General features: G+C 37.7%; 2 protein-coding genes and 1 long non-coding RNA gene across 3 annotated transcripts; 2 read left to right on the top strand and 1 right to left on the bottom strand.

Annotated features, from left to right (window-relative positions):
* Positions 1–45,184: 45,184 nt before the first annotated feature.
* Positions 45,185–46,062, bottom strand: LOC113330865. The gene is made up of 3 exons (XM_026577664.1): positions 45,872–46,062; positions 45,606–45,743; positions 45,185–45,498 (listed from the first exon to the last, which is right to left on the bottom strand). Exons 1-3 carry the CDS (start codon positions 45,953–45,955, stop codon positions 45,382–45,384), a joined length of 339 nt encoding a protein of 112 aa, XP_026433449.1. The 5' UTR covers positions 45,956–46,062; the 3' UTR covers positions 45,185–45,381.
* An 8,565-nt stretch (positions 46,063–54,627) lies between these two features.
* LOC113330786 lies at positions 54,628–55,554 on the top strand. Its single transcript, XR_003350496.1, has 3 exons — positions 54,628–54,833; positions 55,024–55,108; positions 55,511–55,554. It is a non-coding gene; the product is annotated as an uncharacterized LOC113330786 (long non-coding RNA).
* A 453-nt stretch (positions 55,555–56,007) lies between these two features.
* LOC113330785 lies at positions 56,008–58,784 on the top strand. Its single transcript, XM_026577600.1, has 4 exons — positions 56,008–56,237; positions 56,351–57,511; positions 57,600–57,721; positions 58,214–58,784. The coding sequence occupies exons 1-4, from the start codon at positions 56,051–56,053 to the stop codon at positions 58,652–58,654; spliced, it is 1,911 nt and encodes a 636-aa protein (XP_026433385.1). The 5' UTR covers positions 56,008–56,050; the 3' UTR covers positions 58,655–58,784.
* The last annotated feature ends 13,305 nt before the right edge of the window (positions 58,785–72,089 follow it).

Genomic DNA, 72,089 nt, shown 5'->3' with positions numbered 1-72,089 from the left:
CTGTTACCATTTGAAGCAAAAGAGATAAGGAAAGATATTACCGTGTTGCATGAGAATGGATTACCTCCCAAGAAGTGCTAAGTTTAATGTCTTTAGCCAGACTAAGAAAGGATTAGTCACCTTATAAAATCATAAAGTAATAGCTGAAATATCTGTGGGTCATCAAAACCAAATAGAGCTATCACAAGTAAAAGGAATCTGCAACATGCCAAGAAAATGAACAAATAAAGCACACCATTGTCTAGTTTCATGTTTAAGACAACTACATCTAGTTGTGGTTCAGGTTCAGGATCTATAACTGGGTCCAAATAAAATATTTTCATGTGTTGCATTTCCTCATAAGTTAGATCCAAATGTTCAGGTTCTAGAGTCTGGAAAAACTCAAATAAAACCTTAGAAGCACATAATAATAACCTGAATAATTGAGGATCCTCTAAGTCAATCAGATTTAACTTACACAGATGACCACAATGAGAGTGGTGATCTTCCTTAAACAAGTATGTCGACCCTAATCTCCTAAAGTAATTAGGTTTAGTCTCAAAACTTAATATTCGACACATTTGAAAATCAAACATTCCCACATTTGGAAGAAAAATATTTGGTGGGAAAACAAAGTCAATCTGGGTATCATAGCCTGGGTAAACCACATCAACCAGAAGATGGGTTTCTAATAACTGAAATTTCTTGTGGACATCACTAGGTTCAGGAAAACGTGTATGAAGATAATCTTGTAAAATGGTTAAGGCACATATGTCAACTCCCAAGTAAGGGACCTTTCTAAGAGTTAAATCACATGGAGAATGATAATCACCCCCAAACTTAGAGTTTTCAGTGTCTCTAGAAAGACTAGTCACAACTTCCCTAATTTCAAGGTCATCTAATTCATGAAAATGGTCAAGTACATCCCCATTCATCTCGACGAGTTATTTTTCTTTTTCTAAGTCTATTGTTTCTAAATAGCTAGACTCATAATATACTCGTTCCTCTAAACCATTATTTGGATTTGAACTAGAAATAATATTATTATTGAGCTCAGTTGGAGTAGCAAATTCCTGATCACTATGCCTATTTATTTCAAATTCTTCATCAACACTATCCTCATCATAATCATTATAATAACATGAAAATGGTTGAACCTCATCTAAACAACAAGTAGTGTTACCAATTATATCCTCGTCATCTTGATTATGCAAATAACTATCCTCATTTTCAAGGGTACTATTTGATAGACACATTTATGTGTCTAATATAGCCCAATTGTATATAGTGTTAGTTCCCATTTTTGTACTTATTATGGTGTTTTATTTATTTGTAGGTGTTTTTTTGGAAAAATAAAGTTTTATGGCGAAATTGGCAAAAAATGCGGCGTTCGGAGCTCCGTTGATAGCGTACCGGAAGTACCCTGGAAATGTCCCGGAGGAACCCCGAAAAAGTGCGGAAAATATCCCGGAAGAATTGCTAAAGGCACCCCTTGGTTGGATAAGGGCACCCCCATGGTTATTTACACCCCAAAAATGATGTTTCCACCCCAGTTGCTAAGGGGACACCCAACAGTGGTTAAGGGGCTTCCCTTCTCAAAATTCAAAAATAATGGAGTGGCGGGAAAATAAAAAAAACTTATCAGTTAGCAGCGTACGTTTCAGGGAAAATTTGGGGGAGAGATTTTCTCGAAGTCTTGGCTGGATTTGGATACGTATCATCATGTTATACTAAAACATGGTTGGTAAGCTGTTTGGAATCGAAAAAAAAAAAAGTTTGTTGCATACAGCTAGGGCACGAAGAGGCACGAAGATATCACGGGTTTAAATCTTCTTCAACGAGTTATCTGGAAGTTGGCATGTGCTCTCAGCATTCTATCATCATCTAAGGCGTGTACTGATCTATTTTGGAAAGTTTGAAACCTGACAGAAGCGTGAAGACGATAAACATGGAAAGAACTCCCGAAACTTGGAAAGAAAATAATTGAATTACTGCGAGAAGATTGTGGATTTCTGGTCGAGATATGGTGGTTGCTTCGACTATAAAAGTATGTGTGGGAGTTTGGGAGAATCTATCGAGAGTTTGGGGAGGAAGAAAAAGCTGCAGAGAATTCTTCTCTGCTGCTGCAGAGAAGAAGAAGAAGAAGAAGAAGAAACTGTCGCAGAGAACTGTCGTTCTTCAACAGTTCTCGCAACAGTCATTTGGCACGCTTATTCATATTCGCAACAGTCAGTTTGGCACGCTTATCTGAATTCGCAACATATCTTGTAACGGTAGATTCTGTAACTCTTTTTAGTCGTTGCGAATTCATTATTAGTTTTTCTTCAATAAAAACACCATTTGAGCTATAATTATATTTTTTTGAGTGTGTTTTAATGATGAGTGGCTAAACCCCAACACTGGGATGATGGAGGAAGCCATATTTTACGCATATAAAAATTATATTTAATTCTTTTATGACTTCTTGCAATTTTTATTAAATGTTTTATGATTTTTCTTAATTAATTGTGATATCGTAAGATGATGTATGCTTGGTCGTAGTGCTTTATATGCGTCATGCTAAGTGATATACAATTAATATTCTAAAAATCTACCTTGGCAAGAATTAGAGTCCCTATTTTTATGTGAGCTATAATTGTTTTTGGAATAAATATAATAATTATATAAATAATTATGGTGAAATCCTGAGTCCTAGTAACTCTTGATCCAGTGACAATTTTTGTACATATTTTTATTATTAAAAATCTATTCAAGTCCGAGAAACGAAAACCCTTACTTATCGCAATATTATTACTACAACAAAATGGCGCCGCCGACTCGGACTTGTATATAGATTGATTTATTCTTTTTAGGTTTATTATTTTTTTTAGAATTGTTTGTTCCTTTTTACGTTTCTTTTTGTCTTTATTTTGCAGGTTCAAAGTGAAAACTAAGGACTTGGAGAGGAAAAAGCTTAAAGCGAAAAGAGAAGAAAAGAGGACAATTTTAGGATTTAATTTTTAATTTTTTTTTAGAGTGTGTGAGGAAAACTGTAATTTTATTTATTTTTATTTTTTTTATGTACTTTGGACTTCAAACACTTGGACATTATTTTTTTTTACTACGGAAGGGTATTTTAAATAAAAAAAATATATATTAAAATTGTGTGCAGAGAAGGACGGTGATTACAATATCACCTCGGCCCCTCGAGTTCGCACACGACATAGGAGTCGTGGCCCGAGTCGACGACAACGGTTCATCCCCCGTCTGGTACGGGAGGTAAGTCCATCGAAACACTCGCGAATCCCCTGCAAACGAGTTACTGTACTCCTTAAGGTGCTAATTGTTTGAGGACGAACCGGACTGTCTTTATTTTCCTAGTAAAGGGCAAGGCCTGGCCTAAACAAGATAAGGGTTCGGATTTCATCACCGCTCCTTTCTTGCCCGCTTTAGGAGAACAAAACCTAACGCGAACCCAATCTTTAAAATCTGATTAGAAAGAGACTTATAGGGTATCGAACTTGTTAGGAAAAATTTTCGAAGAATATTGGTCACTTGTTAAGCAATTCCAAAGTTCATGATGATTTCTGTGAGTTGAATGCGTGACTGCGCCGCCTTATACCGGTGAGGCCTTGGGTATCAAAGCTCCTCTGAGCTTCCCTCGCCTCTATTCAACTTACTTTAACTCGAATTGATCCAGAGGGGTTGCTCAAACTGTAACGAATTACCCTTCGAGAGATAGAAGCTAGTCTAGAAACAATCTAAGTGAGCCATCATGCTTGTTGTTTGCTAGAAATCTCTAGGTTTGCTTTGGTGGAGTCGAGTCGGCCTTGTTTGTGATTGTATAGAATCCCTCTGTAGTTTATATTTCATCGGTGATGAATCCTTTTGAGGAGACGCCACCTGCGATGACGTTGCGAGAATATATGTCTAGAAATTCTCGTTATTAAGAGACGTCTTCGTAAATGACTCTTGGTGAATATATGCGTGGGCAACGATATATGGATACTCCAACTTTTATTGAGGAATCACCTCTAACGATCTATGAGAAGTATTATAAACATAGACCATGTAGTTGGGAACAAAGCTTGAGAATTCGTGAATATAAATTATATTGTGATGATGATGATGAAGAGGATAGCGTTGATGAAGAAATTGGAACTGTAAATGACAAATCCGATAATGGTTTCGAGGAACCAGTTTATCTTGAGAGTACTGTTTTCGAGTCGAACGATTTAGAAGCAGTAGTCTTAGATGAACTCGTAGAGATTAGTGAGGATGAACCTGACTTAGAAGAATCAATTGCCCATTTTCAGGAATCTGATAACCCAGAAATTAGGGAGATTGTGACCAGTCTATCTAGAGACGCCTAAAACTCTAAGTTTGGGGGTGATTATCGTTCTCAGTGTGCTTTAACTCTTAAAAAGGTCCCTCACTTGGGACTTGACATCAATGCCTCGACCATTCTAAAAAATAACTTCATACACGTTTTCTTGAATCTAATGGTGTCCATAAGGAATTTCAGTCGTTAGAAACCCATCCTCTGGTTGATGTGGTTTACCCAGGCTATGATTCCAAGATCGATTTTGTTTTCCCACCAAAACTTTTCTACCAAATGTGGGAACATATAAATTTCAGATGTTTCAATTATTTTTTGAGACTAAACCTAATTATTTCAGGAGATTAGGGTCGACACATCTGTTTAAGGAAGACCACCACTCTCTTTGTGGTCAGATGTATAAGTCAAATATGATTGACTTTAATGATCCCCGGTTATTCAGGTTATTATTATTTTCAAGTAAGTTTTTCCAAACTTTTAAACCTGAACTGTTGGATCTTAGATTTAAGGAAGACTATCACTCTCTGGCTTGTGGCAGTCTCCTTTTGTCAGCTCTTTTTGGTTTTAAAGACCCACAGTTATTCCGATTACTGTTATACGGTTCGAGTTGACTAAACTTTTTCTAAGTCTGGCTGAAGACTTTAAACTTAGCACTTCTTGGGAGGTAACCCAATCTCACGCAACCCGGTAATATCCTTCCTTAACTCTTTTTCTTCAAATGGTAACAGTTTCTCCTTGTTCATGTTTTTAATTTTATCTTTAGAACATTGAGGACAATGTTAGATTTAAGTTTGGGGGTATTGGGAGAAACTTTTTAGTTGCAATAAATAAACTCCAGAGCCTAGAAATTTACGCATATTAAGGATAGCACTAACCAATCTAAGTGGATGGAAGCATTTTGATTATTAGGAGTTGAGGAACCAATCTGGCTAGATGGAAACATATATAGAGTCTATTCATAAAAGCACAGAGCTCAGGTGTTAGAAATAACATGATAGTTTCGCCATATCTTGTTTGAGTCCTTTTCACTTTCTATTTTTACTTTTCTTTTTCAAGTGATTCGGTGGGGCACACGATTCAAGTTGTTACCTTTGCTAGGGTGAATTAGAGTGACTAAGTTACCTTTTCAAAAAAATAAAATAAAATAAATTTAGACCAGACCAGTAGACCAATCTGAATAAACACTAACACTTGGATAGCAATATATGTGTGTTCTCCCTGTCTCCGTCGCCTAAACAAGCGTGGAATGCAGGATCCACGGGAATTACCATGTAATCTGCTGACAAGAAACATGCGCTTGGGTCCACAAGATCCAATCATGTTGTTAGTTCTTAAATAAATGTGTTTAATAAAGTCGACCACTGGTACCCTTGTATATGCCAGTTGTGTTGACCTAGAGTTAGGATTATTGACCACTGGTACCCTTGTATATGCCAGTGTGTTAATATTAGTCATACCGGTATCTCAGTCATTTAGGTTAGGTCCACCTTGGCAGAGGCCTTCAGACAGATACGGGAAACACTGTTCATTTTTTAACCATCTACAGTTTTCTTTTTCCATCTTCTTAATCTTTTCATGTGACTAGTCTGACTCTAAGTATGATGTCCATCGTGAAACTATCTTAGTAGAGCTCGTCACTTATATGAATTTTAGTATACTTGGGTGCAAACTCGTATACAGCAATCGGAATTTCGCGTCAGGGTACTTCCTCCTGTAATTAATAAGTATGCCAACCAAGGAGGCTCTTTAGTGTTTTCCAAGATTTTGCGTAGATAGTTAGGGTCTGGAGTAATGATTTTGTGGGTATATCTCTGGTAAGCCCTCCCGAGACTATAACTCGGCCACTAGGGTCATCTAGGGGTTTAAAGGCTTATTGCATACGCTAAATGCAATCGACGATGCCTGTGAAAGTGAGTTAGGATTTTATTTTGTAGTTTTGATTTGCTCGGGACTAGCAAATAATAAGTTTGGGGGTATTTGATAGACGCATTTATGTGTCTAATATAGACCAATTGTATATAGTGTTAGTTCCCATTTTTGTACTTATTATGGTGTTTTATTTATTTGTAGGTGTTTTTTTAAAAACACTGTATTGGAAATTAAGACTCTCTTGAGCAGTTCTTTCCTGAGCCTCTGACAACATTTTCTGAGTCGACTCACATGACTTCCTGATTTTATCTAGGAAAGAAGGTTCACACGTTGCATTTCTTTTATTCATAACTAAGTTATTCATCTCAGCTGAACTATGTGTCGACTCAAGTAACTTTTGTGTCGACTCAGCTAACTTACATGCGGACTCTAGTAGAGAAGAATCGTACGACCGGTGGGAGTATGGATAGTAATTGGGATCACCATGGTATGGACCATAACCTTCAAAAGGCTGATGTTCCCAAACACTATTCACACTATGTTCAAAGTAGTAACGTCCATTTTGAAACTCAGTCGGATATTCGTTGTATTGGCTATTGTAATACCAGTTCGACATTCTACTGCAGGGGTGTGAGTTGTCACACAAAATAAAACCCACTGACAGGGGATTCGTGGGTGGATAAAGTCTTACCTCCCGTACCATACGGGCGATGAACCGTTGAATTCGACTCAGGCCACCGACTCCAATGTCAGTGTACGAACCGGAGGGGCCGAGACAGTATCGTAACTGTCGTCCTTCCCTGCAAACAGTTTATATTTAATTTTAACCTTTCCTTAGGGTTTAAAAATAAAAATAATGTCCATTCCAAAAATAAAAATGTCCAAAAAGGAAAAGAAAAATTACAAAAATAAGATCCTATTTACAGTTTCTAAAAATAAAACAAAATAACTATATACAAAATCTTCTTCTTCACTCCTTTCAGATTCCTCTTTTCTTTCGTTCTCTGGCGATGCTTTCCTTTTATAACACTTTTTCTCTCCTTGTAGCTTCACTCCAAATCTGAAAAGAATCGAAAAATACCAAAACGCGTAAAAAAGAACAAAAATGATAAAAAGAAAAAGAAACCTAAAACAAATCTAAATACAAGTCCGCGTCGGCGGCGCCAAAAATTGATGTAATTTTGAAAGTGATAAGTGGAAGTTCGTTCAAAGACTTGTAAAGATTTGATTTCAGACTTAATTTTGGTTTCACTTAATGTTACGAGAGACTGGGACTCAGGATTCCACCAATAAATCCATTCATGCGATTCGTATAGTTATTCTAGACAATTATAGCTCAAATAGAATATTGACTCTATTTCTTTGCCAAGGTAGATTTTTGAAAAGCAACGACTGTAAACCTAAAGCATGGGATATCAAAATACTTAACCTAAGTAGAACCCATCAATTGAAATCACAACCGTTCAATAAAAACCATAAAACAATTAATAATCCTTGCAAAAAGTCATGAAAGAATTAAATATAATTACCACACGCATGAAATATGGATTCCTCCGTCATCCCAGTTGTTGGGGTTTAGCTCCTCATATTAATCATGGTCTCAAAATATGTGTTTGTTGCTCAAAAGATGATTAAAAGAGTGAAAAGTAATAACACAGACTGTTTGCAACAGTGTATCGGAGTTACAAAACAGCTGTTACAATGGAACAGTTACAGAAAACTGTTGTAAATATTGTTGCTTTGTCGCTGATTTTAAGACCCTAGAAACGACTGTCTTCAATGGCCTTTTGTTCTTCGTGTTCTTCCTTGTGCACCAGCAGAAACAATTTCCTGCAACTCTTGATTTCGTTCTCTGTTCTTCTCTAAACTTCCCCCAACTCTCCACTACCCTGTTATGACTCCTTCTCAACCTATATATAGCAAACAGGACCAAAAATACTCGATAAAATCTCCCCTGCCTTTCACCAAAAGTTACGGAGTTATCTTTATTTTATTTTCTGCCCAGTAACGATTATCTTTTCTCCCAATCCTGTTCACGCGTTTTTTGTATAGTACGAGATGGTCAAAACTCTTTCCAAAGATAGATTAGATCAATAGGGAATATATCTTCGCTCACTCCTCAAGTTACTGCCAGAAATAGATCGCCTCCTTTGTTGTACCAAACTCGGTTTTCTTCACTTACACGGATGCTGAGTTGTCCAAAATACTTCCAGATATGAAATAAAATCTAACAGAGGAAATATCTCGCCTAAATCCTCATGGGACTTCTAAATTTAACAACAAAAATCTCCGAGAACACTTCTCTGCCCTGTTTACCGAGTACACGATGAAATCTTCCTTTTTAAACGTAACCAACTTCCTTACCAACTCTGATTTGTTGTAACAGGCTTATACGAATCCTACCCATGATAATCTCCAGTTAAAACTCGATGAAAATCCTGCCAGAGAATTACGCAGGAAAGGAAGAAAATTTCCCGCCAAAACCCGTGTGTTCAAACTATGAAAATGGTGTCCCCCTAATAAGAGTAGGGGTGCCTTTAGCAGCTGCCTTAAGGGGTGTCCTGGGGATGCCCCTTATCAAAACCGGGAGTCCGAATAGCAAGTGTCCTCCGGGTGCTTTTTGACAACTTTTCGAGCCAATTTTTTCCAAAAATGTTTATTGGCCAAAAATACCTACAAATAAATAAAACACCATAATAAGTACAAAAATGAGCCCTAACAATATATATAATCGAGACAAATCGGACACAAAAATGTGTCTATCAGGTCTAAAAACAAAAAAAAATGATCAGCTGTGTAGCGGGTCTTAAAAAAAATTTATTATCATCATGGTTTTTAGGGTTATGACCAACTGTGTAGCGGGTCTTGTGTATGGTATTTTTCATGACCAGCTATGTAGCGGGTCTTGTGTATGATATTTCAAATTTTCATTTTATGATCAGATGTGTAGCGGGTCTAATTTTCTTTTATGATGTGAACAGCTGTGTAGCGGGTCAATTCTTTGTTTTTCTCGAGGACTAGCAAAATATAAGTGTGGGGGTATTGATAAGCGCGTAAGTGCTACATTTTATACCCATATTTATATTAGTTAGGACTCAATATTATGGCTAACAACATTATTTTAGTGATTTTGTAGAAAGTACGAGCAAATCGGATCATCCGAAGATAAACATCTAATTTGGAAGCTAAATGGTGTTTACGAGGAAAACAATCGGCTGGCCTTGTATTTCTTTATAACAGCAGCATGGAAGTCATTCAGTTTCCAAAGGCTCAAAGATGTCGGTTAAGGGAGCAAATAATTTTTCTTCTTTTCCAGGCACGTGCACCCGCTAGTGGAGTAAACAAAAAGCATCTGTGGCACTACATATTATTTCCAGTGGTGATTGTTTCGAGTTCCTGCAGCAACAAACGAAAGCAAGAAATGTTGGTGGTTGTATATGGAGCTGAAAACTTATGCAGTAGTGTTGTTCCAATGTGTCAGCTGAAACTGGCGTCGAGTCTGGTGGCCGTATGGGCAAATTTCTGCCGTGAAATGAAGATGGATTTGAAGACCTCCTCCAATAACAACAACATGAGATTGTGGATGTGGATGTGGATTTACTGGCTGTTCCCATGGGGTTTGATGGATGTGTTATGTGGGTTTGTATTGAAGATGTATTATGAAATTTATGCCGTTGCTGCTGTTAATTGGTTGCAGGGAGAACGGAAGCTGGAGTTAAGGGCTTCTCACAACAGTAACACATCAACGGATATTGAGTTGAGTGTTCAGTTGGCAGCAGTGAGACAAGGCATGAAAGGAAATGGAATTAAGCTTCCATCCGAGTGATGATGGGTTTTGGCGTGAACTGTAGACGGCAGTGATGAGGCTCAGATGCCATGGACAGATGCAAGGATATTGGCTGTATAGTCGAGAATGAATTGGGTTAATGGAAGGAAATCAGTGCAGGCAGTCGCAGGCGTTGTTATCTTGAACTGGTGTTGTTAAATGGTCTCAATGGTGGGAAGTGTTGAAGGCTAGATAGGGATGGTGCTGTTATCGAATTAGGAGTTGGAGATGAACGGTGAATCTGGTAGCTTGGGTTTGTGGTGACTTTGAACTGTGAAACTCTCTCGATTGGTATAAGAATTGGCAGCAACCAAAACTACTCGGAATCTAGATGATCAGGGAATGAAGAGCAGCAAAGTGGTTTTGTTGGCTGATGACGGCAGTATCGACGGGTTATTGACTGTTATTGAATGAAGACTTGGTGATTATTGAATCGCATGAGAAGATATCGGCAGAGCTGTATTACTTGTGGTGATGAAGCTCAGGCAAGAATGGAAATGGTGTAGGCTGGAGTTTATGCAGACATGGTGGTAATTAGTGACTGGCTCTGTGTTGGTTGAGACGAGTTGGACCGTTGCTCTGGACTTGAGTGGTTTCCGTTGATGGTCGTGTGCCGAGAATTGGTGGGTTTCTGCTTGCAGGTAGTGATGATGAAAGCTGTTGAACAAGTTCTTCGAAGGCAGAAGTGTGATGGGTTTCGTTGGTATGAATCGAATGAAGATGGACAAAATGGAAAGTGAAGTTGGGGTCCGGTGTTGGCTGGTTTGATTATGCTGCGTTGTGATGGTTTGGAAGACGAGACTCGGAAGGTTATAGAAGACGGTGGTTATTTGGTTGTTCGAAGACAGAGCTGGGGTTCTCAACGAAGAAATGCAAGAGATTGGTTTGTTGCTGATGTTGATAGCTGTGGCAGGAAGAAGAATTGATGCTGCCGGTAGAGTTTGGTGCGATCGGTGATGGCCAGCTGGGGGTGACATTGTTTTGTGCGGTGAGTGAACTGACAGAAATTAAAAATGAGAAGTCAGTGAAGTCGAAAAAGGGAATGGAGGCTAAATGGACCGAATGGACTGGGCCTTGCAAATGTTGCTAGGTCTTATGTTAGACTTGAAGCACCACCTATATGAAGAGAATGCGAACAGGAAGAAAGGGGAGGCCGGCTGGAGATTTGTGAGGCTACACGCCGAACAGAAACCGGAGAAGAGAAAAAGGAGGAGACGACGTGTTTGAGAGCTCAACAATAAGGGAAGAAGACGACGCCATTTGTTTGATCTTTCCTCTTTTGTTATTGCTTTTGATGGGTTTTAAGAAATCCATGATCATGTCTTGCTAGATTTTCATAACTAATGTTTATGTTGAAACCACATTAATTATAGGTCAATTGAATTGAGTTATTTGACAAAGACTATTTTGATTTGAATAAATTAATCCCATGATTTTATATATATTGATTTAATGATATAAATGAGTTGTTGCTTCACCTATTTTATATAACCTTTGTGCGTAATTGTTAGGTTGATAAATACATTTTTTGTCTCATAATTTGATAATTCTATGCTTGGGTTAATATCTTTGATGGGTTATGCTTAGAAGAGCTATAAATTATTTGTGAATCAATATTTTAGTTTCGTATAAATTTCTCGCTGATCCAATTTGATGGTTCATGCTTAGATTTAGTATTTGATGTGCCATGCTTAGGGTATACCAGTGATATTTGCGATGCTAATACATATAATAGGTGATGTCGATAGAACGAATAATAAAGAATTCATGGATTATGTTTCATTTCAGTAACTGAATAGAAGTTGTGGTGGATACTATAAACCCTGATTACCAATATTTCCTTTGGATTCATTCAATTAGTTTAGTTTATTTTCTTCATTTTTATTATTTTCTAAAAATCCAAAAACATCTTTATTGGTTAGACGATTAGAGATATTGATTAGAGTCTTTAAACCGCTCCTCGTGGGAACAACCCGTACTTGCCTCTGTCTACTAGTTGGGCACCGTGCGATTGCAGTTATCACAAATAGGGTTCTCCCAGAATCCTATCACCGCTCATGACTTGTTTGTGTTCTTGGTAAAACTATTCACAGAGGACTAACTTTTATTAGTGAAACCGATCTTAAGTAATCACCTGAGATGGTATGATCGAGTTTGTGATTTTATGTCTGACCAAAACTGGGAAAAGGGGAACCGATCCTAGTGAGAGGTGCAGTACATCACAAAGGGGAATCGATCCTTGTATGAGGTGCAACAGGTTTATAGTAGAAAGAGGAACCGATCCTATGGACATGTGCAACACGTTTTTAGGCAAAGGGGAATCGATCCTATGGACATGTGCAACACATTCAAGTTAGATACCATATATATGTGGGGAACCGATCCTAGTACCTAGTCAACCGAATTTTGGAAAGCTATTGTGACTATGCACAGTACTCATATGGAGGTAGAACCGAAACTTGTTTTGGTAGAACCGTTACACCCATGATTTGTGATTGAATGTTATTTGATCAATCACATAGTTCTTGATATCAAGTACCTCATGGAGATTCATCATACAAGTAGAAGAACTACTGAAGGAACCGGTGGAACTTCTCGACAAAAAGGTATGTGAAGACTTGAACTTATCTATCACTCAAAAGTCTATCTACTCTATATCCTACTCTTTGAGACAAGAAGTCGTATGCTATATATATAGACTTTGATTATACACATTTGGTATTTCGAGCCGAGTATACGTCGCCTATATATATCTCGAAATATGAGTTGGTAAGCTTTTCGCTTTAACCAAGTTTATCTTTACCATGTGAAGAAAGTCATGATATGTTTCAATCATCTTGAAAATTGCTTTGACGAGAAATGGTGTAACAACTATATAACATCCTCTAAGAATGTTTCAATGATTGAAATGAGAATTTAGATTACATAACCAATGGTGGACATAAGCACTGTTGTGGAAACACATTTATGTATAAGTCTTATTCCTTGAACCAAAGTTTGCGAACTTTGTTGATCAAGAGAACCGGAAGAATGGCGTGGGCCAAGTCCGCGAACTGCCGAAGTTCTCAAACCCGAGAAATTCTGCTGGAGTTGACAAACTACTTGCGTGAAACTAAGTCCGCGAACTTAGTCCGCAAACCACCGAAGTTCTTATACCCGAGAATTTCTGCTGGAGTTTGTAAACTCTGCCCGGTAACTTAAGTCCGCGAACCTAGTCTGCGAACTTGAGAAAGTTATATATTTGAAGATGATTTCTGAACTTAAACTTAAAAAGACTAAGGAATGCAGTTTGCAAACCGTGGCTAAAAAAGTTCATGAACCGATTCAAGTGAATTAAATCATCTTTGCTTCAATTGTGTCTTGTGTAGTACATGAGATTTTCTTGCAATTAAAAAAGTCTCTAACTAGTTCATTTGAAATCATTTGAACTAGTTATGGTGAAGAAGAACGTGGTTGATATGGAATGCTCATATGGCTAACCTTTTGGTTAACTATTGTTGAACCAACAAGTACATACGTTTGGGTACGGTTAACAAACCTGGAAGCGTGCATTGTCAAGTGTGTGTAAAAGGCTAAGTTTTCGATCTAACGGTTGAGAAATATTATCTTGAATCTAAATTAGGTTTTCATCTAACAGTGGATATTGGTTTCTTTGTTATCAACGTAACTTAATTGCAAACCCTGATTTAAAAGACTATATAAGGGGAACTCTAGTATCTGTGCAAAACTAATCCCCACACCTTACGTGTGATACTAGTTTGCGTGCTAGATTCGGTTCTCCTTTAACCTTTGGTTTTCTTCTTCTAAAACCAGGTTAACGACTTAAAGACTTCATTGCGATTGTGAAGCCAGACCGATACTATTTTTATCTTAGTTGTGTGATCTGATCTTGCATCTTCTATCGTACGAGTACAATTAGATTGATTGGATTGAGATTGATATCTCTGATAGGCAAGATATAAAAAGTAATCATAAACATCTTCGTCTCATTGTTTGTGATTCCGCAACATCTTGTTTTGCTACTATACGATTAAGATTGTTGTGAGGTGATTGATAACTCTAGGATGTTCTTCGGGATTATAAGACCGGATTATCAATTGGTTCCTGTTCACCTTGATAATTATCAAAATACGGAACAAAACCTTTTAGGGTATATCTGTGGGAGACAAGTTGATACTTTGAAAGACTTTTCTGTGTGAGAAAGATTTGTTTATTGTCAAGTCTTCGACTTTGGGTCGTAGCAACTCTTAGTTGTGGGTGAGCTCAGCTAAGGAAATCAAGTGCGCAGTATCCTACTGGGATCAGAGGCGTAGGGAGTACAATTGTACCTTGGATCAGTGGGAGACTGATTGGGGTTCAACTATAGTCCAGTCCGAAGTTAGCTCGAAGTAGGCTAGTGTCTGTAGCGGCTTAATACAGTGTGTGTTCAATCTGGACTAGGTCCCTGGGTTTTTCTGCATTTGCGGTTTCCTCGTTAACAAAATTTCTGGTATCTGTGTTATTTCTATTTCAGCATTATATTTGTTTATATAATTGAAATAATACAGGTTGTACGTTAGAATCAATCAATTGGAAATCCGACCTTCGGTTGTTGATTGATATTGATTGATCCTTGGATATTGGTCTTTGGTACCATCCAAGTTATTCATTGTATTTGATTAGAACTCGCAGTTCTTGCTTGAGTAAATCAAATCAAGAAGAGAGATATAAACTCGTTGATATACTTTTAATTGATTGAGTCTTGTTGATTCTCTCAAAAGTATATTCGAGTTTGTCCATACATATTGCTAAGAGAAATATTGGGTGGTGTTGTTAGACCCCCGCTTTTTCACGACTCATATCACTTGGTTGAAGAGAGTTGATACCAAACAGATTTGTTGTTCCTTTACTGTTTGGAATACGAACCAAAGGAATTGTTCCAAGTACGTGACTTATTTATAAGTTGGAGGCGTGGGAATACTGACGGAACTAGGTGAACTATAGGTTTAGTTGCTTGGTCTCAAGTATACGAAGTTAGGTGTAATTTTGTGTAGCGGCTTAATCCTGAGAGTATTCAATTCTAGACAAGGTCCCAGGGTTTTTCTGCATTTGCGGTTTCCTCGTTAACAAAAACTTGTTGTGCCATTTACTTTTATTTTCCGCATTATAATTGTTTTATTATAATTAAAGTAAATCATACAAACGTTAATTCTTATTTACTTGATAAGTGAATCATATTGTGTTTGGTTAAGTCCGAACCTTTTTATCAAGTAAACATACTTCATTGTTGTATTGTCTCGATATCGTATCCATAGACGATCACACGAAGTGTGAACCGATTAGTTGTATTTTCTCGACTCAGTCCATAGACAATCACTTTCGGAGAAAGGACTTATAGGTAGGAAAAGTTTTAGACTGAGGTATATTTAGGTACCCTCGTCTTTTTAGTTTTTCTTTTTCCTCTCTGTATTGATTCCTTGACAATCTTTAACCTTTTGAGCTTCCTCCTTATTAAACTTTGTGATACTGCGAATTATTGGAGGCATGCTCGGTTATATAAATAAGGATTGATCAGGGTTTCAATAATACAGGCAAGAGATAGTTTCCCTTTAAGAAGAGACAACTCCCGGGCCAAAAATATCAGAAAATCCGAAAATATTACAGAAATATATTTCGTTTCCTTTGTCTGAACTTCTCATGCTGGAAGGTTAAAATTCGAAAATTCTAAATAAAACCTATTTTTGGAAGAACATGATAACCATGAACAATTTCAGACAGTCATGGATTCGCAGTAATCCATAAATTGTCACAGATTTTTCTAAAAAACTCCTACACATAAAACAAATGTGTTTTTTGTTTTATTGTGCTTTTCTCATCCATAAATAAGAGCACGGAAGGGGATGAGAGTGCACAATTTAGTTGTATCAAAGTAAGCTTTTTCTAGATTACAATGAGTATCAAAACCATGGTTCATGTTTCACCTTGGGAATTTCTGCCCAAAATATCTTCTCCCAAAACACTGATCTTTTCTAACTCTAGAGATATGATCATGTGGAGAAACAGTACCGACGTGAGAATTTTCAGAGATCGATAAATCTTTCTTAGTTCTTTAAATGAGATTTTCATAAGATTTTCTCATTCTAGGTATTTCCTTATGATTCACATCAGTGTGATTATCTGAAACAATTATTGGAAAATCCTGATTATTTCTTTTGGCATAGATTCTCTCTTTCCCTTTCTTCTCGAGTTCTTCTTCATCAAAACAAGGATTGTTTCGATATGGGTGAGAAGGAACCCTTTTCCAGATGCGATTATCAACTTTTTCCTCTGATTTTTTTGAGTTGATCGGTAGTGGTATGATCTGTCTTTCTACTGAGGAATGGTCTTTCAGTTTTTTAAGACAAGAAACTTCTTTCAAAAATTTTACCACTGTATGTTGAAGAAGTATAAGTTCTTGTCAAGTGACTGAAAATTGTATTCCTTAAGATCACGTTCACGGAATCGGTTCAAAGTTTTCTTCGGACAAGATTTCGATGGATCATTAGAAGATGTAGAATATGGTTTCTTATCCTCTTCTGACTTGATGTAGTTAGGCAAACTACCATCATCTTGATCTATTTCAGATGTGACTAAACCAGTTTTATCACAATCTGTAAAAGTCGAGCAAGGACTGAAAGCGGGGGTACAACAACCACACCCAATATTTCGCTTAGCAATCTGTATGGACTAACTCCAATATACTTTCAAGAGAATCAACTAGACTCAATCTTAATAAAATATATCAAAGAGTTATATTATCTCGATCTCTCGATTTAATTCTTACTCAAGCAAATAGAAATCCATGAGTCTAATTAAATACTAGAGAGATAACTTGGATGGTACCAAAGACCAATATCCAAGTGTCAATTAATGTAAATCAACAACCAAAGGTCGGATATTCTAATTGATTGAACTAACGCACAACCTGTGATATTTCAATTATATAACAAAATATAAGGCGGAAAAGAAATAATACAGACACTATAATTTTGTTAACGAGGAAACCGCAAATGCAGAAAAACCCCGGGACCTAGTCCAGATTGAACACACACTATATTAATCCGATACAGACACTAGCCTACTACAAACTAACTTCGGTCTGGACTGTAGTTGAACCCCAATCAATCTGACACTGATCCAAGGTACAGTTGCACTCCTTACATCTCTGATCCCAGCAGGATATTATGCACTTGATTCCCTTAGAAGATCTCACCCACAACTAAGAGTTGCTACGACCCAAAGTCGAATACTTTAATAAACAAATCTGTATCACACAGAAAACTCTACGGTAACAGATAAATATGTCTCCCACAGAAAAACCTACGAGTTTTGTTACATATTTTGATAAATCAAGGTGAACATGAACCAATTGATAAACCAGACTTATATTCCCGGAGAACTGCTCAGTATTATCAATCACCTTACAATAATCTTAATTGACGCGGCGAAAGAAGATATTGTGGAATCACAAACGATGAGACGAAAATGTTTGTGATTTCTTTTATATCTTGCCTATCGGAGATATCAATCTCAAGCCAATCTTTGCGATTGTACTCGTATGATAAAAACAGCAAGATCAGATCACACAACTACGAGAAAGTAGTATCGGTCTGGCTTCACAATCCCAATGAAGTCTTTAAGTCGTTAACCTGGTTTTCAAGAAGAAACATAAGGTTAAAGGAGAATCGACTCTAGCTAATACAACTAGTATCACATAGGAGGTGTGGGGATTAGGTTTCCCAGTTTCTAGAGTTCTCCCTTATATAGTCTTTCAAATCAGGGTTTGCAATCAATGTTATCTTAGTAACAAAGCATTCGATATTCACCGTTAGATGAAAACCTAAATAGATTCAAGCTAATATCTTTCAACAGTTGGATCGAAAACTTAGCTTGTTACACACAAATAAAATGCACGATTTTAGGTTTGTGTAACCGTACCCAAACATGTACATTTGTTGGTTCAACAATAGTTAACCAAATGGTTAGCCATATGAGCACTTTCATATCAACCATATTCTTCACCATAACTAGTTCAAATGACTCAAATGAACTAGTTAGAGAGTTGTTCAATTAATTAGATCTTATAGAAGTATACAAGACACAATCGAAGCAAAAATGATTTGATTCACTCGAATCAATTCATGAAATTTATATCCACGGTTTGCAAACTTGCATTCCTTAGTTTATATAAGTATAAGTTCACAAATAATCGTCTTTAGAAATAACCAACTCAAGTACGCGGACTAAGTTTGCGGTTTTAAGTTCTCGGAAGAAGTTTACAAACTCCAGCAGATTTTCTCGGGTCGAGAACCTCCGAAAATTCGCTGACTGGGTTTCCGGTTTTCCTAATCAACAAAGTACGCATACTTTGGTTCAAGGAATAAGGACTTATACATATATGTGTTGCCACACAATTCTTATATCCAACATTGGTTGTATATTCTAAACTCTCATTTCAATCATTGAAACATTCTTAGAGGACGTTATATAGTTGTTATTCACAAACCATTTTTCGTCAAAGCCATTTTCAAAGTGATTGAAACATAACATGACTTTCGTCACTAGGTAAAGATGAACTTGGCCAAAGAGAAAGCTTAACAACACATATTTCGAGAAATAGATAAGCGAGATAAATTCGTCTCGAAATAGCAAATGTGTATAATCAAAGTCTATATAGCAAAATGACTTTTGTCTCAAGATAGGAGATAGAGTAGATAGAATTTTGAGTGATAAATAAGTTCAAGTCTCCACATACCTTTTAGTCGATGAAGTTCCACCAGTTCCTTGAGTAGTTATTCGTCTTGTATGATGATCGCCACGGAGTTCTTGAGATCAATTACACTTTCTATCCTAGTCCGAGACTTAGCTATAGTAGACTAGAAATCAAGACTTATAGTTTTGATCACTAACATTGACAAACATGCTTGAGATAGAAACGCATGCGAGTTCGACCGAGTAGTGCTCTAACAATATCCCCCTTTGTCAATTTTAGTGACAAAACTATTAATACATATGGAATACAAAAATAAATAAATAAACTTTTGTAGCTCATATTCCACATGCCTAATCTTCAACATTACTCGAAATGTTCGTCACTTCCAAGTACTCCAATGATTCCAAAGGTTGTAAGTTTAGCATCATCGTTGTTGAAAATCCGTAGTTATAACAATGAGAAAACAGAATTCTCTATCATTGTTATCCAGTGTCATAGTATCATTATGCGGCATCAAAGTTCAATTGTATCACAACTTCGACAACAATATTATGGTGATATGTATCACTCCACCTTAGTCAATACTCCATCTCATATGGAAACCACTCCCCCTTACATAATGATCCAAAAACCATATGTATTTGTAGTGTGAACTACATATTAATTCTCCCCCTTTTTTCATTAAAATTGGCAAAGGTACAAGAACGGGATCCTAATGAAAATTTCCGTGTAGAGACATTTCTTGACCAAAAGTAAGCACATATCAACTTATTTAGATGCAATCATATAGCCGAAGATAAATTCTTTCATCAAGGGGTTTATAAAGATAAAAGATAACCCCTATAATATTCCACAGCCGCACTCCCCACAAAGATTTGGCAATTAAGCACAAGTTCAATTAAGAACTCTCCCCCATAATATGTCATTACCGAAAGAACAACATGAGCGACCTTAATTTCGAAAGAAAAAAGGATTTATTTTCATACTAAGAGATCTGACAGAAAATCAACCTATAGAAACAAATGCAGAATCGAAGTAAACACTTACTGGAGTTCCAAACTCAATTTCCCAAAAGATCTAGATAAGCACAGGGGAAAGAGTTATAAAAACAGCTAATGAACCAAAACAACACCAATAGACTGTCGTAAGTGTTGAAACGTAGCAGTGTCTAATGGTTTGGTGAGAATATCAGCCAATTGTTGTTCGGAAGGCACAAATTCCATCTTTATGATACCATTTTCATAAAGATATCGAATAAAATGGTACCTTATATCAACGTGCTTTGTTCTTGAGTGCTCAACGGGATTCTCAGTGATTCGAATCGCACTAGAGTTATCACAAAAGATCTTCATTACTCCAGTATCAATTCTATAATCAGTCATCATTTGTTTCATCCATAGAAGTTGAGTACAGCATGAGCCAGCAGCAATATATTCTACTTCACGTGTAGACAGGGATTGTGAATTTTGTTTCTTGCTATGCCAAGCTACAAGATTCAGTTCTACGTAGTAGAAACCTTCTAATGTAGTTTTTCTGTCTTCTACACATCCTGCCCAATCAACATCTGAATAAGTAGAAAAGTCAGTGTTAGTATCAAAAGTGTAAGATAGACCATACCCTACCGTGTGATTTACATATCGTATGATCCTCTTTGCAGCTGCCAGATGAGATTCCTTAGGATTTTCCTGAAATCTAGCACAACAACCAACACTAAAAGAGATATCAGGTCTAGTAGCTGTAAGATATAAAAGGCTACCAATAATAGGTCGATACAATTTTTGATCCAATTTTACTCGTTTTTCATCTCTGTGCAGTTTACCAGTAGTGGGCATAAGTGTCATTTTTGGAGTTGACTTATCCATACCAAACCTTGAAATAAGATCACTTGCACATTTTTCTTGGGATAAGTAGATTCCATACTTATATTGTTGAATTTGTAATCCTAAGAAGAACTTTAACTCACCAACATTTCTCATATTTCAAATTCTTTAGCAAGAGAGACTTGGAAATCCTTTGCAGGTTTCTCAGAAGTTGAGTCGTAGATGATATCATCTACAAAGACTTGAGAAATAAAAACATCTTTCCCATTCCATTTGGTAAACAATGTTTTATCAGCTCCGCCTCTTGAAAAACCTTTTTTAATAAGAGAAGTGGTAAGTTTTTCAAAGTAGGATCTAGGTGCTTGTTTTAACCCATATAATGCCTTTTTAAGCTTAAGAACATGATCTGGGAAATCAAGGTTTTCAATCCCCTTAGGTTGATCTACATACACTTCTTCCTTTAAAATTCCGTTTAGGAACGCGGATTTTATATCCATCTGGAACAACTTAACCTTAAGAAAACAAGCATGAGATAGTAATAACTGAATAGACTCAAGGCGTGCCACAAGAGCAAAGGTTTCATCAAAGGCGATTCCTTCAATCTGTGAGTATCCTTGTGCGACAAGTCTGGCTTTATTTCTGACAATTTTGCCAAATTCATCAGACTTATTCTTGAATATCCATTTAGTACCAACAATATTGATATTGGAGGGACAAGGTACAAGTTCCCATACATCTTGTCTTTGAAATTGATTTAACTCTTCATGCATTGCATTCACCCAAAAAGGATCGCTAAGAGCTTCATCAATATTTCTTGGTTCTACTTGCCAAAGATAACAACCAAAATTGCAAATATTTTGAAGTTGTCCTCTTGTCTTAGTTGTAGAATCTCTTCCTCCAATAATACTGTTGGGATCATGATTCCTTGGAACCCAGAGGTGTCGTGGAGGGACACGTTCTTGTTCTACAGGAGCATCCTGATCAATGCTCTTCTCCTCGTCACTAGAAATATCAGGATCAGTAACAGTTGGGATAAATTTAACTGATTCTGGGATTTCTTTGACTTTCTCAATTGTCTCAGTTGGAGGCAATTCAGCAGGAGGATTATCATGATGAAAATTACTAATGTCATCAATGATAACATTTGCAGATTCCATCATGACCTGGGTTCTGATATTAAACACTCGAAAACCACGACTATCAGAAGCATAGCCAATGAACATACCTTCATCACTTTTGGTATCAAATTTCCCTCTCTATTCTCGATCTTTTAGAATGTAGCACTTGCTTTCAAACACTCTAAGATAGTGCAGGTTGGGTTTTCTACCGTACCACAACTCATAAGGAGTGTTTAGGGTTTTAGACCGTAGGTAGACACGGTTGATCAAATAGCAAGCTGTGAAAACAGACTCTCCCCAAAACCTTAAAGGTAAGTTTTTGTTATGGAGCATTACCCTGGTCATTTCCTGAATGTTCCTATTTTTTATTTCAGCAACTCCATTAGCTTGAGGAGTGATGGGTGGTGAATATTGTTGAATGATTCCCAGTTCGTCACAAAATTCAAACACCTTAGTGTCCTTGGATTCATTTCCACGGTCGCTTCTAATTTTCTTTAGTTTGCGACCCTGTTCGTTCTGGATTCTTTTAATAATAATCTTGAATTCATTCAGGGTTTCATTCTTATGAGATAGGAATGCAACCCAAGTGAACCTGGTGTAATCATCTACCATAACCAAAGCGTACTTCTTACCAGCAACCATGGGTTGTTGAATTGGTCCGAAGAGAACCATATGAATTAAATCAAGTGGAGCTTTAGTGACAATATCTCTAGATGATTTATGGTGAATTTTCGTTTGTTTACCCTTTTGACAGGAACCACATACACCATGAATCTTTTCATTGATTTAGGGAACGCCTCTAACAAGTTCTTTGTTAATGATCTTAGTTAGAAGATGATAATTGATGTGACCAAAATGCTCATGCCAAAGATGTGTAGATTCCACCTTAGTCAAATTGCAACAGTTACTGAACTGAGTATCCATAAGATAACAGTTGTTTTTACCACGAGTTCCCTAAAAATTTACTTTCCCAGTTTTGTCTACAATGTCACATCCATTTGCATTGAAGACAACTTTATGGCCTTTGTCACAAATTTGACTAATATACCTTTTACTTATAAAATTTGCAGTCATACCTTTTACTTATACTATATCATGGATTTCAGGTACGTCGGGTAGTTTGATCGTCCCCTTCTTGCTTATGTAGCAACAACTCCCATCTCCAAATGTCACGGGACCTCCTTCATAGTCGCTATAGGAAACAAACCATGTGAGATCACCTGTCATATGTCTGCTACATCCAATGTCAAGAAACCATTGAAAGGGTGATGTTGATTTTAAAGAGAAAGCTCCCATACTATCAGTACTTTCCTGTCTAGGATTTCTTGTTAGTTTTGTGTATACTTTTAGAGAAGCAACTGTTTGTTTAGTTATCTTGTGAAGATTACATGCAACATTCAGGTTCTTTTAGAAGGACATACAAGTATGTTGAAAGTGATTAGAGGAATCACAAAAGAAACACGGGCCAACATCCTTAGGCTTGTCTGAGTAGTCCTGAGTCATTTCAGATTTTACAACATCTGTACGTGGTCTATAAACTGACTTATGACTGTCCTTCATAGAGGAACTACTGGAGTTATTCAGATCCATCAAAGGAATTTTGATAGACTTCAAATCCTTCAGTATTGCAATTTATGCAACAAGATCATAGTTGATCCGGATTTTTTCATCCAAATTTTTCTGGAGAATACCATTTTATCAGAACTTTTTCTACGATTGGTTTTTAAACCTGGTGAAGCGTTTCTAGAGACTTTACTGTCCATTCAGTCAGATCGCCACAAACACAGACTTATAAGGTCTTTAAACGTGTTTTCCTTCTCTGATACCAATTGAAAAAGCGGGGGTATAACTGTTAGAGCATTGCTCGGTCGACCTTGCATGCGTTGCTATCTCAAGCATGTTTGTCAATGTTAGTGATCAAAACTATAAGTCTTGATTTCTAGTCTATTATAGCTAAGTCTTGGACTAGGATATAAAGTGTAGTTGAGCTCAAATACTTCATGGCGATTCACCATACAAGAAGAAGAAATACTCAAGGAACCGGTGGAACTTCTCGAAAAAAAGGTATGTGAAGACTTGAACTTATCTATCACTCAAAAGTCTATCTACTCTATCTCCTACTTCTTGAGACAAAAAGTCGTATGTTATATACATAGAATTTATTGTACACATTTGGTATTTCGAGCTGAGTATACCTCGCCTATCTATATCTCGAAATATATGTTTGTAAGCTTTTCGCTTCGATCAAGATTATCTTTACCTAGTATGTTTCAATCATCTTGAAAATTGCTTTGACGAAAAATGGTGTAACAACCATATAACGTCCTCTAAGATTGTTTCAATGGTTGGAATGAGAGTTTAGATTACATAACCAATGATGGACATAAGTATTGTTGTGGAAACACATATGTGCATAAGTACTATCCCTTGAACCAAAGTTTGCGAACTTTGTTGATCAAGAGAAACCGGTAGAATGGCATTGCCAAGTCCGCGAACTGCCGAACTTCTCATCCCGAGAAATTCTGCTGGAGTTGACATACTAGTTGTGTGAGTACCAGTCCGCGAACCGGCGGAAATGTCTTTGCCGAGATTTTCTGCTGGAGTTTGTAAACTCTTCCCGGTTTCTTAAGTCCGCGAACCTAGTGGGCGAACTTAAGAAGGTTATATATCTGAAGATGATTTCTGAACTTAAACTTATAAAGACTAAGGAATGCAATATGCAAACCGTGGATATAAAGTACATGAAACGATTCAAGTGAATCAAATCATCTTTGCTTCAATTGTGTCTTTTGTAGTACATAAGATTTCCTTGCAATTGAAAAATTCTCTAACTAGTTCATCTTGAAGTTATTTGAACTAGTTATGGTGAAGAAGAACACGGTTGATATGAAATGCTCATATGGCTAACCATTTGGTTAACTATTGTTGAATCAACAATGTACATGTTTTGGTACGGTTACACAAACCTAGAAGCGTACATGTCAAGTGTGTGTGACAAGTTAAGTTTTCGATCTAAAAGATGAGAAATATTAGCTTGAATTTAAATCAGGTTTTCATCTGACAGTGGATATTGATTGCTTTGTAACCAAGGCAAAACCCTGATTTAAAAAACTATATAAAAGAGACATCTAGCCTTGTGCAAAACTAATCCCCACACCTTACGTGTGATACTAGTTTGCATGCAAGAGTCGTTTCTCCTTTAACCTTTGGTTTTCTTCTTCTAAAACCAGGTTAACGACTTGAAGACTTTATTGGGATTGTGAAGCCAGACCGATACCACTTTATCGTAGTAGTCTGATCTGATCTTGCATCTTCTATCGTACGAGTACAATCATATTGATTGGCTTGAGATTGATTTCTCCAATAGGCAAGATATAAAAAGTAGTCACAAACATCTTCGGCTCATTTTTTGTGATTCCTCAACATCTTGTTTCGCTACCATACGACTAAGATTGTTGTGAGGTGATTGGTTAATCTAGGATGTTCTTCGGGAATATAAGATCGGATTATCAATTGATTCATGTTCACCTTGATTATTATAAAAAAAGCGGAACAAAACCTTTAGGGTTTATCTGTGGGAGACAGATTGATCCTTTATAGACTTGTCTGTGTGAGACATGTTTGTTTATTATCAAAGCCTGCGATTTTGGGTCGTATCAACTCTTAGTTGTGGATGAGATCAGCTAAGGGAATCAAGTGCGAAGTATCCTGCTGGGATCAAAGGCGTAGGGAGTACAATTGTACCTTGGATTGGGGTTCAACTACAGTCCAGTCCGAAGTTAGCTTGGAGTGGGCTAGTGTGTGTAGCGGCTTAATACAATGTGTGTTCAATCTGGACTAGATCCCTGGGGTTTTCTGCATTTGCGGTTTCCTCGTTAACAAAACTTCTGGTGTCTGTGTTTTTTCTTTTCCGCATTATATTTGTTATATAATTGAAATAATACAGGTTGTGCGTTTAGATCAATTAATTGGAGAGTCCTACCTAACGGTTGTTGATTGATATTGATTGATCCTTGGATATTGGTCTTTGGTACCGTCCAAGTTTATCTCTCTTTAATCGAGACTCGCAGTTTGCTTGAGTAAGATGAAATCGAGAGATTGAGATATAAACTCTTTGATATATATTTTTATTGAATTAGTCTAACTGTCTAGTTGATTCTCATAAAAAGTATATTGGAGTTTGTCCATAGAGATTGCTAGTCGAATTGTTGGGTGTGGTTGTTAGACCCCCGCTTTTTCAATTGGTATCAGAGCGGGCAAACACGTTCAAGACCTCAAAAATATGTGTTTGTAGCGATCTGACTATATGGACCATAAAGTCTCAATTGACGCTTCACCAGTTTTAAAAACCAACCGTAGAAAAAAGTCTGAAAAACTGGTTACTCTTCAAAGGGAGTTGGATTAACAAATCCGGATCAACACTGGTCTTGTTGCAGAAATTGCAATTCTTAAGGATTTGATATCCGGTAATAGTCCCCTGGTGAATCTGAGAAACTCCAGTTGTTCCTCTTTAAAGAATAGTCGTAAATCAGATAGTAATCAACGACCGGTTGTTGTGAAAACTGATGTGACTAGGAACTACTCAGACAAACTTTAAAGTTTTGACCCGTTTTGTTGTTTCGATTCTTCCAATCGTCTTCAACAAGTTTGTATGTCATTTCAAAAGAGTCTGAATATTGCAAGTGACCTTTGTAAGAAAATTAAACAACATTTTGATACTCTGAAAGGACATAGAAGACTATCAGGAACTCTAAACAGAGAAGTACTAATAGTATGGGTGCCTTTGCTTTAAGATCTACGTCTCCTTTTCAATGGTTTCTTGATAGTGGATGTAGTAGACATATGACAGGTGATCTCACATGGTTTGTTTCGTCTGTTGACTATGAAGGAGGTCCTGTAACATTTGGAGATGGGAGTTGTTGCTACATCAACAAGAAGGGAACGATCAAACTTCCAGGTGTTTTATAAATCCATGATGTAGTATACGTAAAAGTTATGACTGTTAATATTCTTTCTATTAGTCAAATTTGTGACAAAGGCCATCGAGTTGTCTTCAACGCAAATGGATGTGACATTGTAGACAAAACTGGGAAAGTAATTTTTCAAGTAACTCGTGGTAAAAACAACTGTTATCTACTTGATACTCAGTTTAACAACCGTTGCAATTTGACTAAGGTGGAATCTTCACATCTTTGGCATGAGGGTTTTGGTCACATCAATTATCGTCTCCTAACTAAGATCATTAACAAAGAACTTGTTAGAGGCATTCCCAAAATCAATGCAAAGATTGAAAGTGTATGTGGTGCCTGTCAAAAGGGTAAGCAAACGAAAGTTCACCACAAATCATCTCGAGATATTCTCACTAAAGCTCCACTTAATTTAATTCATATGGATCTCTTCGGACCAATTAAACAACCCACTGTTGCTGGAAAGGAGTATGCTTTAGTTATGGAAGATGATTACACCAGATTCACTTGGGTTGCATTTCTATCTCATAAGAATGAAACCCTTGGTGAATTCAAGATTATTGTTAAAAGGATCCAGAACGAACAAGGTCGCAAACCAAAGAAAATTAGAAGCGATCGTGGAACTGAATTCAAAGAACCAAGGTATTTGAATTCTGTGACGAACTGGGGATCATTCAACAACTATTCACCACCTATCACTCCTCAAGCCAATGGAGTTGCTGAAAGAAAGAATAGGAATATTCAGGAAATGGCCAAGGTAATGCTCCATAACAAAAACTTACCGTTAAGATTTTGGGGAGAATCTGTTTTTACAGCATGTTACTTGATCAACCGTGTGTATTTACGGTCCAAAATCCTTAACACTCCTTATGATTTGTGGTATGGAAGGAAACCCAACCTACACTATCTCAGGGTGTTTGGAAGTAAGTGCTATATTCTGAAAGATCGATAACAGAAAGGGAAATTCGACAACCAAAGTGATGAAGGTATCTTTCTTGGCTATGCTTCTGATAGTCGTGGTTTTCAAGTGTTCAATCTCAGAACACAAGTCATGATGGAATCTGCTAATGTTATCATCAACGACATTAGTAACTTTCGTCATGATAATCCTCCTGCTGAATTGCCTCCAACCGAGACAATTGAGAAAGTCAAAGAAATTCCAGAATCAGTTGATGTAATCCCAACGGTTGCTGATCTTGACATTTCTAGTGACGAGGAGAAGAACACTGATCAAGCCATTCCGGATGAACAAGAACGTGTCCCACCACGACATCTCTGGGTTCAAAGGAATCATGATCCCAACGGTATCATAGGGGGAAGAGATTCTACTGCCAAAACAAGAGGTCAACTTCAAAATATTTGCAATTTCGGTTGTTATCTTTCGCAAGTAGAACCAAGGAATATTGATGAAGCTTTGAACGATCCCTTTTGGGCAAATACAATGCATGAAGAGTTAAATCAATTTTAAAGATAAGATGTATGGGAACTTGTACCTTGTCCCTCAAATATCAATATTGTTGGTACCAAATGGATATTCAAGAATAAGTCTGATGAATTTGGCATGATTGTCAGAAACAAAGCTAGACTTGTCGCTCAAGGATATTCATAGATTGAAGGAATTGACTTTGACGAGACCATTTCTCCTGTGGTACTCCTTGATTCCATTCGTCTTTTGCTAGCTCATGCTTGTTTCTTAAAGTTAAGCTGTTTCAAATGGATATAAAATCAGCATTCCTGAATGGAATTTTAAAGGAGGAAGTCTATGTCACTCAACCTAGGGATTTGAAAATCCTGATTTCCCGGATCATGTGCTAAAACTTAAAAAGGCATTGTATGGGTTGAAACAATCACCTAGAGCCTGGTTTGAAAAACTTACCACTTCTCTCATTAGAAAAGGTTTTTCAATAGGAGGGGCTGATAAAACACTATTTACCAAATGGAGTGGAAAAGATGTGGTTATTGCTCAAATCTATGTAGATGATATCATCTATGGATCAACTTCTAAAATATTTGCAAAGGACTTCCAAGTCTCACTTGCCAAGGAATTTGAAATGAGCAATGTTGGTGAATTAAAATTCTTCTTAGGATTACAAATTCAACTACATAAGGATGGAATTTACTTATCCCAAGAGAAGTATGCTCGAGATCTTGTGTCAAGGTTCGGCCTGGATAAGTCTTATCCAAAATTGACACCTATGCCCACTACTGGTAAACTACAAAGAGATGAGAAAGGAGCAAAAGTGGATCAAAAGTTGTATCGATATATTATTGGTAGCCTTTTGTATCTTACAGCTACTAGACCTGATATTTCTTTCAGTGTTGGTTGTTGTGCCAGGTTTCAGGCAAATCCAAAGGAATCTCATCTTGCAGCTGCAAAAAGAATAATTCGATATATTAATCACACTGCAAGATATGGTTTATCTTACACTTTTGATACTAACACTGATTTGTATGCTTATTCAGATGCTGATTGGGGAGGATGTGTAAAAGACAGAAAAAGTACATCAGGGGGTTTCTACTATGTAGGACTAAATCTTGTGGCTTGGCATAACAAGAAGCAAAATTCTCAATCCCTGTCTACATGTGAGGCAGAATATATTGTTGCTGGATCATGCTGTACTCAACTTCTATGGATGAAACAAATACTAGTTGATTATGGAATTAATACTGGAATAATGAAGATCTTTTGTGATAACTCTAGTGCGATTCAAATCAGTGAGAATCCCGTTGAGCACTCAAGAAAAAAGCACATTGACATACGGTACCATTTTTTTCGTGATCTCTATGAAAACGGTATCATAAATATGGAATTTGTGCCTTCCGAACAAAAATTAGTTGATATTCTGAACAAAACTTTAGACACTGCTACGTTTCAACACTTGCGGCAGTCTATTGGTGTTGTTTTGGTTCATTAAAACGTTTCTATAACTCTTGCCCTATGCTTATCTCTATCTTTTGGGAAATTGAGTTTGAAACTCCAGTAGTTTTACTTCAGTTCAGTTTCTATAGAGTTGTTTTTGTCTAGTTAGTGTCATTTTTGTTTCAAAATCCTTTTTTTTTTTTCGAAATTAAGGTCGCTCTTGTTGTTCCCTTGGGAATGACATCTAATGGGGGAGAGTCCTTTTGACCTTGTGCTTAATGGTCATATCTTGAGGGGTGTGCGGCTGTGGAATTTTAGAGGGATTATCTTGTATCTTTAAACTCCTTGATGAATGCATTTAACTTCGGCTTTATGATTGCATCTAAATTAGTTGGTATGTATTTTTTTCTTTTAGTCATGAAATGTCTCTTACGGAAATTTCATTATGATCCCGTTTGTACCTTTGCCGATTTTATTGACAAAAAGGGGGAGAATTAATATGTAGTTCATACTACAAATACATATGGTTTTCGGATCATTGTGTAAGGGGGAGTGATACATATCACCATAGTATTATTGTTGAAGTTGTGATACAATTGAACTTTGACGTTGTGTAATAATACTATGACACTGTATAACAATGATCGAGACCGATGCTTTCTCATTGTTATAGCTACAGATCTTCAACAACGGTGATGCTAAACTTACAACCTTTGGGATCATTGGAGTACTTGGAAGTGACAAAGATTTCTAGGAATGTTGAAGATTAGACATGTGGAATAGGAGCTACTAAAGTTTCTTTATCTTTTTTGTATTCCATATGTATTGATAGTTTTGTCACTAAAATTGACAAAGGGGGAGATTGTTAGAGCATTTCTCGGTCGACCTCGCATGCGTTGCTATCTCAAGAATTTTTGTCAATGTTAGTGATCAAAACTATAAGTCTTGATTTCTAGTCTATCATAGCAAAGTCTCGTACTAGGATATAAAGTGTAGTTGAGCTCAAGGACTTCATAGCGATTCACCATACAAGAAGAAGAACTACTCAAGGAACCGGTGGAACTTCTCCACAAAAAGGTATGTGAAGACTTGAACTTATCTATCACTCAAAATTCTATCTAATCCATCTCCTACTTCTTGAGACAAAAAGTCATATGCTATATATATAGACTTTATTATACACATTTGGTATTTCGAGCCGAGTATACCTCGCCTATCTATATGTGTTGGTAAGCTTTTTGCTTCGATCAAGTTTATCTTTACCTAGTATGTTTCAATCATATTGAAAATTTCTTTGACGATAAATGGTGTAACAACTGTATAACGTCCTCTAAGATTGTTTCAATGGTTGGAATGAGAGTCTATATTACATAACCAATGATGGACATAAGTATTTTTGTGGAAACACATATGTGCATAAGTCCTATCCCTTGAACCAAAGTTTGCGAACTTTGTTGATCAAGAAAAACCGGTAGAATGGCATTGCCAAGTTCTCGAACTACCGAACTTCTCATCCCGAGAAATTCTGCTGGAGTTGACAAACTAGTTGCGTGAGTAGTAGTCCGCGAACCGGCGGAAATGTCTTTGCCAAGATTTTTTGCTGGAGTTTGTAAACTCTGCCCGGTTGCTTAAGTCCGCGAACCTAGTGTGCGAACTTAAGAAGGTTATATATCTGAAGATGATTTCTGAACTTAAACTTATAAAGACTAAGAAATGCAGTATGCAAACCGTGTCTATAAAGTTCATGAACCGATTCAAGTGAATCAAATCATCTTTGCTTCAATTGTGTCTTGTGTAATACATAAGATTTTCCTCGCAATTGAACAACTCTCTAACTAGTTCATCTTGAAGTCATTTGAACTAGTTATGGTAAAGAAGAACATGGTTGATATAAAATGCTCATATGGCTAACCATTTGGTTAACTATTGTTAAACCAATAATGTACACGTTTGGGTACGGTTACAAAAACCTAGAAGCGTACATGTCAAGTGTGTATAACAAGATAAGTTTTCGATCTAACGGTTGAGAAATATTAGCTTGAATCTAAATCAGGTTTTCATCTAACGGTGGATATTGATTGCTTTGTAACCAAGGCAAAACCCTGATTTGAAAGACTATATAAAGGAGACATCTAGCCTTGTGCAAAACTAATCCCCACACCTTACGTGTGATACAAGTTTGCGTGCTAGAGTCTTTTGTCCTTTAACCTTTGGTTTTCTTCTTCTAAAACCAGGTTAACGACTTAAAGACTTCATTGGGATTATGAAGCCAGACCGATACTACTTTATCGTAGTTGTGTGATCTTATCTTGCATCTTCTATCGTACGAGTACAATCAGATTGATTGTCTTGAGATTGATTTATCCGATAGGCGAAATATAAAAAGTAGTCACAAATATCTTCGTCTCATTGTTTGTGATTCCTCAACATCTTGTTTCGCTACCATACGAATAAGATTGTTGTGAGGTGATTTATTAATCTAGGTTGTTCTTCGGGAATGTAAGACCGAATTATCAATTGGTTCCTGTTCACCTTGATTATTATCAAAAGACGGAACAAAACCTTTTGGGTTTATCTGTCGGAGATAGATTGATCCTTTGATATACTTGTCTGTGTGAGAAAGATTTGATTATTGTCAAGGCCTGCGATTTTGGGTCGTAGCAACTCTTAGTTGTGGGTGAGATCAGCTAAGGGAATCAAGTGTGTAGTATCCTGCTGGGATCAGAGACGTAGGGAGTACAACTGTACCTTGGATCGGTGGGAGACTAATTGGGGTTCAACTACAGTCCAGTCCGAAGTTAGCTTGGATTAGGCTAGTGTCTGTAGCGGCTTAATACAGTGTGTGTTCAATCTGGACTAGGTCCCGGGGTTTTTCTGCATTTGCAGTTTCCTCGTTAACAAAACTTCTGGTGTCTGTGTTATTTCTTTTCCGCATTATATTTGTTATATAATTGAAATAATACAGGTTGTGCGTTTAGATCAATCAATTGGAGAGTCCGACCTAACGGTTGTTGATTGATATTGATTGATCCTTGGATATTGGTCTTTGGTACCGTCCAAGTTTATCTCTCTTTAATCGAGACTCGCAGTTTGCTTGAGTAAGATTAAATCGAGAGATTGAGATATAAGTTCTTTAATATATCTTTTTATTGATTGAGTCTAACTGTCTAGTTGATTCTCATAAAAAGTATATTGGAGTTTGTCCATACATAGTTCTAATCGAATTGTTGGATGTGGTTGTTAGACCCCCGCTTTTCAATAACAACCACACCCAATATTTCGCTTAGCAATCTGTATGGACTAACTCCAATATACTTTCAAGAGAATCAACTAGACTCAATCTTAATAAAGTATATCAAAGAGTTATATTATCTCGATCTCTCGATTTAATTCTCACTCAAGCAAATAGAAATATGCGAGTCTAATTAAATACTGGAGAGATAACTTGGATGGTACCAAATACCAATATCCAAGTGTCAATTAATGTAAATCAACAACCAAAGGTCGGATATTCTAATTGATTGAACTAACGCAAAACCTGTGATATTTCAATGATATAACAAAATATAATGCGGAAAAGAAATAACACAGACACCAGAATTTTGTTAACGAGGAAACCGCAAATGCAGAAAAACCCCGGGACCTAGTCCAGATTGAACACACACTGTATTAAGCCGCTACAGATACTAGACTACTACAAACTAACTTCGGTATGGACTGTAGTTGACCCCCAATCAATCTGACACTGATCCAAGGTACAGTTGCGCTCCTTACGTCTCGGATCCCAGCAAGATACTACGCACTTGATTCCTTTAGCTGATCTCACCCACAACTAAGAGTTGCTACAACCCAAAGTCGAAGACTTTAATAAACAAATTTGTATCACACAGAAAAGTCTACGGTAATAGATAAATTTATCTCCCACAGAAAAACATATTAGTTTTGTTCTATCTTTTGATAGATCAAGGTGAACAGGAACCAATTGATAAACCAGACTTATATTCCCGAAGAACAACTCGGTATTATCAATTACCTCACAATAATCTTAATCGACGCGGCGAAAGAAGATATTTTGAAATCACAAACGATGAGATGAAGATGTTTGTGATTACTTTTATATCTTGCCTATCGGAGATATCAATCTCAAGCCAATCTTTGCGATTGTACTCGTACGATAGAAACAGCAAGATCAGATCACACAACTACGAGAAAGTAGTATTGGTCTGGCTTCACAATCCCAATGAAGTCTTTAAGTCGTTAACCTGGTTTTCAAGAAGAAACCTAAGGTTAAAGGAGAATCGACTCTAGCTAATACAACTAGTATCACATAGGAGGTGTGGGGATTAGGTTTCCTAGTTGCTAGAGTTCTCTCTTATATAGTCTTTCAAATCAGGGTTTGCAATCAATGTTAGCTTAGTAACAAAGTATTCAATATTCACCGTTAGATGAAAACCTGATTAGATTCAATCTAATATCTTTCAACTGTTGGATCGAAAACTTAGCTTGTTACACACAAATGAAATGCACGATTTTAGGTTTGTGTAACCGCACCCAAACATGTACATTTGTTGGTTCAACAATAATTAACCAAATGGTTAGCCATATGAGCACTTTCATATCAACCATATTCTTCTTCACCATAACTAGTTCAAATGACTCAAATGAACTAGTTAGAGAGTTTTTCAATTGCTTAAATCTTATAGAAGTATACAAGACATAATCGAAGCAAAAACGATTTGATTCACTCAAATCGATTCATGAACTTTATAGCCACGGTTTGCAAACTTGCATTCCTTAGTTTATATAAGTATAAATTCATAAATAATCGTCTTTAGAAATAAAAAACTCAAGTACGCGGACTAAGTCGCGGACTTAAGTTCCCGGAAGAAGCTTACAAACTCCAGCAAATTTTCTCGGTCGAGAACCTCTGACAGTTCGCAGACTGGGTTCGCGGACAGGGTTTCCGGTTTTCCTGATCAACAAAGTACGCATACTTTGGTTCAAGGAATAAAGACTTATACATATATGTGTTGCCACACAATTCTTATATCCAACATTGGTTATATATTCTAAACTCTCATTTCAATCATTGAAATATTCTTAGAGGACGTTATATAGTTGTTATTCACAAACCATTTTGCGTCAAATACATTTTCAAAGTGATTGAAACATAACATGACTTTCGTTACTAGGTAAAGATGAACTTGGCCAAAGCGAAAGCTTACCAGCACATATTTCGAGAAATAGATAAGCGAGATAAACTCGGCTCGAAATAGCAAATGTGTATAGTCAAAGTCTATATAGAAAAATGACTTTTGTCTCAAGATAAGAGATAGAGTAGATAGAATTTTGAGTGATAGATAAGTTCAAGTCTCCACATACCTTTTAGTCGATGAAGTTCCACCAGTTCCTTGAGTAGTTCTTAGTCTTGTATGATGATCGCCATGGAGTTCTTGAGCTCAACTACACTTTCTATCCTGGTCCGAGACTTATCTATAGTAGACTAGAAATCAAGACTTATAGTTTTGATCACTAACATTGACATACATTCTTGAGATAGCAACGCATGCGATTTCGACCGAGCAGTGCTCTAACACAATCCCTTTGGGGGGGGGTTAAGACAAGGGGACCCTTTGTCCCTTTATCCATTTATTATCTGTATGGGGTCCTTCTCTAACAATGGATTATCACAAGACGTCTTTAGATTTATAAACAGTCTAAAGATCCCTATGGAAACTTCGATCTAGTTTGAGTGAATCTTATATCAGAAGAGAAGATTCTCAAGCATAAAAAAACTAGGTGCAATCAAAGTTCAACCACCGTTAGTCAATTAAATAAATCGAAAAAAAAAGATAAACCGCAATTATCTAGTTTCCCACCAACGGTAGTAGTAGAGCTTCTCAATCCCAAAGAAGTCTTCAAACTGAGCGGCCGTAAGAGATTTCGCGTAATTAGGTTACTCTCCTCTCCGAATAGGCGGCTTCACCAGTAGTAGCACAACTGGGTAGTTTTGCTGTCTCTGAGGATTAGTTTGCTCGAAATGCAAACTTTCATATTTATAGACCAAGGAATTTTTGACAGCAAGTAATTTCCAAAACCGAAAATATTCTCAAGATATGCAATATATTCCAGATTCGGTTTCCATAATTCCTGGAAATGCTTTGTCCAAATAATGACCGGAAATCTCTTAGAAAATCTCCAACTAGTAAATGCACATTACTAATTTTCATTTTCCAAAAATAAAATTAAAAACCTTAAATAAAAGATTCTCAATTTATTTTATTCGATCCGGGATTTTCTTCCTTTAGCTATTAAGGAATAACTTTGAACAATTAAAGATAAGTGTTACCGCACATGTTCAAAGTATGTCGATATCCTTACTTTCTAAGTCCTCTTTCATACTTACAACCTTGAATCCGATTTGCCACACTTCCAAACAAGTTTATAATTGGTTCATCTGACTTTCAAGAACCACGTGATTTATCAAGAACACTCAATCACTAATCATGGGTTTCACGGTTCTACCAAAACTAGTTTTGGTTCTACCTCCATGTGAGTATTGTGCATAGTCACACTAGTTACCAAAATTCGGTTGACTAGGTACTAGGATAGGTTCCCCACATATATATGGTATCTAACTTGTACTTGCTGCACACGTCCATAGGATCGGTTCCCCCTTGCCTAAAAACGTTTTGCACATGTCCATAGGATCGGTTCACCTTTCTGTTATAAACTTACTGCACCTCATACAAAGTTCGAGATCCCTTTGTGATAGGTTGCACCTCTTACTAGGATCGGTTCCCCTTTACCCGGAGTCGGTCTTACCAGTAACACTGAATCGATCATACCATCTCAGGTGATTACTTAAGATCGGTTTCACTAATAAAAGTCATACCAATACAAAATTCAGGCCTCTGTGAATAGTTTTACCAAGAACATAAACAAATCATGAGAAGTTATACTAATCACACATATTGATAGTTCAAAAGATATGCAATGAATAACAATACCAATAATCCCTGGTGATTTCTCTTTCGATTCACAAAACAAATTCATGAATTTACTTCCTTAAAACAAATGTAAAACATTGTTTCCTATGATGAAATATTCACTTATACCCATACATAATCACAATAGCGTTCAAACGATTATGTCGATGTCTTATCTACAAAGTTTAATGGTTAAGCAATAAACCTCGTATAGTATGCCTTAATACTATGTCTAACTAGAGTGTAATCATTCATGCTTCGAAGTTTTGTTTCCAATATGCACGGCTTGAAAGATACGTTAGGGAATGAACATTTCAAGTCAGATATCACTAACCTCAAGTGGAAGAATGATGTTATCGTTGTAGCTCCTTACTTCTTCACTTCTTCCCAATACTTGTAATGTCTCATATCCTAATACTTTCAAGCTAACCTATACGAAGTTGACTCTAGTACATAATCAAGCGACCCTTAAATAAGTTTTGGCTCACTAAAATATGACAACCAAACTTGACATACCAACGCTTGGTGGGTTCAACCGAGCTATGCTCTAACAGGTTTCGTAACCCTACATTCCTTTTTCCTTCTCTGAAAAAACTCTTTTTATCACAAGATAGCTTGTTGAGTCTGATTTGTGATTTCCTCTCAGAGTCTCATACTTGAATGGAGACTCCGAGCATTATGTCTTCTGATGGAAAAGATGTGAATATGATTGTTAAGCCATCAATCATGAAGGAAAAAGATAAATCTTCTTTACCTCAAACTTTGAAAAGAAAAAGGAGGAATGCGAGGAAGCCAAAAGTTGTTCCGTCAAATTCTCAAAATTTTCTGGTGTTCTTGAAGAGTTGAAGGAAACAAGAAAGGATATTCGGAAAATAAAGGCTCTTGAAGGCCCTGGTTCGGCATCAGTCTATAAGGTTTGTTGGAATTGACTCCTATCTTTATGAACCTTATGTTCCCATGGCTGTTGACGACAAGGAGGTCATGGACGATAAAGAATTTTTTAGAGGTCTCAATGTCTAGGAAATTTCTTATAAGAATTTATTCATGTGTTTTAAGAAGGATAACTAGGGTTTGCAATAGAAATTATTGTGAATATACATAGCTATTACCAACAATTTTCATCTTGCGATATTTTTAGATTTATTTATTTAAACTCTAAGTTATTTGGAAGATGATTTTGCAGTATTAATCTTTATTGGTTTTATATTTTGCAAATTGTTATGGGATATGTGTGTTTACGTACGTGAACTATGATTGTCCCATACATGCTCAAAAGTTATGCAAATATTGATGAAAGATAGAATGAACTTTTGACACCAAAGATTAATTCTACTATATGTAATTGTGAAAATAGTGATGAAAAATAGATTGAATCTTTGAATATTCCGCAGTATTGGTCTTTTCCTGATCCACATCTTTGTGAATATACTGTGTTGCTCCGTAAGTTCTCTTATGTTGAGCATGGCCAATTGTATTAACCATTTCCTTTGTGGTTAATTCAATTGAGATTTTTGGATATAAATTCATGTTTCATGTTATTTGTTAATGTCCAAAGAAATCCTTCTTTTCTTGCAAAAGTAAGGTCGCTCTTGTTGTTCTTTCTGGAATGACATTTTATGGGGAGAGTACTTAATTGAACTTGTGCTTAATTGCCAAATCTTTGTGGGGAGTGCGACTGTGGAATATTATATGAGTTTTCCTGTATCTTTATAAACTTCTTGTTGAATGCCTTTAGTTTCGACCATATGATTGCATCTAAACAAAGTTGAGATGTTCTCTTTTCGTACCTTTGCCAATTTATATTGACAAAAAGGGGGAGAATTAATGTGTAGCTCACACTACAAATACATATGGTTTACAGATCATTATGTAAGGGGGAGTAGTTTTTATTGTGAGATGAAGTATTGACTAAGGGGGAGTGATACATATCACCATAGTATTGTTGTCAAAGTTTTTATACAATTGAACTTTTTGATATTGTGTAATAATTTATGATATTGTATAACAATGATTGACAGCAACTGTTTTCTCATTGTTATGGCTACGGATCTTCAACAACTATGATGCTGAGTTGAACACGTTCAGAATCACTGGAGTACTTGGAAGTGACGAAGATTTCGAGTAATGTTTAAGAACCAAGGAGATCAAGCATTTGGATGAGAAGCTACAAAGTTTTATTTATTTTGTAATTCATATGTATTGATAGTTTTGTCACTAAAATTGACAAAGAGGGAGATTGTTAGAGCACTGCTCGGTCGAACTCGCAAGCGTTGCTATCCCAAGCTTGTTTGTCAAGTTTAGTGATCAAAACTATAAGTCTTGATTTCTAGTCTACTTATAGCTATGTCTCGGACTAGGATAGATTGTGTAGTTGAGCTTTAGACTTTACGACATTCATCAATTGAATACGAAGAACTACTAAGGGGAGCTTGTGGAACTTCATCAACAAAAGGTATGTGGAGACTGAAACTCATATATCACTCAGAAAGTCAATTTCTACTCTATCTCCTATTTGAGACAAAATTCGTATAACTATATAGAATTCGATTTATACACATTTGATATTTTGAGCTGAGTTTAACTCGCTTACATATTTCTCGAAATATGTGTTGGTAAGCTTTCGCTTTAACCAAGTTCATCTTATATTCTTGGCGAAAGTCAAAAGATGATCATGTGAAAATCGCTTGGTAACATCTTATATGATTTGTGTGAGACGGTCATTTGATGTAGACTCAGAATGTTTCGTATTGATCATTCGATCACTTGAAAATTGCTTTGAATCTAATAGTTTCTATGAGACAACTATTGTCGTCATCTAAAAATGTTTCAATGATTGAACTGGAGTTTAGAACACTTAACCTTATTTGTATTGTAGACATAATATGCGTACTTGTATATATGTTGATCCAAGACCGATGTAGTATGCATACCATTATGCGTACTGGCAAGGTCCGGGAGCCTTGGTATGGTACCTGTAAGCTATTGGAAAAATCAGTTGAAGTCCGAGAACTTTGGTATGCGTACCCATACGCGTACTGATTTAAACTGATGTTTGGATGTGTAACAGTATACGTACCCGTTTGCGTACTGTCGAACACAGTCCAAGTCCGGCTACTTAGGTATGCGTACCTGTTTGCAGACTTGAGTGATTTATGTTCAAAAATCGGTTATGTCATGAACCAATACATTAATGTAATAAGGAATGCAATCTTTTGCAAATCGTGGCTATGATGTTCATGAATCGGTTCGAGTGAATCAAACCGATTTTGCTTCAATTGTGTCTACTATACTTCTATGATAATATAAAAAAATTGAACAACTATAAAACTAGTTTCATTTGAGTCATTTGAACTAGTTATGGTTAAGATGAATAAGGTTGATATGAAAGTGTTCATATGGGTAACTTCGGTTAACTATTGTTGAGCCAATAAGGTGTACACGTTTAGGTATGGTTACTCATATCTAAATGAAGGTACATTTCATTTGTGTGTAACAAGCTGAGTTCGATCTAACGATTGAAAGATATTAACTTGAGTCTAATCAGGATTTCATCTAATGGTGAATATTGAATGCTTTGTTACCAAGGTAACATTGATTGCAAACCCTGATTTGAAAACTATATAAGGGAGAACTATAGCAACTGGGAAACCGAATCCCCACACCTCTTGTGTGATACTAGTTGGGACTGGAGTCAATTCTCCTTTAACCTTAGGTTTATTCCAAAACCCTGTAGATTAACGACTTCAAGACTTCATTGGGATTATGAAGTCAGACCCAACTATTTTCTCTGTAGTTGCGTGTTCTGATCTTACCTTGTTCTATCGTATTGAGTACTATCTTGTATAAGATTTTCTCGAGATTTAATCTCCGATAGGTAAGATAAAAAGTAGTCACAAACATCTTCGTCTCATCGTTTGTGATTCCACAATATCTTGTTTCGCTTCCATACGATTCAGATTATTGTGAGGTGATTGATAATACTAGGTTTTTCTTCAGGAATATATGTTCGGTTTATCAATTGGTTCCTGTGCACCTTGGTTTATCATAGGTATTTCTGCGGGACAGATTTACCTATCTCAATAGACTTTTCTGTGTGAGACAGATTTGTTTATCAAGTCTTCGACTTTGGGTCGTAGCAACTCTTAGTTGTGGGTGAGATCAGCTAATTAAGGGAATCAAGTGCGTAGAATCCTGTTGGGGTTCAGAGACATGAGGAGCGCAACTGTACCTTGATCAGTGTGAGATTGGTTAGGGCTCAACTACATTCTAGTACGAAGTTCATTGGTAGTAGGATAGTGTTTGTAGCGGCTTAATAAAGTATGGTGTTCAAAGCTGGACTAGGTGCCGAGGTTTTTCTGCATTTGCGGTATCCTCGTTAACAAAATTTCTGGTGTCTGTGTTATTTCTTTTCCGCATTATATTTTTTCATATAATTGAAATATCACAGGTCGTGCGCTAAGATCAATCATTTCTTGAATTCGGCCTTTGGGTTGTTGATTGAATTGATTGACACTTGGATATTGGTTTGTGATGCCGTCCAAGTTATTTCCCTTATTCAATCAGGCTCGAAAATTCCTATTTGTTTGATTGCGGATTAAATTGAGAAGTTGAGATATAAACTCTTTGATATACTTTTCTGTCTAGTTGATTCTCTTGAAAGTATATTGGAGTTTTTCCATACAGACTGCTAAGCTAAATATTGTGTGTGGTTGTTAGACCCACGCTTTTTCAAGTGGTGTGGCCTTATTACGTAACAAAAGAGTATTTATCTCAAGTACTTTAGAAAGTTATGATTCATATTGATGAAATGCATATGATGATCCTTATACCTCAAGTGCTTTAAAGTATTTTTATCTTGTGGTAATGATATACTTTTCATTCCATAAGTAAAGACAAAGGATCTAGTTCAATTGTATGAGATAATCAAATTTGTGTAAGTCTATTGGTAAGGAGAAGTTCTTCTTGCCATTAAAGTTGATGTCTACAGTATGACCTTCATCTAACATAAAGTGAGTTTGTGGTTCTTTGAAACTCCCTATATAAATGGAAATTGGTTGATGCTACGATACCCGCATTACATTACTTGTACCAATACCTATAAAAGGTTTATTTCCAACTTTTTCACATGTTCTTGTATACCAGTATTGGTGTGATTTAGCATGTCTAACCCTCTGTTCTTCGAGGTTCTTTCCATATTTATCCTTGGCACAGTTACCTCAAGTTGATGAATTTCTTTATCCCAATGTAAACATTGTTTTTTAAGAGAATCTCACATGCCTCGCAACCACTTACATCGGGTTGAATAGCTTAATAAAGACCGTGAATCTCTTGTTAATATACATCTACTGTTACTTCATCATAATGGATGAAGTTGAAAAGATAAAAATGGAAAGATTTTTCTGACATATTGTCACCTTTTGTAAATCCCTTGTATACACAAATAACTTATGTATCAGAGGCTCCTTAATAGTGCTCAAGTACTTCTGAGTCCAAAAGGTCAAATTCTAATCGAGTTGGTTTAGTCAAAACCCGGTAAACGGTTTGGTCAAGACCCGGTCCATTAGGTTGACTAGGTCATGGTTAACAAAAGTGCACATATATGGTCCATTATATATGAAGTACTCAGGCCCGTTAATAGTAAACTTGAAACTACTCCCTCCGTCCCAAATTAGATGAGCTAGTTGGTTTTAAATTTTGTCCCAAAATAGATGAGCTATTTCATTAACTAAGGGGGTATTTCTACAACTACCCTTTTAATTGATTATTGTTACTATAAGAAATATGTATAATTTGATAGCCATGTTTATATTCGTTGTGTAGTTGTTTTAAAATGCTTTTCAATGGTATAAAGTTTACGAAAAACCATGGTATAGTTTAGGAGATAAATCGTTTCTAAATTTTACTAGTTATTATCCATAAGGGTATAATTGTAAAAAATACTTAAATATACTCCCCTTTCCTCCTTACCTTTAAAATTGTGCAAACTACAACTAGCTCATCTAATTTGGGACGGATGGAGTATTATCATAGAGACCCAAATATATTGTTAATCCGAAAATTGGAAATTTCATCATCCAATTGTGGTGATAAGAAACCAATTATAAACATATCCGATGATTATGAATTTTTTAGAGAAGATTCATCAAAATGTTTCGCTAAACATAACAAAATTTCAAGATAATCCAACGGCTATATAAAAAGATATACATGACGCCGTATGACTGTTCCAATTCACGTTTCTATGGACACAGATGAAAATTTATACAGTATGTCAACAAGAACAATATCTAATATGTACCAAAAATACAGCATAATCCAACGGTTGTAAATCTTAAAAATTAGGTTTTGTTACGTTGTCATAAACTAGGTTTTTTTCTGAACGTAGACAGTTTCATGAAAACGGGTTTTGGAGATTGCATCATTTTTCGATTTGATTGAAATTTTTATAGAATATGTAATACCTAATTGGGTTGAATATATTAAAATTTCATGAAAATCTATCTATGAGTCTCTTTTTTTTGATAGTCATATATTCATGGAACCCTGATAAATATTATGAAAACGAAATTTCTTTGTTCAAAAGAAATACCTGGTAACGCATCCATAATGATCTTCAATAAATAATCCACGACCAATCTTGAAGGAAGAAGAAAATTGCACGTTGGCAGCGTCGTGTTGATAACACGTTGCGCTAGAATCATAGAGAAGAAGACAAAGAGGCGGAGAAGAAGAAGGATTTCTATTCAATAGAATAATCAGATTATATGCATATCATATCTTTTATATACATGTAAAGAAATAATCCTAGATATCTAGTTGGGCCACACATCCATGAACCGTAGACCCTACAACAGGAGAAAGATTCCTAAAATATTTAAATGTGTTCCAATTAGGGAATTTGTTCACCTTCTTCACATACTATATCTACGAAATGTTTATTGATCTCCTTGATCGCCATTTATAAGGTATAAAAGCTTGAAACTGTTCTTTTATAATGATCAATGCTTCAAAAAAATATATATATTAAGAGTTCATTTATATAGTAAATGTTGGGTCATCCAAATATTCAAGTTATTCATAACACTGGCTTGATTAATTTTCCTTTGAATCCCTTATTCAAATATTCAATCAAAAAACACTAGTTTTTCTTGACAAAAGATTACTGTTATAAAAATGGTTCTAGATATAGATTCAACATGCTTACTCGGTCACCACACGCATCCATCCAACAATAATCCCTCTTTAGGAGTCATTAGAAAGAGAACCAAAAAATCATCACAGGTTGTTGTTTTATTTTCAAACAAAGAAATGTTGATGATTTTTTCCCACAAATTTCTTTCTGTATATTTTTGCCTATATTCACGTAACAAAATTAAGTGCCACATCGATCCACAAGATTAACTGTTAGATAAATGAGATCCCAGGGTTAGCAAATTTTGTCAAAAGGTTTTGACTTTGTTAAGGGATCCTGACCCATCAACAAAATGATAGATCGGAATTTAAAAAAAAAAAAAACATAGTCAGATTGCAGTAGCATTACGTACTAACAAGCATATTGATTCAATCGGATAATTAAGGTATAGATAGCTGAACATAAACAGGGATGCTTTCAGAAGGATTACTATTATCAGATCCTCCTCACAATTTAGACGATGAACAGAGACTAAAATTAATGGAATAAAACTACATAGATTTAAATTATGAGGAAGCAAGCAATTGAATATACTACCACATAGATCATCAGTCAAAGCAGATACTAACCAATTAAAATTGTCTGCAGGAAAAGGGCTAATTCAGAAACACATGAAAGTATACACTTATTGACGCACACTTTTGAAGTGGTGCTCCTACAGCAATCACATAGCGTTCAAGAAAGTGGCGCTCATACTCAGATTTGTAGAAAGATAGCACCAACAATGTAATGGAAGTTGCCCGGAACTCACCATACTGACCTCACACCAAATTCCCATCACAAGAAAGAAAGGCAGACCACTATGGATAATTGTCTGACAACCATTGTCTTAAACAAAGTCCTCCGACTATAAATCCATTGAAACCAAACAGCTATTATGAAAAGTAGTTAACTACAGATGTGGTTTTCCAATTGCAGTCTCCTTTAAAAATCTCTGAACCGTTAACTCTTTACACCAAGTACAAATTACAGAAAAGTGAAAAGGTAAAGACTCTTCCCCAAGGATTACTCATGCTATTTCAGGAGCCTAGTCCTTATAATAATGACAATGAAAAAAACTCATTATATGAAAATCTATGTATGGGTCTACTGGGGTAAATACTATTTCCTACATGCCACAATCTAGGATGCATGTTTGAGGACTCGAGATGCAGTGTACAACACACAGATGAATCACTTCATCATTACATGAGCAGCCACTATAACATTTTGATCATACAGCTAATAATCATCGTATAAAGGAGGACCCTGGCTAGCAAGACAACAGCAGCTCGACCCAAGTAATGGGTTGACCTCCTAATAACTTGCATCTAAAACTACACAAACAATTGAAATTACATGCGACACTATTAGAATTCATGAAAAATCCCACGACTTTCCCTTGACCTTTATCCTTATCTTTAAGATTAAGATCCATGGGCATTTTATAGTAGTACCCCAGCTAAGGAGGGATATGATCCAATCCACTTTTAAAGTGCACACATCTTTATACATATTTAACACAGAGCAGCCTACTATACAGAATCCTTTGCTAGATTAGATCATTAATTAACAAGAACTAAAGTCACCACAGACTAGAATTAAGTAAGGGTGTTCCGCAAACTTCAAAATACGTAATCATTACAAGTAAAATTCAAAATTGCAATCCAACTATTCATGATTACAGGTAAAAAAAAAAAGCAACTCAAAAACCTTATCTGATTAGTGATTACTCAAGGCTTGGAAGTAATAGGCTTTGGGAGTGACATTGGACCTCGTCTAGAATCATCGTTATCTAAAAGCCTTTGAACCTTCTTCTTCTCACAGTACTGGCGATCAAAATGCTTAACCTATAATTCCAGAAAGAAAAAAAGAAAAGTCCCGCATATCAAAATTAAAAATTCTTGATACAGAAACAAAAATTAGGGCAGAATAATAACCCAAGCTTTCGAGTTACCCAGGTAGGTCTGCAATTTTGAACATATTCAGCCCTAGATTCTTTGCATTCAGCTGGATAGAGAAGACCGACGGTGGCAGTTTCAGTAGGTTTCTTGTTTGATTCTTTCTCTATAGACGAATAAAATGCATCTCTCGCCTAAATTGGAGAAAAGCCATTACTCAGAAATTAAAATAAAAAAGGAAAACATAAAATTTAGGTTTTACAACGAATCACATATGAAGATGAAGAAAATATTATGAAAGATGAAGATTGAGGAGTAGTACCTTATAACAATTTTGTCTTGCAACAGAAAGTACGTCCGTGAAGATTTTATTGGAAATTTGAGATGCCTGGGTTTCAATAGCCATTGTTTTGAATCGATCAGACTTCAGATTTTTCGTTCCACTGCAATTAAGAAGTAATGGCAGATGTTGGTGTATATTTGGGCGTGGGAATTAAGTGTTTGGCCCTCTAGTACTCTCTCTTACTTTAGGGGTAGGTTTTGGGCTTAAAATATGCAAGTAGAGGTAGGTCTTGGGCTTAAAATATGCAAGTAAAAAGTGCACGTGGTTTGCAGATAGATGAAAATCGGAGTTTGGTACGATGTCCTTCCGAGGTGGATTCGCGTAGAACATCGCGCTACCACACGAACATGGTATAGAGGATCAAGATGAGACCTAAATTGAGGAGGGAGATAAGTAGGGCTGCACATGGGCTGGTACATTCTGGGTTTCTTAAGAATCTGTTATCTGTACCTATTACTAACCAGTTTCCATGTTTGGTTATCTATACCTTTACCGGTGTGTATATGTATCGATGATACAGGTCAGGTTCTAGCCGGTACCGGGTTTTTACTTGTGATTTTAATACAAAAGAAAATGATAGAAACTCGGAACAAAAAAAAAATTGCTCAAGAGAAACAAACACCTCTTGAAATCTAGTTACTGGCATGTCTTTGAGATTTCTACAAAATCAAAAGTCCACAAGATTTCTACAGAATCTAGAAAACAACTAATACGAAGATTATTTTTCCAGAATCTAGTCTTCATTTTCTTTTCCAACATCTGCTGCTGCTGTTACTACTACAACTTGTAATGGTTCTGCTTTTGCCATAAGAGCAAATGGAGATTTCATCGCTGAAGATCCAAAGGAGATAAAAGTTTCAGTTGACTTGATGATTTCGATATAGGTGTTGTTCATGGTACAACACCCACCAAGACCCTGTAAATTTCATCATTCAAATCCTGAAAAGACGAGGGTACCCAAATATACCTCAATCTAAAACTTTTCCACCTATAAGTCCTTTCTACGAAAGTGATTGTCTATAGACTGAGTCGAGAAAATACAACTAATCAGTTCACACTTAGTGTGATCGTCTATGGATACGAGATCGAAACAATACGACAACAAAATAACTTGTGTGATTGACTATGGATACAAGATCGAGACAATACAACAACGAAGTATGATTACTTGATAATAGGTTCGGACTTAACCAAACACTATAGGATTGCTATCAAGTAATTAGGAATTAACGTTTGTGTATTTTACTTCTAATTATAATTTCAGAAATATAAAAGTAAAATACACAGCAAGATTTTGTTAACGAGGAAACCGCAAATGCATAAAAACCCCGGGACCTTGTCCGGAATTGAATACTTTCATAATTAAGCCGCTATACAAAATCTAAACCAACTTCGTATAGTTGAGACCAAGCAACTAAACCTATAGTTCCCTCAGTATCCATGTGCCTCCAACTTGCAATAAGTCATACACTTGGAACAATTCCTTTGGTTCGTATTCCAAAAAGTAAAGGAACAACAAATCTGTTCGGCAACAACTCTTTTCAAACAACGTGATATGAGTTTGACAAAAGGCTCTTCCGTTTATTCCAGTAAACTCCTTTTTTCGGGTTCTTAGATCAAACTATTCGACAACTACCAAAGTAATTGTTTGGACTATGCAATCAATATTATAAATCACAAAGAAATATATTGATGTCGATCTACTAAACTAATCAATCCAATCTATCAAAAGATAAACCCATTATAGTTGGATCCCCAGCCGATCAAGTTTTGTGCACACCAAATATTATGAACTCAAATAAGAAATCTTCTTTGTCTTCAAATCTTCTTATATCTTCAATAAGCACCTGCACACAAACAACTTGAATCTCTAGTGATCAATCACACACAGAATGGAGTCTGTTAACGATGGATTATCACAAGACGTATTTAGATATACAAACAATGTAAAGATCCCCGTCGATACTTCGATCTAGTTTGAGTGAATCTTATATCAGAAGAGAAAATTCTCAAGAATAAACAAACTAGGTGCAATCAAAGTTCAACAACCGTTAGTCAATCAAATCAATCGAAAACTAATAATAAACTGCAATTATCTCGTAGAGATTCTCAATCCCAAATAAGTCTTTAAAATGAGCGGTTGTAAGAGATTTCGCCTAATTAGGGTATTTTCTTCTCCGAATAGACGGCTCCACCAGTAACAACACAACTAGGTAGTTTTGCTGGCTCTAAGGATTAGTTTGCTCGAAATGTAAACTTCAATATTTACAGACCAATTTATATTTTCTAAAGATATGCATTTAATTGCTGGAAATTAAAAGCATATAAAACTAGAAACCTTAATCAAAAGATTCTCAATTTATTTCGATCCGGGATTCTCCTTTAGTTATTAAGCAATATTTTTGAACAATAAAAGATAAGAATTACTGCACATGTTCAAAGTATGTCGACATCTTTTTCTTTGTAAATCCTTTATCATATTTACAATCTTGGAATTGATTTGCCACACTTCCAAACAAGTTTAGAATTGGTTCATCTAATTTCCAAGAACTATGTGATTGATCAAATATCAAATCACCAATCATGGGTTTAACGGTTCTACCAAACACGAGTTTCGATTCTACCTCCATGTGGCTACTAGGATCGGTCACATTAGTTTCCAAAAATTTGTTAACTAAGTACCAGGATCGGTTACCACAATCTCATGGTATCACTTGCGATCGGTTGCACAAGTCATAGGATCGGTTACACCAATTACGAAGACTTGTTAACCTACTACAAGGATCGATTACACATTATCTTGTGATAGGTCACACCAAGTACTAGGATCCGTTACCCAATGACTAGAATTGATCACACCAATTACAAATATCGATCATACCATCTCAGGTAATTACTTAAGATTGGTTTCACTAATAAAAGTCATACTGATACATAAGTCAGGCATTGTGATTAGTTTTACCAAGATACATAAACAAGTTATGAGCGGTTATACTAAACACACATATTGGTAATCCAAAGATTTGAAATGAATAACAATACCAATAAGCCTAGCGATTTCCCTTTCAATTCACAAAACAAGTTTATGAATGTACTTCCTTTAAACGAATGTAAAACATTGTTTCATAGGACGAAATATTCACCCATACCCATACATAATCACAATAAAATTCATACGATTATGTCGATGTCTTATATACGAATTTCAAAAGATAGGCGTTATACTTCGTATTATAATTCCTTAATAGTACGTCTAACTAGAGTATAATAATTCACAGCTTCGCAGTTATGTTTTCAATATAGCACGACTTGAAAGATACGTTAGGAATGAAACAGTTCAAGTCAAAATATTACTAACCTCAAGAAGAAGGATGATGTCTTCGTTTTAGCTCTTTACTTCTTCACATTCTTCAAGTCTTCGAGTTATACTTGTATGTCTCATATCCTAATAACTTTTTAGCTAACCTATACGAAGTAGACTCTAGTAAATAATCAAGCGACTCTTTAAATGAGTTTTGGTTCACTAAAATATGACAAACAAACTTGACATACCAACGCTTGGTGGGCTCAACCGAGCTATGCTCTAACAATCTCCCCCTTTGTCAATTTTAGTGAAAAAACTCTTACATCATATGGATAAACAAATTACAAGAATTCATTATACATACGCTTGATTCCAAGTTTGAACAACACAATAACCTGTATACATTCAGTCTATAAATGCCGTTGTTGACATTATAATAACAAAGCTAGTGCTCCCACTAAAGGTAAGATAGGTAGATTTTCAATCTGCACGTATTTGTTATTCCCTTTGTAGTTAAGATAACCATAAGTATCAATATGTTATGCTAGTCTATGCTTTACTCTTTCGTTAGATATAACGTTTAAGCACCATTGCCCTTTCTTTAGTGATACCAAATCACTTGTTTACTCCATATATTTCTCCCCCTTTTGTCACAAAATGACAAAGGTACGATAAAATAAAGGTCAAACCGAAAGGATCTTACAGATCTAAAAGACTTGTAACCTATAAGAGTTAAGCACGAGGGTTTTACACACTATTTTAGATAACCAATATCAAAACCGAAACTACAAAATAATTTTATTTTGATATGTTATCAAGGAAACAATTGCCAAATGTAATTTTCCAAAATAGTTTAGCAAATTATAAATTGACTAAGCATCTTAGTTCTTTTGCTAAACCGATTGCACAAATACAATCGCTTGTTTGATAAGACCAAAATAATGATCAAAATTAACTTTATTTTTCTCATCAAGTTCTAATTATTCTTACAATAACTTAGACCTTAAACAAGACAAGTACTAGGTTATTTAACTAGTATTTCTTGTTAAGGCATTCGATTAGACTTAAATAACCGAATCATACACTTTGATAAGTCTAACTAAGGTCAGAATTAACTTAGTTTCTCTTATACGGAATCGAATTGTACTAAACAAATGATCCCAAAAACTTTTGGTAAGCCATAAACAATTCATACAAACCAAATAAATCAACTTGCACAATTATTTATCTTAACCAGAAGCAATTGAAACAAACATAGACATTATAACACCGCAATTGCACCGAAATTTCGTTAAGCCTAAAGAATTGATACCAAACAATAAAGAAAGATAACAATAGTTTTTCTCAACCAGAAACAATTGAATCACACACACACATCCATACACACATAAAGAAATAAACATAAATTGTACCGAAATTTTGTTAAGCAAAAGCAAAATATATGAAATATATTTTGTTAAGCAAAAGCAAAAGCAAAATATTCGTTACCTCAAATTCCACATCCTAATCTCTTATTCTTCGCATCTTTCCATGGAGAAGTATCATTATGTTGTCATCCTCTCGCAAGAATAAAAGAACAACAACAAAAGCAACCTTTACCAGAGAAAGGCTGAATCGATTTTAACTAATGCATATCAAAAGTTGAAAACCCGAAACACATATGCTTTTATGCTAAACCAAAAACGATTCAACATATTGTGACTTTTTCACACATGAGTTTCAATCGGAACCCCTTATGATCCTTTGATAAAGCCTATCAATATGGGCTAGAACTTAATCCCGCTAAACCAAAAAGTCACCCAAACCATATGGGTTCACACCATATCAGATCGAATATCAAGGTTATAAAAACAGAAATCAAACATCCTATAAACATATAGCAATAATATAAAGCATTCAAGCACAGGCTATGTAATCGAAAAATTATCACAAGAAAAATTATAAAATAATAATTTTATTCATAAAATAATAGATAGTTTTATTCAAAATAGACCTTATACAATTATTTGAAAGAAATCAAAAACTGATGTCTATTTTCCTGGATTAATCCTTCATCTCAATGCTAGAGGAAGGTAGATTATTACTTTTAGTCTTCAGCTTGTGAAATTCTTCAAGTAGATAACCTTGTTGTTTGACCAAAATTTCTTGCAGTTGAGAAATTTTCGTGAAGGATTCTGCAAGAACATGTAATTTTGTCTTTGATTGAACACAGAAGTGTGCCAATGCTTCAATAAACTGATTTTTCTTCAGCATATTCTCTCTTTCCTTCTTGATAAGCCAGTCTCTCTTTTTGATTTTACTCTTTGATTTCTCAATATCAAGAGAAGATGCAGACTTATTTTTAATGTGATGTTTCTGATCTAGCATCTTATCAAGAGAAGACATTGGATCCAGACCCATAGTTCTGACAAATAATGACCAAAGAAAGATAAGGATATTTTTATAGTTTTCATACTTCCGAAAATATAATATTCTTATTGTTGATGGTGGTTTTTATCTTAGGGTTAAATTCGTAAAACCGTACAACTGACATGACGTCACTATGACCATTAGCATATTTATTGAATCGATCAGCATGCCTACGTAAGAATTACCAGGGTACCTTTTTTTTTATGTGTCATGTTCCACGGCAGAACCCTTAACATTGACCGACATCATCTATGCCAAACCTTAATTCTCATGCTACCGCGCCAGGCATGCCAACCATGTCAGCCGCACCACTGTGCCAATGGCAAACCATGCCAGCCACATCTCCGCGCCAAGGCATGCCAACCATGCCAGCCGCACCATTGTGCCAATGGGAAACCATGTCAGCCACATCTCCGCGCCAAGGCATGCCAACCATGCCAGCCGCACCACTGTGCCAATGGCAAACCATGCCAGCCACATCTCCGCGCCAAGGCATGCCAACCATGCCAGCCGCACCACTGTGCCAATGGAAAACCATGCCATCCATGTCTACCGCGCCAAGGCATGCCAACCATGCTAGCCGCACCATGCGCCAATGGCATGCCAAACCCTTGGCCCCACCATGCCAAGCCAACCTCACCTTGCCTTGGCCCCACCATGCCAAGCCGTCCGTACCAAACCCTAGGCCCCACTATGCCAAGCCATCCACGCCATTGGCCTTGGCCCCACCATGCCGTCCTTCCCTATGCGGCTACCAAAACGAAGGCGTGCGACGATCAACGACTACCCTTCCATCCTAGATGAAAATCCTAGCCGTCCAAGGTCGCCAAACAACGCATAGTAACCTTTGACCCAAAACCCTAGTTTTTGCCACGCCAAACCGTGCCAAGGCATGCCATGCCACATGTGCCAATGGCATGCCAACCACCTTGCATCGCCATACCATGCCTGCCTTCCCCATGCGGCTACCAAAACGAAGGCGTGCGACGATCAACGGCCACCCTTCCATCCTAGATGCAAATCCTAGCCGTCCAAGGTCGCCAAACAACACATGGTAACCTTTGGCCGAAAACCCTGGTTTTGGCCACACCAAACCGCGCCAAGGCATGCCATGACACATGTGCCAATGGCATGCCAACCACCTTGCTGCGCCATACCATGCCGGCCTTCCCTATGCGGCTACCAAAACGAAGGCCTGCAAAAATCAACGACCACTTTTTCATCTAAGATGCAGATCTTAGCCGTCCAAGGTTACCAGCTAACACATGGCAACCTTTGGCCCTAAGTTGGTCGCACCTAAATAAAGCCAAAACCCTAAATTTTGTCCGCGCCTAAACTGGGCCATATTAAAACCATACTGATCATACTTTCATGCCACTGGATACCAAACTAAAGGTTCCAATAATCAACGGCTACCTTCCTCTTAAGATGCAAAATCTCGACCGTTGAAGGTCACCACCGAGCCGGCAAGTCTCCCAAGCTCAACTTTCCAGACAACAACAACATGCTACATGTTTTCCACGAAAACACTCGAGACATCAACACATGTCACAAACTGGGGGATGCTCATTGGGTATTGGTTTGGCAGTTTACAGCGTGCGGCGTACTGATGCGTGTCGTAACCACAACAAATTAATTAATATTTTTCCACCTAATTAAAAAGTAATATAGTGTAGTCAAGTTCGTTCCCACAAGGATCAAGAGGTTTTAGTTGTCTTATAACGTCACGAAAAAGGGGGGTTTTAGATTTATAAAGTAAAAGAATAAACAAAGCAATTAAAAATATAAAGTTGAAATCAATAAGAGAGATTAGATCAAGAAATCCTTCTTCGTTGCAAAACAATGATTCAAGTTATGTTCTTTTCCACTTTTTATTAGTCACAGATTATCACCAATCGTAGGTAAAGCAGCTAGCTCAGTGCTAAACCCCTAAATCCCTAGTATCACCGGATACGGAAGTTCTCGACTACCAGATTCTATTCACCAAACCACCTAGTAGTAGCTCACTCAAGATGTAATTTAGTTAAACACATTAAGATTTATGAATTTATTAGGTTGATATTAGTAGTTAGACTCTTAGCTCAAGGTCTACTTGCTAACGTTGTTTTCACACACAATTGCTCCACGGAATCCCTCCGCAAGGTCTCCTGTTTGCTACTTATGTAAAGAGTCAAGAAACGATTACTTATCCCCTCACTTTCACTAGCTTTAGATCAATTAACAAATCAATTTAGTATGCATCCTAAACGACCTATCAATCAACCATGAATGTATAAACATTCCTATTAGTAAAAACAAACGATAATCATGTGAAAACTTCAAAGGAGATTTAAAACAAAACTCAAAACATGTTAAGAATTAGGAATTCATCCTCAATCAATAAAATTAGCTACTCATGCTAAGGAGTTCACACAAAGAATAAAGAAAAGAGAAGTGTTGTGTGTGTAGAGAGGTGTGTAGAGAGGTGTAAAAGTGTTTAGAGAACTTCTTTATTTATAGGCTTCAATGCTCTTGCAATCCTCGTAGGAATAGAATCCCTTTCCTTTTGTAGCTCAACTTCCAAATCCTTGTCTTTGTAAAACTCTTCCACCTTCTCCTTCCAAATTCAAGCCCAATTCCTCAAACCCATTCCAATTCTAGGTCTTCACACCCCATGAGAGACTCATACAAAAATCTGTTATTTTGGTCGCAAGGAAAAGTCTTCGGGATCACCGAAAATCGGCCTGGAAAGTCACCGCCGGCCACCTGAGTTTTGTACCAGTGATGGAATATTTTGTTCTGATGTCGTTATAAGTAACGGTCAATATGGTCAATCGTTAGTCACCTGGGTCAAGGTATAGGCAGTCATCCGAGTCAATCAGCTACATCTTACTCGAATGACTGGGTCCAATGTAGTCAATTTCGTTCATACCGGCCGAAATATCGGCGATATTACCGGTATCGGACACTGAGCGATACGGAAATCCCGATATCGCAAAACGATTTTTGTGCCGATAATACCGTCCGATACGGTATAATACAGTACACCGATAATATCGTATTATCGGCGATATTTGTCATTTGCTGTAATTTCTGAGGGCATTTTCGGGATTATAAGAGAAGGGAAGAGATTTAATCCCTAAATCCCATCGATACGCAAAGGGTAGAGAGTTGATTTTACAAATTTCGTTGCAGGTTCTTCTTCTCTATTTTAATGGCGAGATTCAGTTGATTCTATCTTAACAAGAGGTTAGTTTTGATCATTAATCGATTATGTCAATCTATGTCAACTATTTCAAATGGATTATGTCAATCTTTGTTCATATTTTGGTGTATTTTAGGGTTTTTAAGAAGACTATTGGAATGTAATTTGGTTTTGATCATTAACAAATACTGGTAGTCTGGTACCCAAAACTGATGCTAGATTTTTGCAATTTAGGTCCAAGGGAAGATACATCTTATATGCATATCCAGCAAAGGCAAAGTCGCTGAAGAAACATCAAAACAGTTCATCTAGCAACTGGGTATTAAAATAGATAGCTCCATGTCTTTACAGATTACAACGATTTTAATTTTTGTGTACTGATTTTCACTGCTTATATATTAATCCCAAAGAAGCTACAGTTGTGTGATAATATTCTTTCTATATTGTCTTTCTTGCTTGGTTCAGGTCTATTTACATACTTATTGCACTTTTGTTTTGTTTGTTTCTGTTTTAGGGATTTGGATTTGAATTTTCTGTTTTACTTATTGCTACTGATTTCCTTAAGATTGGTTGTTGATGGAAATGTTGAGGTTTAATCTGTTGTGTTGTTGATGGAAATGTTGAGGTTTAATTTGTTGTGTTGTTGATGATAGTATTAGTATGTAGTTGCATACATTATCAGTCTGTTCCTGGGATTTAATTTGTTTTATTTCTGTTGTAGGTTGTGATTATGGATTCTTCTAATGCATCAAATTCAAATATGGCAAACACTACCTGTGATTTATTGCCCTCTTCTTCGGCTACTCAAACTAAAGATCCAGCATGGGAATGGGGTGAACGCCAAGACCTAGCAAATCAAAATATAATTACTTGTTTGTTATGTAAGAAATTAATTCGTGGTGGTGGAATTACTAGGCTTAAGGAGCATCTTTTACATATTAAAGGGAATGTTTCTTCATGTCCAAATGTGTCCATTGATATTATGAACAAAGTTGGTCTGGTGAATTCTGTAAAGAGGACCAAAAAAGCTCATAAGGATAACATTGATTTAGCGTATCGGCGTGCAAACAACTCAGATGAAGCCTCTGATGCTGATACCGATGTTGAAGAACAAGAAGTTGAAATTGATGGCAATATGGGCAGTCGTGGTGCTGGTGCTGGTGCTAGTGCTGGTGTGGGTGCTAGTCAACTAGTTTCTCAGAATCAGATAAAGAGAAAGAGGATAAGCCAAAGTAATAGTAGAGGTCCAATTGATTTATATATGAAGACAGACCACAAAAAAACTCAACAGGCCACTCTTGAAAGAGACTCAGCTGTGAAAGAGAAGTTAATGAAGACTGCATGGAAATGCATTTCAGCTTGGATGACTGAGAATTCAGTATCATTTAACACTGTTCGTTGCCCAAGTTTCAAAGAAATGATATATGCAATAGGCGACTATGGGAAAGGTAAGCAGTTGTGATATGCTCAGTTGATTTTAGCTATAATACGTGCTTTAATCTGTTCTTCTTATCGTATATTCATTTGGTTTACTTTTGCTTTTTATGTTGTTTTTTGTTAGCTATGCCCCCACCATCTTACCATCAGATTCGTACGAATCTTTTCAAGGACCGGTTAGTAGAAATGAAGAAATTTGTTGATACATTTAGGGAACATTGGAAGAGGTTTGGATGTTCTATCATGTCTGATGGCTGGACAGATGGGAAAAAGCGACATCTTATTAACTTTTTGGTGAATTGTCCGAAAGGGACAGTTTTTTTGAAGTCTGTGGATGCGTCAAACAGAACCAATGATGCTGATTTTATACGTGGGCTTGTAAAGGAGGTAATTAACGATGTTGGGGAAGAAAATATAGTTCAGTTCATTACCGATAATGGTTCAAATTTTAAAAAGGCAGGGAAAGATTTAATGCTTGAATACCCAAATATGTTTTGGACTCCTTGTGGTGCTCATTGTGTTCAGTTGATGCTAGAAGAACTTGGTGGCAAGCTTCCACGAATCAAGACAGCCGTCATTCTAGGTAAGAGACTCGTTACATATATTTATGCTCATTTTCAAGTATTAAGCTTAATGAGGGAGATGATCGGTGGTGAATTACATAGGTCTACAAAGACTAGATTTGCAACTCAGTACTACACACTAGAAAGTCTTGCAAAGTATAAAACCCATTTGCAAATAATGTTTGTGAATGATAAGTGGTTGAAAATGAGGTTTGCAAAAGAAACTATGGGAATTAATGTACTTAAAATTGTCACAAGCAGTACATTTTGGGAAGATGTTGATTATTCTTGTAGAGTGCTAAGGCCTTTGGTTAAGGTTGTAAGGTTAGTGGATATCGAGCGCAAACCTACAATGCCTTGTTTTTATGAAGCAATGAGGATAGCAAGGGAGAAACTCGAGGAGAATTTCAGTCAAGATGATAGTACTTGGGCTGTAATTAAGGCTATCTTTGATAAAAGATGGAAGAATAACTTCAATCATGCTCTACATTGTGCTGCATATTATTTAAATCCTTCCATATTCTACAAAGTCCCTGCTCATCTAATGGATAATGATCTTAAGTACATAGAAATCAAAAGGGGACTTCATACAGCAATGCAAAGGCTTATTCCCAATGAAGAAGATCTTGAGAAAGCTACAACTGAATTGAGAGACTACAGTGATGCTAACGGGATCTTGGGAACTCCGGTTTGCAAAAAAAGAAGATATAAAGATCAACCTCGTAAGTTTGTTTGTTATGTAAGTTGAAGGTTTGATTACATCTGTGTTACCTATGCATTTGTATAATTATTTGTCCGTGTTTATGACAGATGATTGGTGGATTACATATGGAGGAATCGATACCCCAAACCTACAAAAATTTGCAATAAGGGTATTGAGTCTTACTTGTTCTGCTTCCCCGTGTGAGCGAAACTGGAGCACATTTCAGAATGTAAGTATTCTAATCTTGTTGAGTCTTACTTGCACTGATTATTTTTCATGTATTACCATTTTCCTGTAAGGGTATTTAGACCATATGTATGCCTGTAATTCAGTTTCCTGAGGTGCCGCGACACACCAAGTTGTAGTTAATGTGTAATGTGTTAACATTGTATACCACTATATGAGCAAGAGTAGGGCATTTTTCATTGTTCCATATGATGTCATGTGCTAATGATCCAAATCAGTCTATGACCCAAAATCAAAATGATCATGGTATTGTTCTCTGTGCTGCCATCGCTACCTTTGATGGACCGGTGGTGAGTCAATCTAAACCTGTCTTCTCCTTTTCCCTGCATTTAGGGTCGCTAAATACTAAGTTATGTTCCAACACACTTGATTTATATTTGGCTTTTCTATTTGGTTCAATTTATAAGATGAACATCAAGATTAAATCTGTTTGATGTGTTTCATTTCATTTACTTATTATCCTTTCGTCTTTCAGTTGCATTCAAAGAAGCGAAATCGCATAAAGCAACAAAAATTGAATGATAGCGTCTTTATTCAATACAACAAGAAATTGGAACGTCGATACAAAGAAATCAGTCAATATAATGATGATCCGAAAGCTCATGATCCCATTTTTCTGGATGAGCATGATGACAATGATGAATGGTTGGCTTTAGAGAATTTGGATGACTTGGTTGTACAAGGAGATAATGTTATTTTGGATGATTTGCAAGATATTGTTGGTGAAAAAGGTATGCAAGTTGTTGGTAAAAGTGCTTGTATCTCCCGACGCAAATCTACTTATCCAACTGACTCTGAATATAGTGGATATGATACTGATGACTTGATGTTGGACTCTAATTATGGACTACTTGGTGGAGATGATGGAGCTACGGAAGATTATGATATCTATGATGAATCGAATGATTTTGATTAAAATTGTAATGTCCATGTTTAATTATGTTTCCAGATTGTGAACTTTAAAGTTGTGAATTCTCCCATTTTTCCAATTTGAACTTCATACGACGACTCTTATGTTTTGAATGAACTTGTTTGTTTTTCTAAAATTGATGCATTTTAATGTTGTATAATTTTGTGTGAAACAATATAAATTATAGATATAAATTTAGAACCGATATCTCCCCGATATTTGAAACCGAGATCTCCCCGATACAATGTTGTACCAGTGTACCGGTCCTCAGCCGAGACAAACCGGTATCCGATATTGACTACATTGACTGGGTCTTATTCGCTGAGTCAAGAGATGGATCGATCGTTGGACTCGCAGTCAACACGCCGGGATCGGACCATCGTCTACTACAGAGTCAACTCGCCGGAGTGGAAAACCGGCCTAGTTTCGGCTGTTTATTGAGCATTTCTCAGGCCAAATTCTTCTCCCTGCGAAAATCCTAAACATACATCTAACAATTCATTCTCCATCAGAGCTTCACTGTAGCTGCAACATTACTATCCATTACTTCTTCCCTTGTTATCTCAGCTCAACTCACTGCAGACACCAACACAAAACCCATCTTCCTGTAGAACTTGATTCCAATTCCATCCACAATTGCATATCGATAACAGCCTTGTTCTTCTTCGTCAACAACAACAGGTATTCATATCTTTGGCCCCATTCTTTGTATCATCCAATCTTTGAATTCAGACTAAACCCCATTGCAAAACCACCATGTCTGAGCATCAAACCTCACACCTTGTCTTGACCTCCATCTCAACCCATTTCATCTTCACAGCATCACTAATTCTTTCCTCTGGTTTCAAATCTGTCTCCAACCCAATTCTGTTCTTCAATTGCAGAAATAATCGAAACCCTTATAAACCACAGATTCAAGACCCATCTGTTGAGCAGCGACAAGAGCTTCAAGTCATCACCAATTATAGACTCAAACTCCATATTTCTTCATCTGAACTGCTTCTCGATCTCATCATCTCAATCTTTCGATTTAACAGTTGCAGCTTCTTCTCTTCAATTCCTCTGCCTATTTCTCTCTCGGTCTCACAGCAAACCCATCCATCATTATCTCAAAATCCCATTCAATCTCAGATTACATTGAACCCATCATCAATTTCTGAGTTCAATAGAAAACCCATAATCAACAGCAACAACTTCAATTTAGATTTCTTCTCTTCCTATCTCGATTCACAAATCCACCATGAACATCATTTACGGCCACCAGATTCTCATCAGCAGCTCTATCTCTTAATCCTTCTCTATGAATCGATCATATTGATTCAATTTCAGAACCGAAAGCAAAAACCTCCAATTCCTTCAAACCCTATCAGTTTAAGAACACAAATATCTCATCAATCTTCCTCTGCTATTCGAGTACACAACATTTCTTCTTGCTGATTCAAAACATGACAGCAACATCAATTTCTTCTCTGTATTTCTCGATACAGATATCTCTCGGTTCAACGGTAGTCACAGCTGCTTTTCTTCTTTCTCGATTTCATTTAATTTAGGGGATGGAATAAATGAGAGACATACCTCTCAATTTTAGGGCTAGGTAATAGACTATAGTAGGATATGTACACCCCAGTCACGTTGATAAGGGTTACCCCTCTGGCATCCCCCTTAAACTCAGCTGGCATGTTTATAGTGCTCCTCCAAAAGAGTTGGCCCTTAACATTGTCTGGGATCCAGATAGTGTTCGCCCATGAAATGGTACAGTTGCCGTTTTTACTCAAATTGGGTGATTTCTTCTTTTTCTCCGTATGACTCCAGAGTACCTAATAACTCAAAAACACGTGTAAAATACATAATTTACAAGACAACATAGCAAAGAAAGCATAACTACTACATAGTAAATTAGGTGTTTTAGACAACTATAACGTACACTACGCTCGTTATAAGAAAGTGTCATAAGGATGAGGCGTTTAGTAAATACAGGGAATAATGGTGAAACGCTTTCTTTTATGGAACATCAATTCCAAGCGTTACCGGTTACCACCTCCTCCCATTTACTCACCTGTTTTCCATTTCTTAATGAGACCAGAGTAAGTTTCACTTCGACTCGTATAAATAGGTATTACCTATTTCCACCGAAAAACAAGTTCTGGTCAGGAGCATACAACAATCAGAAAACTTTTGCTAGATTTCCCATCTGTTAGCTTCCCACTTCCTGATACAAGTCACAAAAAAACTACTCTTCCAGAATCAACTATTATGGTCTCAATACTCTCTTCGCTTCCCTCCCCAAAAGAAACCCTTCTCCTCCACTTTGTGACCGAAGCAAGTCTGGAACGTCCATTTCTTGGTTTAGGCCGGACTTGTACAGATTGATCTGTCGAATCTAAAGTACTCCCTTGCAGTACATTGTTTAGGTTTTAGATTTGTTTCTCACCCACATCACACGAAATTATCGAAACCAGCAGAAACTGTTTTCACCCTCAAACAATTGGCGACCACAGTGGGAGATCAATCTCTCGGTTGCAATATCGATTTCCAAATTTCCGATATCACCTTTCACTTCCAACTCCAACATGGTGGAACTCAGATCCGGATCAGCTGCCGAGAACACCAACCCAGAATCTGTCCCTGGTGTTGACACTACTTCCAACAGCATCACTACGCGACCTACTGACCCCAGTAACACCGAAAGCACTCCTTCAGGTGTAACACCACCGACCATCAGGGCCAGAGCCGATGCCGCCTCTAATGTCCCTGCGTAACTTTCTAATCCTGGCAGTATTGATAGCGCTCATTCAGGCGTTACGCCACCAGTCACCAGGGTCAGAGCTGCCGCTACTGCTCCTAATGCTTCGTCAAACATGGCACCTCCAACCGCCACTAAGACTCCAACTACCCCACCAACATGACGAGAAACCGGATGAACTAGAGGAAGCCGACCCTATATCACCATCGCTGATTTGATGTAACGACAGGAGGTTCTCGCTAAAGCCCAGACGGATATGGTTTCGACACAGAAAGAAGTACTTGTCTTTCTCAAAGCCCTGACAGAGCGGCTTCCGCGTGAGTCACGCTCTCCAGAGCCGATTAGAAACGCCTCCAACACCCCCGACGCTAGCACATCGCCGGAACGCGTCTCCGCGGAGGAGGAGATTCGTGCCAGAACCCCATTGGAAAGAAGCCATCCGTCCAATTTTTTCACACGAGAGGATCCAGAACAACTTCTCCGGAATCGAATCAAGAATGATGAAATACACATGCATCAGTATCAACCTCCTTACCCACCTGAAATACAAAGAATTCCTCTTCCAAGAGGATACTCCTCTCCTCAATTCACCCTGTACGATGGCACCGGAAATGCACGTGAGCATGTCTCTTGCTTCTTGGAGTCCCTAGGCGAACATGAATACAATCACGTTCTTCGTCTGAGGGAGTTTTCGAAATCTCTTACTGGAAAAGCGTACACATGGTACAACAACATCGCGCCAAACAACATCCCCAACTGGGGTGGCATGGTTACCGCATTTTACAAGAAGTACTTCTTTGTGTCTGAACAAGTTACCTTCTTGGGCCTAGGAAGGATGTACCAACGGGACAACGAACATCCAAATGATTTTTTTTAAGAGATTCAGGGTTCAAGCACTAGACTGTCATGACCCAAACGTGACCGAGCAACAACTGGTGAATTCATGCATCAACGGTATGGCTCCCATTTACCGCGCCTTTCTAGAGAACCTGCGTTTCTAGAAATTCTCTGAGCTCCATGAGGCTTCCAGGCGATCAGCAATGACAACACTAGCATTATTAGAAAGAGCTAGACCAACCAGAGCCGAAGACGAACACGAAAATCGTGGGAATAGATGTCTCATCAACAAACAGTACAACGCTGGTCCCTCCTCGGTGAGCGTAGTAAACGAAGGAGGAAAAAGGAAGGCCCCGGCTGCAGACCAGCTTCCTAAACGCGAAGCACCAGCACGACGACCAACTCCGCCACGGAAGGCCACCGGTAAAGCTCCCATGCGTCATCACGAAGCTGAAGGAAATACCCTGGAGTTCTCGTTTCCCATTGAGGAGGTAATCGATCTCTTAGAAGAATGGATTCAAGATGATGTTATCATACAACCATCTCCCAGACGCCCACCGACTGAGGCCGAGATGGCAAACCCCAAATACTGCCACCACCATATATTTGTTTACCACCCAACCAGTGATTGCAACAGACTGAAGCATATCTTCAAAGAAAAGATATAAGCAGGGGAACTTCAACAAGGAAACGAGGGAGTACATCGAGGCACACTTCCGGTGAGGAATTGTGGAGTCTCTTGGGACTCCGTGCACGAGACTGTGTGATCCATGATGCAGCACGTATGCGTAATTCTCTACCTTTCCAAGGTGCAGCGCCAAGATATCTTCACGGCTCTCAATTGTGTCGTGTCGGGCAAACGGCCTTTTCCCTCCATGGAAGCCACACCAAGAGCCCAAGCTCTCTCAGCGAGCGGAATCGAAAAGGAAAACTGGGTACTGCTGACCACGTCCTATTTAAGAGGTATTGAATTCGACAACACGCTAATCGACACGGCCTCTGACTTCAACATTGTTACTTTCAAGACTCTGAAAGCTGCGGGATTTACGAAACAAGAGGCTACCCATTCCCCATCCGTGATTAAGAACCCGGGAGGGGAATCCTTGAACGCGCACGTCTACATTAACCTCGAGATCAAGATGGGAGATGCTATAACGCATAGAAAATTCCACATTGTCAAAGAACTGGGTTATGACATGATATTGGGGCACTTGTAGGTACTCGATAACAAGGCGAAATTGGGAACATCCCATCTACCGATGTCAACGCCCGAAAGAATCTCCAACAAACCGTCCCACTTGCTACCGCATCGGCGAGTTACTGATAGAACCCCGGACACCTGGAGATGACCTGTTGGCGCTAACTCATAGATTCCAAACGCAAGTAAGTTTGGACGAACGATCTTCTCTACAACCAGTCATTTCTTTCCCTATTCCGTCATGGAGACTCAGCGCGACTACTGGCGCGGATGCTGTCAAGAGATGTGAGTGGGGCGCTGGGCCATTCAAACGCTTTGCAAAGAATTTGGAAGCTTCCATCGAAACTGAAGAGACCAAGATTCAAACGGTTACACAACACCCGAACTCGTTTCAAATCGGAGATATGATGGTCAAAGTGAACTCGTTTCAAGTTGGGAAGATGACGGTAAAGATAGTTGTTCGGACCGATTCACCCAAGAAAAAAGAAGACGAGCCATATCTGGTGGCAGACGTCCTTCTGGGAGGTTACTGCAAGCTCATCAACACATACAAGCTGGGAGGTGTGATTCTTCACTCGCGATGGCTCAATCTTTTCAATCCCTAAAACGTTGTACTACCCTCTTCCAGCACTCTCCCTTTAGTATTTCTTCAGCAATTTCTCCTCCCGCTTGATATTTGTATTTCCCCAAGATGAATACACCGTTTGTATTATTCTTTAGGGTTTCGTTTTTATTCAAAAGGCATACATTTATTTCCGAATGAGTTTTCCAAATCTGAGAAAAAATATAACAAACAAATCCCAGATCATTGAGAATCCATTAACCATCCAATCACAACCAGAAACACCAACCCATTCTAAGGGAAGGCTTGGGTCTTTAAAAAAAAATGAGAAGTTTTATTCGAAGACAGAAGCCGAAAGCGGGATGCTAATTGAAGAAACCCTAACTTCGCCGCGAATACAAGGAAGGTAAAAAAGAAAAAAAGTCTGCAAAACATCAGGACAACTAAGCGACGAATGGAAACAATGAAGAAGAAGAAGCTAGTCATAGAAAGCTAATGTGTGAATTTCCAATGCCTCGGTCAAAGATTTTTTTCAAACACTTTCCCCAACAATCTTTCGGGCAGCAAAGGTTCCATCCGGAAGCCACATCAGCAATAACAACCTCAACATCCCACCCGGAAGTCGTCTCAGAGCAACATCATCCGTCTTTTTACCGACATCCGCCTCGGCAACCAACCCAGCATATGCCATCACGACTTATCCAACGCCACCGAAAACAGTTTCGCCGTCTTCTCCCAAAGTTGTTTCAGTTTCATCAACCGCAACATCGTCATCTTCCTCGGAAGTCTTCTCAGCGACCTTTCGAGGAGAATTTCCCGACTCATCAGAATCAAGGATTATGACACCGTCATGGACAGGGGAGCTACGTTGATTTTCCCCTAAAAGTTTCACAAGCTCGGTCTTCCGCCGTTTCAACTGAGAAGCAAACTGTCCCTCCCTAACAGTGGGTCGTGAAGAGGTTTTGTTGCACCAAATCCTCCCAACGCACTGGGATGCTTCGCCGCTTTCCCGTTCTTTCTCCAAAGGTATGTCCCGAATGATTTCTCTAGCTTAACGAAACAGAGATTCAATTCTATTCGACGCCTCCCCATGAGAAGAAGACTGGTTTTCGTCGATTCCAAAGTTTCTCCTCGAAAAATTGGAGACATGTTTGTCATTGGAAGATCCCATTATGCGCTACAGTACCATAGAAAGAATAGAGGATAGACACGATTTTAGCACGAACTGTGTAAATGAAGGATTCAAGATCATCTCTTATAACCAGCAGAGCGATGAGGTCCCGAAAAGGAAAGCCTCCTACCAGCCGCGGATTGAGGCGTGATATCAGATTCTAATGAAATCGTTTTCTAATAGAGAACATAAGGGAATGCCTGGCCACGTGAGGTAAGTTAGGATTTGGTGAGAAAACGTGGAAGTACATGTTTAAGACACGCTTTACCGCATTGTTACTTCTCTTCCGCCAGCACCGAGACTTGAAAAAAAAAACCGACAAGGTGACATGAAGAGAAGGAATAACTCCCCCTTTCTACGGGCATAACACTTGCGGGGTTTTGAATAAGGAAAGAACTTCCTATGTGAGTCACGTAAGGAAAAGAGACAACCATGCCAGCAAAGACAAGCCACTACTGGGCCAAGCCGTTCCGCATGCTTTCCTCACCAAACCGTGTCATGCCTTGCACCACCGTCTGCGCCATGCTTGCCTCGCCAAACCGCGTCATTCCTTGCACCATCATGCCACGCCATGACTTCCAACACCAACAAACTCGTCAAGCGAGTGTCACGATGTTCCTTAACCCAACCAAGGTGATGCATGGCCAGACTAAGCCGACGATTTTCATCTCACTACTCTACGGTCTGCACCACCAGTACAATTTATGCAAGGCCGCCAACACGGGAAGCACAAACTCTCTTTACCTCTCGAAAAAGGTTAGTCGGAACTTCCTGACTATTTTTCACGACTTATTGTTTCGATTTTTGTCCTATCCTGTTACCATCTTATGCTTACCTCGCAACGATGCTCTCGTTCCGAGCTAAGCAAGAGACTTAATGTTGATGCTGGTTTTTAGCTTAGGGTTAAAATCGTAAAACCGTACAACTGACATGATGTCACTATGACCATTAGCACATTTATTGAATCGATCAGCATGCCTACGTAAGAATTACCAAGGTACATTTCTTTTATGTGTCATGTTCCACGGCAGAACCCTTAACATTGACCGACATCATCTATGCCAGACCCTAATTCTCATGCTATCGCGCCAAGGCATACCAACCATGTCAGCCGCACCACTTTTCCAATGGCAAACCATGCCAGCCACATCTCCGCGCCAAGGCATGAAAACCATGCCAGCCGCACCACTGTGCCCATGGAAAACCATGCCAGCCACATCTCCGCGCCAAGGCATGCCAACCATGCCAGCCACATCTCCGCGCCAAGGCATGCCAACCATGCCGACGCACCACTGTGCCAATGGAAAACCATGCCAGCCACATCTTCGCGCCAAGGCATGCCAACCATGCCATCCTCACCACTGTGCCAATAGAAAACTATGCCAGCCACGTCTACCGCGCCAAGGCATGCTAGTCGCACCATGCGCAAATGGCATGCCAAACCCTGGGCCCCACCATGCCAAGCCAACCGCACCTTGCCTTGACCCCAACCATGCTAGCCTCACCATGCGCCAATGGCATGCCAAACCCTTGGCTCCACCATGCCAAGCCAACCGCGCCTTCCCTTGGCCCCACCATGCCAAGCCAACCGCACCTTTCCTTGGACCCAACAATGCTAGCCGCACCATGCGCCAATGGAATGCCAAACCCTTGGCCCCACCATGCCAAGCCAACCGCGCCTTGCCTTGGCCCCAACCATGCTAGCCGCACCATGCGCCAATGGAATGCCAAACCCTTGGCCCCACCATGCCAAGCCAACCGTACCTTGCCTTGGCCCCACCATGCCAAGCCGTCCATACCAAACCCTAGGCCCCACTATGCCAAGCCATCCGCGCCATTGGACTTGGTCCCACCATGCGGTCCTTCCCTATGCGGCTACCAAAACGAAGGAGTGCGACGATCAACGGCCACCCTTCCATCCTAGATGCAAATCCTAGCCGTCCAAGGTCGCCAAACAACGCATGGTAATCTTTGGCCCAAAACTCTAGTTTAGGCCACGCCAAACCGCGCCAAGGAATGCCATGACACATGTGCCAATGGCATGCCAACCACCTTGTCGCGCCATACCATGCCGGTCTTCCCCATGCGGCTACCAAAACGAAGGCGTGCGACGATCAACGGCCACCCTTCCATCCTAGATGCAAATCCTAGCCGTCCAAGGTCGCCAAACAACGTATGATAACCTTTGGCCCAAAACCCTAGTTTTGGCCACGCCAAACCGCGCCAAGGCATGCCATGCCACATGTGCCAATGGCATGCCAACCACCTTGCCGCGCCATCCCATGCCGGCCTTCCCCATGCGGCTACCAAAACGAAGGCGTGCGATGATCAACGACCACCCTTCCATCCTGGATGCAAATCCTAGACGTCCAAGGTCGCCAAACAATGCACAGTAACCTTTGGCCCAAAACCCTAGTTTTGTCCACGCCAAACCGCTCCAAGGCATGCCATGCCACATGTGCCAATGGCATGCCAACCACCTTGCCGTGCCATACCATGCCGACCTTTCCTATGCGGCTACCAAAACGAAGGCGTGCGACGATCAACGACCGCCCTTCCATCCTAGATGCAAATCCTAGCCGTCCAAGGTCGCCAAACAACGCATGGTAACCTTTGGCCTAAAACCCTAGTTTTGGCCACACCAAACCGCGCCAAGGCATGCCATGCCACATGTGCCAATGGCATGCCAACCACCTTGCCACGCCATACCATGTCGGTCTTCTCTATGCGGCTACCAAAACGAAGGCCTGCAACAATCAACTGCCACTTTTTCATCTAAGATGTAGATCTTAGCCGTCCAAGGTTACCATCTAACACATGGCAACCTTTGGCCCTAGTTTGGTCGCCCCTAAACAAAGCCAAAACCCTAACTTTTGGTCGCGCCTAAACTGGGCCATATTAAATCCATATTGATCATACTTTCATGCCACTGTCTACCAAACGAAAGGTTGCAATAATCAACGACTACCTTCTTCGTAAGATGCAAAATCTTGACCGTTGAAGGTCACCACCGAGCCGGCAAGTCTCCCAAGCTCAACTTGCCAGACAACAACAACATGCTACATGTTTTCCATGAAAACACTCGAGACATCAACACATGTCACAAACTGGGGGATGCTCATTGGGTATTGGTTTGGCGGTTTACAGCGTGCGGACACTACGCTCGTTATAAGAAAGTGTCATAAGGATGAGGCGGTTAGTAAATTCAGGGAGTAATGGTGAAATGCTTTCTTTTATGGAACATAAATTCCAGGCGTTACCTGTTACCACCTCCTCCCATTTACTCACCCGTTTTCCATTTCTTAATGAGACCAGAGTACGTTTCACTTCGACTTGTATAAATAGGCATTACCTGTTTCCACCGAACAACAAGTTCTGGTCAGGAGCATACAACAATCAGAAAATGTTTGCTACCTTTCCCATCTGTTAGCTTCCCACTTTCTGATACAAGTCACAAAACAACTACTTTTCCAGAATCAACTATTCTGGTCTCAGCACTCTCTTCGCTTCCCTCCCCAAAACCAACCCTTCTCCTCCACTTTATGACCGAAGCAAGTCTGGAACGGCCATTTCTTGGTTTAGGTCGGACTTGTACAGATTGATCTCTCGAATCTAAAGTACTCCCTTGCAGTACATTGTTTAGGGTTTAGATTTGTTTCTCACCCACATCACACGAAATTACCGAAACCAGCAGAAACTGTTTTCACCCTCAAACACCTATAAATACGAATATCTAAAATATTTTCAATTACTAGATTTTATTCCCATATTATACACATAAGTGCCTTGAGCTTTCTTCTTCCTGACACAATATTTGGTACACGTGGTGAGGAAAGAATTCTAATATCGATCAGGTGGTATTAGTATGAGATTTTCTCTCATTATGGAATTTGGAACAACCAGAGTATCCTTGATCTAGTATTGTACGAAAAAAGTCTCTTTTTGTTACCTCGAACTAACGAAGTATCTTGAGATTGACTGAGGTTGCATATGCAACTTTTAACAATTCTGCTATTGAGACAGTTTTTGCATCTTGTCTTATTTTTCCCTTTACCATTAGATGATTTAGAGACATCGGAAGACATGTCCATTCTTAAAATGGTTAAATCACTAATGGAGGAGGAAGGAATAAGATTGACAACTAATGCAATATAAGATGTTTCATCTTCTTCAGAATCATATGAATCAGAGGTCTCATCTAGAGTTACATCCATAGCCTTGCTTCCACTGTATTTCTTAAGATTGTGACAGTCTTTAGCTATATGACCAAACCCTTTACACTTAAAGCACTGAGGCTGATATTCATCATCTTCTTCCTGATCCTTTTTGACAGAAATTCGATCATGTGGACGAGAATATCGATGAGTATCCTTTATGAATCTCTTATTTCTTTTCTTTAAGAGATCTCGAAATTGTCTAGTAATCAATGATAATGATTGTTCAATTTTATCATCAGAATTTTCTGCAATCTGTTCATCTGAATCATCCATATGTCTATTTTTCTCCATTGGAACTTTTGGAATTTTTACAGCTTTAAAAGCAATTCCTTTAGTTTGAATATACTGTGATTCATGATCAAAGATCTTTAACTTTCCAAAGAGTGTGCTTCGTGAGAGTGTTGAAAGATCATTTGCTTCTATAATTGCATGCTTCTTAGAATCGTATCTAGATGGCAACGATCTGAGAATTTTGCACACTATATCCTTTTCAGAAATAGTCTTTCCAAGTGAGAAAGAAGCATTAATTATCTCAGAGAGTTTAATATGAAACTCTTCAAAAGTGTCGTTGTCATCCATTTGAAGGTTTTCCCAATCGGACGTGAGAGTTTGAATTCTAGCTTCTTTCTCTGATGTATTCCCTTCAAATACGATCTGAAGATTATCCCAAAATTCTCTCGAAGTTTGACATATTGATACATGATGTTGTAGATCACGACGTACATCATGTATAATAGCATTCAAACCATCTGAATTCTGCTTAGCAAAGCCTTTTATTCGTTTGAAAAATCCATTAAGCGTTTAAACCCAGTTTCTGAATTTTCTACTTTCAGGCGATTATAACCATCGACGACTAATAGCCATGTATTAAAGTCTTGTGATTGAAGAAAAGATTTCATAGAAGATTTCCACCATAGATAGTTTATTCCGCCAAATCTTGGCGGTACATTAATTGAAGTCGATTCATGAGAACTCGAGTTCATTTCTTATAGGATGGATTACACCAAACACGGATTGTTAGATTTTTTCGTGTTTGCCTGCTATGATACCAATTGAAAAGACGAGGGTACCCAAATATACCTCAATCTAAAACTTTTCCACCTATAAGTTCTTTCTCTGAAAGTGATTGTCTATGGACTGAGTCGAAACAATACAACTAAGCGGTTCACACTTTGTGTGATCGTCAATGGATACGAGATCGAGGCAATACGACAACAAGATAAATTGTGTGATTGATTATGGATACAAGATCGAGACAATACAATAACAAAGTATGATTACTTGATAATAGGTTCAGACTTAACCAAACACTATAGGATTGCTATCAAGTAATTAGGAATTAACGTTTGTGTATTTTATTTCTAATTATAATAAAAACAATTATAATTGCGGAAATAGAAAAGTAAAGACACAGCAAGATTTTGTTAACGAGGAAACTGCAAATGCAGAAAAACCCCGGACCTTGTCCAGAATTGAATACTCTCAGAATTAAGCCGCTATACAAAATCTAAACCAACTTCGTATAGTTGAGACCAAGCAACTAAACCTATAGTTCACCTAGTTCCTTCAATATCCCTGCACCTCCAACTTGCAATAAGTAACGCACTTGGAACAATTCCTTTGGTTCGTATTCCAAACAATAAAGGAACAAAAAATCTGTTCGGTAACAATTCTTTTCAAACAACGAGATACGATTTTGACAAAAGGCTCTTCCGTTTATTCCAATAAACTCCTTTGTCGGGTTCTTAGATCAATCTATTCAACAACTACCAAAGTAATTGTTTAGACTATGCAATCAATATTATAAATCACAAAGAAATATATTGATGCCGATCTACTCAACTAATCAATCCAATTTATCAAAAGATAAACCGATTATAGTTGGATCCCCAACCGATCAAGTTTTGTGCACACCAAAGATTATGAACTCAAATAAGAAATCTTCTTAGATATTCAATAAATGATAACTGCCTTAAATATATCATTTGAGTGCCACTTTATTTTGCTTTTCTTAGCTATTTTCTCTTGTATTTTCGGATATTATGCTTGTTTTACATTTTGCAGGTCTTTTGGAGTCATGTGATAAGAAAGAAGAAAAAAAGGATCTCAATTTTCCCTATGGGAGTCTTATGCGTTGGCGAACTTGGAATTGACGGATTTGAATGTGTAAAGACACAACACTCTAATGTGTCAAAGAAAAATATTGAAGCACTACTTCTCACCAAAGAATTACTAAAGAGAGCAAATTGTTCGTTAAGGGCCACCATCCCCTTTTCCTTATAACCTACTAGCATGTGAAAATCAGGTCGAGCAACTCTATTTAATAACCAAGTTCTCTGCCAAGGTTCACTTTATTGTTGCACCAAGCTTTTCCCATCGGCAAGCCGTGAATCAAATGGTGGTGGTTGTGTGCTATGTTAAGGAATCCGTTGAAATTAATGAAGTTAGGAGGGAAAAACTTGAGACGCTGTTGTCGATTGTGTGAATCAACGGAGTAGATGAAGATGTTTTACAGCTTATGAATGATTATAAAAGAATGGGTTTGATTCGAATTTGATTTTGGCAGGAGAGTAGATGATTTTTATAAGGGTATTGAATGAAGTTTGTTGTCGTGATAACATCATAAACACTCCAGCTGCTGCCTTTGATATATGATGATAAATGATGCGATTAATGGATGTTTCTGAAATTATGAATGTGTGATAGTCCATTT

This window comes from Papaver somniferum, unplaced genomic scaffold, assembly GCF_003573695.1.
Source record: "Papaver somniferum cultivar HN1 unplaced genomic scaffold, ASM357369v1 unplaced-scaffold_119, whole genome shotgun sequence".
Classification (NCBI taxonomy): Eukaryota; Viridiplantae; Streptophyta; class Magnoliopsida; order Ranunculales; family Papaveraceae; genus Papaver; species Papaver somniferum.
This window is presented reverse-complemented; position numbering and strand designations above follow the sequence as displayed.

What these genes read in the sequence shown, in the direction of transcription:
- LOC113330865 (XM_026577664.1), bottom strand. Translation starts at nt 45,955, where the DNA reads ATGGCTATTGAAACCCAGGCATCTCAAATTTCCAATAAAATCTTCACG. An exon ending in CAAGACAAAATTGTTATAAG is followed by an intron (nt 45,744 to 45,871) that starts GTACTACTCCTC and finishes TCTCCAATTTAG; the next exon opens with GCGAGAGATGCATTTTATTC. An exon ending in AAAATTGCAGACCTACCTGG is followed by an intron (nt 45,499 to 45,605) that starts GTAACTCGAAAG and finishes CTGGAATTATAG; the next exon opens with GTTAAGCATTTTGATCGCCA.
- LOC113330785 (XM_026577600.1), top strand. Translation starts at nt 56,051, where the DNA reads ATGAAGACAGACCACAAAAAAACTCAACAGGCCACTCTTGAAAGAGAC. An exon ending in AAGATATAAAGATCAACCTC is followed by an intron (nt 57,512 to 57,599) that starts GTAAGTTTGTTT and finishes TGTTTATGACAG; the next exon opens with ATGATTGGTGGATTACATAT. An exon ending in ACTGGAGCACATTTCAGAAT is followed by an intron (nt 57,722 to 58,213) that starts GTAAGTATTCTA and finishes TTCGTCTTTCAG; the next exon opens with TTGCATTCAAAGAAGCGAAA.